The sequence below is a fragment of the Giraffa tippelskirchi genome, chromosome 11 (assembly GCF_054371585.1).
Source record: "Giraffa tippelskirchi isolate mGirTip1 chromosome 11, T2T-mGirTip1v1.2.pri, whole genome shotgun sequence".
Classification (NCBI taxonomy): Eukaryota; Metazoa; Chordata; class Mammalia; order Artiodactyla; family Giraffidae; genus Giraffa; species Giraffa tippelskirchi.
The window spans coordinates 8,290,707-8,360,321 of record NC_137285.1 but is presented as its reverse complement, the minus strand read 5'-3'; the positions used below and the strand labels follow the sequence as shown (position 1 = coordinate 8,360,321).

Sequence of the window (69,615 nt, the reverse complement as noted above, 5' to 3'; positions counted from 1 at the left end):
ATGATGAGGCTTAAATGGACACTGTTCCCTTTTCCCAAATCAGTCTTAACACTCTTGTGGACATCAACAGTGATCAGCTCCCTAGTTTAGCCAGTTTTGCGTCTGTTGTAAATTTTCCTGTTGTGGGCTTTGCCTTGAAATAAAGATGGAAGTGACGTGGTTGGTGATGAGAGCGCATTCCCCAGGGCTCCAGCCGCTCTCAGTCATTCAGCAGGACTTGTTATTTCCATTTTGTCCAGATTGCATCTGGGCCGTCGGCCAAGTGGGTATTCCTTGGCACATCGGAACCTCACTCTCAGTTCTTGATTTTCTCAAGACCAGCGTTGTTCTCAGTGTCATGGTTCGTTGAGGGATGTCCTGACTCTGCGTCCTGCCCGCTGGGGTGGTTGGACGGCGGCTTCTGCAGGGGGTTTGCCGCTCTGCAGCGGCTGTAGTCTCAGCCTCTCCCTGTCCCTTCAGATCAGCACTTTCCTTCATTCTGCCTTTAGAATTGATTTCTTCTGCGTTTAAAAAATGCAGCCTTTGTGGGGAATCCTCCTTTTTATGGCCATAACTCCAATAGCTGGCCCGGCAGCAAGTTCATGATGGGTAATTAAAACAGGGTAGCGGTGTCTGGAAACACTGTGTTTGCTTTAAATTTGCACTGTGTTTGAGAAATAAAACCATCAAACAGATACACTTTAAAATGACTGCTTTGAGAGAAAACCGCTTTTCTTAATTTTCCTCACTTTTTTCCTGTTAGAACTGTCCTTTGGACCTGTCCTTTTTCATATTCAGAAATTCACGTGGGAAAGGGAGGCCAGTGATACAGTCATTCCTGAACAGGGGCTTAAAGTTGTTTTTTTTCAGAACCACGTTGGCTTTTCACCCACTGATTCACTTTTTCATCTGGAAGCCCTAGAGACTGATGGCATTTACCCCCCCACCTTTCTTTCAAAACGAAACAAGATAAAACATTGCCATAGTAATGTATCATCCACACAGAAAATGCCAGGAATACACAGTATTATTTTAAAAAAAGAAAAAAGCCAGGAGGCCAGGGAATAGCTTGTAGTGGCTGCCAGGCTGAATGCCCGCTGAGGGTTCAGCAGAGGGTGTCTGATGCCTCTCTTCCTCTCTCCTCCCCGAGTATGTGTCTGGAAGAGCAAGTGGTATTAGAGTCCTTGCCACAGAACACGGAGAAGCTGACAGGCCAGCCTGGAGGTCAGAGCTGATCTCATTTGTGCTAATTGGCCCGGGCATGAACTAGAGCTTTCACACATGTGATATCTTGGACATAAATTAGGCAGTTGGGTACAGGGATGAATTAATTTGAAGATAAATTAATTTCATTGCCAAGAATCCTGCTGTTCAGACTTAAAATTACATATTGGGGTCATAGGGGTCACAGTTCCAACAAGAAAAATAATCATGAACATAGATCCTTTTTTTTTAAAATTTTGCCAGGCACTGTTTTAAGCCTTCATGTGGTGATTATATTTAATCACTGTTAACAGCACAGTGAGGCAGGAGCGTGTCCCATTTTACCACTCAGGAAACCCAGGCCCAAGGGAGGTGACAGTTTTGTCAAAGGTCACCCCGTTTACAGTAGTTCACCTTCGGGTGTTGCTTGGGGGTGCAGAATGTTTTGATGTGTTTGACCTTTCCAGTTACCCTGAGAGGGTAGAGCTGCTGCTGTCCCTTGAATTGAACAAGGAAATTGAGGCTCCCAGAAGTGAAGCATCTTCTTCATGCTGACGTGGCCAGTTAGCGTCCCAGCTCTGGTGGAGACCCTGTCTTTGACATCTTGGCCAGCATCCACACCAGGCTGCATCCCAGGTCATGCGCAGGAAAACTAAACATAGACTGAATGGGACTCCCGTGACCTCTCCAGTCCAAACTGGGAGGCCGTTGTGGCTGTAGCAGGGAGCCCAGCAAAGGGCAGAGAGCCACGTACCAGCGGGCACTAAGCAGGGCTGTTCCCGAGTCCACCTTCCTTCCTGCAGAGGCGGGAGGGCTGCTGTCTTTGCATCTCATCGCACAGGAGTTTCCCGCCACTGTCCCCTCCTGCTAGGAATGCCAGTGTTATCTTCTTACTTTGCTGTCTCTCAGCCCCTCAGCCAGCCTCTTTGGAGCATCTGCTCTTTAGAAATTGCTCTCTGGGTCTGTTTTATTTTGAAACTAGATCCTTGATTTCCTTCCTTCCTTCTTCCCTTCTTTCCTGCTTCCACCTGTCACCTAACGCCCATTCATCCTTAGAGGTGTCTCCTCAGGGAATCTTCCTGGATGTACCAGACTCAGGTGGCAGGAAGGCAACCTCGTGACACTTAATTTTCACTCCACTTAGCTTACACAAGTGTCACGTTGGTAACATAGACTCTGTGATTTCCTAGTGAAAAAGGTAAGTAATAACTACAGCTAACACTTACCCAGAGCCTGCCTTAGGCCAGGCATTGTTCTGAGTGCTTTAAATTCATGTTACCACATTGGTCTCCGGACAACCCCAGTGAGAGCAGGTTCCTTTTAATTCCCATTTTATAGGCGAGGAAACTTGAGGTCCAGATAGGTTAGGTGAATGTCCCCAAGGTCATACAGCTGATATGTAGATGAATTAGGATATTCCTCACCCCTGCGCTGTATGGGGGCACTGACTGTGTGTCAGGCACTGTTCCAGGACTTTCTTGACTCGTTTAGTCCTCACGGCACTAAATGAAGTCTTGACGCTTCCCTGTGCGGTGATGCTGAGCCCTTTGGCCATCACCGTAAGAGGCCTGGGCTGGAGTGGAACCAAAATCTGTTTGGTTCCTGAGCCCATGTTCCAGCTGTCTGCTTGACTTTGCTGTCTTTGGCTTTCAGTCTCATAGGCCGACCACTCTGCTTTGTTAAGACTGTAAACCCCTGAGAGCAGGATCTGAGTTTTGTTGTCCTTCCCCTCCTTGCCTGGTAACAGGCCTGTGTTACGGTGGCTACTGAAGGAAAGTGCTCGAGTGAGTGACCAGGGTAGTAAGATGGGTTAGGTGTCTGGGTGAAATGCATAAGCCTTGTTGACGGAACCATGAGGTCTGCCAAAAGTGAGATAAAGAAGGGACAAAGAATTTCCTCATTTTAAAAAGTATATAATAAACATTATGCTCCATCACTAAAATCTCCTTGCCATCCAAAGAAAAGATGGATGAAGAAGCTAGAGAAAGGAGAGATGAACTCCTGTTAATGAGCTCTTATGTTTAAGACAGGAAATGCTGATTATATCCAAAGCCACCCATCACTCCACGCCTCATGAGGGATTTAGAAAATGCACTATTTAATCAGGGTCAGTCAGGCACTGAAGGTTTTACGATCCTTGTGGGAAAACCCGGCAGCCCGCGGTCACAGTGCCACCTGGAGACAACATGTGGAATTACATGCTTTATGTCCCAAGCCTGGTCAGAATTCATTTTGCAAAATGCATTTCCTGTTGAGTCATTGAAGTCCCACTTCCTAATTGTTTCTCTGCCGACTTTGTGCTTTGATTAAATCAGTACTTGGTTTCTGTTCAAAATTTCTGTCCTGCTTTACATTCAAGTAGCCAAGTTCAATGTGGAGCTGTTTTACTGATCATAAACCCTTGAATAAAAACAGGGGAAAGCAAACAGATAACACTAGAGGGTAGCAGACACCCACACTTCAGGAGAGGGGGCCACACACCAGAGTCTGTTCTGTTCAGTCTGTTCTGTTCGGAGGAGAGAACCTTGGTCTGGGTGAGGGGTGGGAAGGAGCAAGGTCGGTCCTCCTTGCCTTTCTGTGCTCGTTCACATCTGCCTTAAAACCCGCTGAATGATGGAGCATGCAGGGGAAATTAGGTGGTTTCTTAAGCCCTCAGAAGGCAATTTTATGGATACTCCCACAATTCACGACTTTCCTACAGTCCTCAGACCAGCACCCTTTTTGTTCTGATTCTTTGCAGGACAACAGAACCGAGCTGAACCTTAACCACTCCTAATCCAGACTCTGCCTCCACTAAGCAATTGAAAACAGACAGTTGTTTCTCTCCTCCTTAAAAAATCCCCAACAAAGGAAAATTCTGTTTCTCACTTGTTCCACTGTTGAGCATGATTTTTTCCACTGGCAAGTTCTAAATTTGTTATGAACTAGTTCCATAAACTCTTTTATGGTAGAAGATTTACTTAATCTTCATACAGAAGAAAAGAATTGTTTTAATCTTTAACCTTTTCACAAGCTTAAATGTTATTTAATATCTGGTTTTAACAGCTTTATTGAGATTTAATTTACATATAGCTCACCCATTTAAAGTGTACAATTCAGTGGTCTTTGGTATATTCACAGATATGTACCACTATCACCACAGACAATTTTAGAATGTTTTTACCACCTCAGAAAGAAACCCCATGTTCTAAGCTGTTGCACACGCACACACACACACCCAGCACTAAGCAGCCACTCATATACTTTCTGCCTCTATAGATTTTCCTTTCTGGACATCTCATATGCGCGAGCCCTACAATATGTGGATTGTCGTCACTGGCTTCTGTTACTCACCCTAACGTTGTCAAGCCTCATCCACATTGTAGAATCTGTCAGTGCGTGCATGCTCAGTCGTGTCTGACTCTGCATTCCGTGGACTGAAGCCTGGCAGGCTCCTCTGTCCATAGCATTCTCCTGGCAAAAATACTGGAGTGAATTGCCATTTCCCCACCCAGGGATCAAACCTGCATCGACAGGCGAGTTCTTTATCACTGAACCACCAGGGACGCCCAGTGTGTCAGAACTTCATCCTTTTCTTTGGTCGTGTATTCCTTTATGTTTCACATTTCTTATATTCATTTATCAGTTGCTGGACATATGGATTGTTTCCACCTTTTGGCTATGATGAATAATAATGAGTTTATGGTGCAAAACGTATGTTTTCCTTTCTCTTGGGTAGATACCTAGAAGTGGAATCGCTGGGTCATACAGTAACTTTGTGCTTGATCATTTGATGAATTTCTAAACTGTTGCCCAAAGCGGCTGCACTATTTTTCATTCTAGCCAGCAGTGTATGAGGGCTCTGAATTCTCTACATCCTCCCCAATACTTGCTGGTATCTGTCTTTTTTATTCCAAACTTCTAGTGGGTATGAAGTGATATGTTATTGTGGTTTTGATTTGTGTTTCCCTGGTGGCTGATAATGTTGAGCAGCTCTTCATGTGCTTTTTTGCCATTTGTATATCTTCCGTGAAGAAATATCTAGATTTCTTGCTCATTTAAAAAATGGGATTATTTTTCTTTTCTTACCGACTTCTTTATATGGTCTAGATAAAAGTCGTTTTTCAGATATATGGCATAAATTATTTTGTCTCATTCTGTGGGTTGTCTTGTCCTTTTCTTGATAGTATCCTTTGAAACACAAAACTTTTTAATTTTGATGAAGTCCAATTAAGGTTTTTCTTTTGTAAGAAGATTTCTTCAGTACGTGTTACAAAACTATTAGGTATCTTTTTATTTTCCCAATGTAAAATTAAAGAAAATATGATGTTTGAAAAACTGTGCCACCGCCCAAGAACCTTTGGTGGATAGAGTTCACCTTCCCCTCAAGACCATGGGCTTACCTAGGGGTTTTCACCCCAGTGCTTCTTTTCGTGGGTGCTTGCTTCAGTCATTTTTTATTTTTCTTTCAATTTTTTGGTATGCTACTAACTGGAGAGTTTTTAACTTAACAGGAAATATAAAATAAAATCTCCACTAATAGTAAATAAAAGCCAGAGAGGTCTAACATTTTTAGAGCTTATGGATATTTTGCTCTTTGCTATCCTACTCTGTTTGAAAAACAGCTGTTCGTGTTTCAGCACATTCTACCTTTCATCCAGAGACCACTGTGCGTTCTATTTACGCACAGTGAGGCTTCCCACAGGATGGTCACAGTAAATGTGATAACAAAAGCTGACCACTTTCATGTGGATCACCTTTCTTCCTCTTCCAACAGGTATGGCAGATCCCAGAAAATGGACTCACCCTTTCCCTGACCGAGCCCGTGGTCATCTTAGAAGGCCACTCAAAGAGAGTTGGCATTGTAGCCTGGCACCCGACGGCCCGCAACGTGCTTCTCAGCGCAGGTAGGAGCTGAGCGGCCTCTGCTTTCCCCTCCCCCTCACTCCCCACGGCCCCGTGTGGAGGGAGCAAGAGGCGCATTCTGACTGTGCTGGCAGCTGTGAAATCAAAAGAACCCAGAGTGGGGTGCAGGTGTCCCCCAACCCATGCGCATGCACACACGTGCACGTGCGCGTGTGTGTGTGTTGAGGCCACTGGGGCAGATCCAGTGGAAGCTGTGGACTTCTTTTCTAGAAGCAGGAGCAGACACGTAGGTACTTAGTGCATCTAGTACTTTGTGACTCTAGTGAATCTCAGCAGGGTCACGGTTCCCGCTGGGGCTTCCACAGCCCTCAGTTGTAGTTATTCCTGCGGTGGTAGAAGGAGCCCAAGTGGGAGTCAGGAGCTCTGGTATTGCTGCCAATGTTGGGGCGATCTTGTTTGTTAAATATACTCTTTTCTTTTAAAAATATTTCCATTTTTCTCCTTGTAGTCCATGTATATTATAGAGAATATATATAAACACAAAGGAGAAAATAAAAATCACTTACAACGCCATTACCCAGAGGAAACATCATTACTACCCCATTTTGATGTTTCCAGAAGATATTTCTGTGTGCATAAATGATTTTACACACAAAGAAGGGTTCAGACTCTTTCACGTGACCTGCTTTCTGCACTTGCTGGTACACTGTGGTCCTTTTCATACATACTGTATGATATTTTTAATGACTCCATTAATAGTCCATTGTCTGGATACCTCTGTTTATTTAGTTAGTTCTCTGTTTTTGGACATTGAGGTTGTTTCTGCTTTTTCACTGTTAAATAGCACTGCAGTGAACCCTTGTGACCAAGTCCTAGTTGTTCCCTATTGCTTTCCCACTTGTGTAGTTTCCAAGTTTCATCTTAAAGAAATCTTTTTCTTTGTTCAAAAATGTGAGCATTTATCTACTATTATAGAAGCAATACAAAGGACAGGAAGGAGCTTTGTGGGGTGATGGAAATGTTCTAGATCTCAACTGTGATAGTGGCTAGATGAGTATATATGTCTGTCAAAACTTAACCAATGTATACTTAAAATGGGTGCCTTGTATGCAAACTGTACCTTAAAAAAATTGGCTTATTAAAAATGCAGTGCTAATATTAGTGGTAGAATTTTAAAGTCTTTCTCCTTACCAGTAAAAAGGAGGGGAGAAGTCCAGTTTTTAACTAGGAATGAAAGGTATTTGTGATGTAGTGAGTTAATTAAAAAATCTAATGCCTGGTGCCTATTGAAACCAAGAACTACTTTAAAAAAAAAAAAAAGTAAGATTCTGTTTTTTTAAATCACAATTGACTATAACTGAGAACCCTTCCAGTGTTTTACTCAGAACCTCAGTCTGATAAGGACAGAAAACAATTCCAAAGGTGGAATTCCATCATGGAAAATACCCTACCGCCTGCCTCATCGAGGTCAGACCTAGGGTATCATCGGCAGACCAAGCCCAGTCTCCCTTGTACAAGCGGAGGAGAATGGTTGATTGCAGCGTTGTGCATATTTTAAGACTATATGATCCATCCACAGTGGCTGGAGTTACTTATTTGCCTGTGATGAAGGAGGAAGAGGACGGGTCAAGTCTCCATCCCAGAATTTAGTTCCAACTCTTCATACTGTTGTGCAGCTTTTTCACCCATTTCCTACTTCTAAAGAGATGGAAATACCAGACCACCTGACCTGCCTCTTGAGAAACCTGTATGCATATCAGGAAGCAACAGTTAGAACTGGACATGGAACAACAGACTGGTTCCAAATAGCAAAAGGAGTACGTCAAGGCTGTATATTGTCACCCTGCTTATTTAACTTGTATGCAGAGTACATCATGAGAGATGCTGGGCTTGGAGGAAGCACAAGCTGGAATGAAGATTGCCACGAGAAATATCAATAACCTCAGATATGCAGATGACACTATGCTTATGGCAGAAAGCGAAGAAGAACTAAAGAGCCTGCTGATGAAAGTGAAAGAGGAGAGTGAAAAAGTTGGCTTAAAGCTCAACATTCAGCAAACTAAGATCATGGCATCTGGTCCCATCACTTCATGGCAAATAGATGGGGAAACAGTGTCAGACTTTATTTTTGGGGGCTCCAAGATCACTGCTGATGGTGATTGTAGCCATGAAATTAAAAGACGCTTACTCCTTGGAAGGAAAATTATGACCAACCTAGACAGCATATTAAAAAGCTGAGACATTACTTTGCCAACAAAGGTCCATATAGTCAAGGCTATGGTTTTTCCAGTAGTCGTGTATGGATGTGAGAGTTGGACTATAAAGAAAGTTGAGTGCGGAAGAATTGATGCTTTTGAACTGTGGTGTTGGAGAATACTCTTGAGAGTCCCTTGGACTGCAAGGAGATCCAACCAGTCCATCCTAAAGGAGATCAGTCCTGAATATTCACTGGAAGGACTAATGTTGAAGCTGAAACGCCAATACTTTGGCCACCTGATGCAAAGAGCTGACTCATTTGAAAAGACCCTGATGCTGGGAAAGATTGAGGGTAGGAGGAGAAGGGGACGACAGAGGATGAGATGGTTGGATGGCATCACCGACTCAATGGACAAGAGTTTGGGTAGACTCCGGGAGTTGGTGATGGACAGGGAGGCCTGGCGTGCTGTGGTTCATGGGGTCGCCAAGAGTCGGACATGACTGAGCGACTGAACTGACTGAACCCTTAGGTAACTTAGGTGTCCTGGTTATTAGTAGCTAATTTTTCTAAGTGTTTGCAGAATTGGCTTATTGACAACAGTTTCACCTTCAGGTTGTCCATCCTTTATGTTGCTTCTTCCTTGTGCTAATGTCCTGGAAGCAGCAAATGGTGCCTCTTTTTAAAGGGGCTTTGGGGACATGGGGCTGACCGTGGAGGGAAGATGAGTTGATGAGCTGAGGGGCTGTGGCTCGGTTGACCTGTGGCCTCTTTGGGGATCAGGTTCTGAATTTACGTGCCTATTTAACGGCAGTTTGTGCTTCTCAAACCAGGCCAGTCTTGGCCTATTTTTCTCTCCTTTTTAAAGATAAAAATCTGCTGTGAGCAGATGGCTGGGCATTTCCCTCCACTTATTATAATTTACATGCTTTGGTCCAAGACCGTTTCTTACAGCACCATTGATTGCAGTAACCTCCTATCCAGTCTTTGTCTTAAGCCTCCTAAACCGTTATTTAAACCCTTTATTTTTAGTTTCTCCTGAAAAGAAAGAAGCTGTATTCGTTCTGATGCATGTTTTACTAGAAAAGGAAACTTACAGTCACTCAGGGTCCACCAGCCCAGTTAACTCTATTTAAAAAAAAAAAGATTCTATTTTCCTACAGTTCTTTGTTTTTGTTTACTTGGTGTTCTTGTTTGTTTCACATGAACCCACACTTAACAAGCTGTATTTTTCCTTTACCATGTTTCTTTTACACAAATCTCTTTTTTCTTTGGTCATTTCAGGTTTTGACTCCTGGCAAGTAGAGCTTCTTATAATTAGCATCTTCATTTCAATACATATGTGTATTTATCTTCCCTGTGCTTATAGTTTTCACAGATGTGTTGTTGTGCAGGCGTTTCTCATCCCTGAGGGTGTGGTTCTGCTTGCTTGCAGGCTGTGATAATGCCATCATCATCTGGAACGTGGGGACGGGGGAAGCCCTAATAAACTTGGACGACATGCATTCAGACATGATTTACAATGTCAGCTGGAACCGGAACGGCAGTCTGATCTGCACAGCCTCCAAAGACAAGAAAGTGAGAGTAATTGATCCGAGGAAACAGGAGATTGTTGCTGTAAGTATTCTTAGAACAACAGCCCCAGTATTTGTAGTGCTCCAGTGGGTGAGAGCTTTCTGCTTTTTAACGCAGACCAGAGAGGCTGGGCTGCCAGTCTGTGGACCCTTGCTGTGTACAGAGACCCAGCTGTGAATCAGAAAAGTCTTGTCCAAGCTTCTGTCTCCATGTTGCCCTTCTCTTCAGAGCTGTGCATGTTCAGCTTTTATGTGAAGCTTTACCCAGGCCTTCCTGGTAAGACTTCCCTGGTGGCTCAGATGGTAAAGCGTCTGCCTACAATGTGGGATACCCGGGTTTGATCCCTGGGTCGGGAAGATCTCCTGGAGAAGGAAATGGCAACCCACTCCAGTATTCTTGCCTGGAAAATTCCATGGACGGAGGAGCCTGGTAGGCTACAGTCCATGGGGTCGCAAAGAGTCAGACACGACTGAGCAACTTCTCTTTCTCTCTTTCTCTTTCTCCCTCTCAGTTGGCAACCATTTCTCACAGAGAGACAAATTTTTTTTATCAGTTTGCTTAAGAATTTGCAAGTCTAGGGTTTCCCTGGTGGCTCAGTGGTGAAGAATCCACCTGCCAATGCAGGAGACATGGACTCAATCCCTGATCTGAGAAGTGCCCACATGCTGTGGATCAGCTAAGCCCATACACAAAAACTGTGGAGCCTGTGCTCTCGAGCCTGAGACTGCAACTGCTGAAGCCCAAACACCCAAGAGCCCATGCTCTGCGACAGGAGAAGCCACCGCAGTGAGAAGCCTGCACACTGCAACTCGAGAGTAGCCTCCACTCAGCACAACCAGAGAAAGCCCACACGCAACAGCAAAGACCTAGCACGACCAAAAAGAATAAGTAATAAGTAAATAAATAAAATCTTAAGTTGAAGATACAATATCGCCCTTAAAAAAAAAAGATTTGGTGAGTCTAGATTAGCTAACCCACAGAGTTGAACTGTATGCTGGCCTGGGACTACAGGTAGCTCAGTGGATTCCCTCCCCTGCTCCTCAGTTGGTTGTTAAAGGGCCTGATGACACTGGGGAGCATTCTTCCCACAGCACAACATCCTTGGTCCTGCCCTCTGAGCTCAGCCTCCACAAAGTCACACATTCCGACAAAGATGGACAGTCAGGCCTTTAGTCACTTCTGCCCTACTCTGTGCCCCATCACGGCCCTTCTCTGAGAAGATAGCTCTTGGCCGGCATTACTTTTTATGAGTCAGGCGACAGGCGTGGCTGGAGCTTACCAAGGCCCTGTGCGTGTGGTTTCTCCGCTAGAACCTTCCATAGGGCAGAGCTGGTGGGCTCCCGGTGAACAGGTGAGGCCAAGGAGGGAGTTAACCAGACTCGACTTCCTGTCCCATGAAATTGCTGGATGCCAGTGCAGAGCCACCTTTAGGTTGTTATCATACTTGTGAGAAACAAAACATTTGGCAGAGCCCTGTCACGTGTTTTTGCGGAGGCTGGACTGGAGTTGGTGGCAGGGGCTGGTGGAAGGGCTGAGGCCTTTCAGTCCAGGCCTGGCGTGCTTGCCTGCTCGCCAGCCGAGGGCCTCGGCCAGATCCCTTGGTGTCTCTGTTTCCTCCTCCTTCAGGGAGGGGAGGTGGTCAGTACTGACGTGTGCATGTGCACATACAGGTGTGCACGCACAGTCACACCTTTGATGCGAGTGGCATGTGGGGTGTAGCTGGGTTCACTGAGCCCCCGCTGTCCCTCACTTTTCCTTCCTGCAGTCTGACTATGTGTAATGTGCCTCTTTGCTTTCTCGCTCAGGAGAAGGAGAAAGCACATGAAGGAGCCCGACCCATGAGAGCCATCTTCCTGGCTGACGGCAATGTCTTCACCACTGGCTTCAGTCGCATGAGCGAGCGGCAGCTGGCTCTCTGGAACCCGGTATGTGCCTTTGCGGCCCTGCCACCCCTTCGCAGCCTCGAGCTTTCCTTTTCTGAGCGTGCCTTGAGGTGGGTCGGTAGATGATAGGGTTCTCGGTGTCATATGCTGAACTCCTGTTCATCTTAAATTGGATGTGAAGTTCTCATCCTCACTGGAGACTTACTGTTGAGTGTTTTAAAAATAAATTCTTGATACTCCCAAGGAGTCCATGTTGACTGTTGTTTTTCGAAAGAATGCATGAAGAATCCAGTGTTTTAGACTTGGGAAATAAGATCTAAACTTAGTTAAAATGTTTCCTAAAGAACGTGATCAAATGTCTAAATCAAAATAGTCATGCTCGGAAAAATGTTCATGACAGCACAAGTGGGAAAAAAGCACGGAACTGCACGTATGGTATGATCCCACTGTGTGTGCTGTGTGCTGGAGGGAAGTAGGCCACAGCAGTCATTGCCCCGCACCGGACCGTGGGATTATGGCGTATGTGATGATTCTTATATTTTTCCTGTACCTTTTAACTTTCTAAAGAACATGAGTTTTTTTTAATAAGAAAAAAGTACTTTTAAAAAGAAAGTCACAGAAGAGATGGACTCTCTCATCTCTCATGGGATCACACTGATGGGCGCGTTAATTATGCAGTCAAGTCAACACACTTTTCAATGAGCTGGATCTCATATAGTATTCTTATTGGTAATTACATGTATGAATATTACATGTGTGTTGTTTAAACTTTCATTATTTTAGGGAAATGGCTAACTTACAGATGAAAGAATGTACCATCTTATGAAAATTCATCTTTTAAAATGTGTGTGTATTACGTGTGTTTGTGTGTGTATACATATATGTGTATTTATGTATACTTTTTCTAACAGAAAAATATGGAGGAACCAATTGCTCTTCATGAAATGGACACTAGCAATGGGGTTTTGCTACCTTTCTACGACCCCGACACCAGTATCATTTACTTATGTGGAAAGGTAAGCAGTAATTTTCCTGTTTGATCTTAAATTTAATCCTGTAAGAAGAAAAGTTTATCCTTCAGAGCTTTAGTAGATGGGCAGTCTATACGAGAATAGAGAATAGCGCTTTGTGGATACGACCTTTTGAGGGCCTCAGAGACTCTCCACAGGGTTCTCACTCCTGGAGTTCTGGGTTAAGAGCCAGGCCTTGGATTATGTGGCCCGACTCAAGTGTCAGAAGGTGACAGTCGTTACAGGAAGACCTCACACAAAACTTGGAACCCCTTTCTGGTGCCTGATGATCTCTGCCTAACTAAGGTGTTGTTAGCTTTATCTTCATTACTGTTACATCGTTTTAGAAGGGGGTGACCTCAGCATCCCTTCTTTTTTGGTAGGGTCAATAATCATGTAGAATTTTTGTAGTTGAAATAATTGAATTAATCAAAATAAATCTGTTGATGTGTTCCCTTCCCCAAACCTGTCAGATAGTCCCTCGCTGGGTGAAGCTGGGGGTATCTTATTATTACTTCTGTTCACAACTGATGGAGTGAGCTGCAGACCTGCTTGACATTTTTATAGGTCAGTTACTTAGAAACTGAGATCTTGTCTGTTTCCTTGAAAGTTGTACTTGAGATGTTAACAGCAGCCATAGACCACATCGTCAGCCAGATGTTACTAGCACTGGGTGGAAAGTTATTGTAAGTAGAAAGCAGTGTGTGATTAGCTTGTCTTCATTGCTTTAGATAGTTACATCATTGAAACAGATGGAGATCATGCGAAAGGAGAGGAGGGCGGAGTACTGCCAGCTCTTTCTCACTTCTTCCACAGACCTCTTCTCTCCCCTCTGCCCGGCAGGTCTGCCTTCATTCTCAGTTTCATGTAACTGCGTGATGGTTATTTACACTCAGGCTAGTGTATTCAGGTCTTCAGAAAACTCGGACCATCTACGCAAAGTGATCACCGAACCTGACACATTGCAGTGAGATGGCATTCCAGTCTGAAGTGAAAGGGTGCTCGCTGAAACTAATGTTTCTTCATTAGAGAAATCTTACTTCTTATCCAGTTGTCTGGTGTTAGTGCCCTCAGACCTGTGCCATGAAGGAATGTTAAAATCATTCCTTTGGGCGATGAACCTTTCTTCCACGACTCTGCCTCAGTGTCAGACGTAGCGCAGGACAGTCAGAGCCCTCAAGAAGAGGCCGTTTAGAGGGCATGCTAGCCTTGCACAAGCTTGTTCTGCCAGGAAGCAAAACCATCTGAGACCAAGCCTCGTAAGGGGAGGAAAAAAGGTCAGCACTGTAGCGGAGTCCCAGTCAGTGCTGAGTTCAGGGAGGAGCGAGACGCCCACCTAAACCAGGTGTTTTGGCTCACGTCTCCTGTTTCTTGCAGGGCGACAGCAGTATCCGCTACTTCGAGATCACGGACGAATCCCCTTATGTCCACTACCTCAACACGTTCAGCAGCAAGGAGCCTCAGAGGGGGATGGGCTACATGCCTAAGAGGGGACTCGATGTCAACAAATGTGAGATTGCCAGGTAAAGAATCGGTATCGGAAAGCATTCAGAAGGCTTACGCCGTCTGTGTTCTGTGAGAGCACGTGATTCTGCTGTGCCCAGTCTTTCTACCTGTGTGTGTGCAGTAGAATCGTAGAACTAGTGTCTCATTTCCTTCTTGGAAACATGGGGTTTGAGAGCAAGAAGGAACCATTCAAAATCATTTAATGCCACTGTGCCCTCCTGGTCCTCCAGATTATTAACTTGAAATATAGCAGTTAAGTAGCTTCGCTGGGGTGAATCACACCCTGATTTACTGAAATCTTTGTCTCTTGTCTTCAGGCTGCAGCTGTGGCCAGAGTCCCCTGGGAGGCAGCCAGGGAGCCTGTCCCAAGGGTGGAACTGAGGGATGGTTTTCCTGCCCTATGAGGGGACCTGCCAGGTTCCTAACTGGCTCGTGGACCCCATGGATCTGAAGCTGGAGAAGCAGAGATCCATAGTGGGTGTTAGGTTAGTTGGCTTAGGAGGCTCATCTGTGTTGTATAACATCTGCCTCTCTCTACTACTCTGTGGAGTTTTTAAAAATGCATATTCCATGATGCTAGTGACTTTCCTAAGGGGCAGGCTTTTTTTCTCAGTACCAACCGACTGCTGGCCATTTTAAACAACAAAATAACTAGCACAACATTATCAAGCATACAGTCATACCACACATCTTTATAACACTGTGTTTACATGGACATTTTTCTAAGTGTGCTAAGCTGGTCACACAGATAATTGACACATCTTTAAAAATAAAAGAAATTTTTAGGGGCCCATTTTTATATAATCACTGCAGAGTTTTTGTTTTATTTTTAAATACTTCAACTCTATAGCTAGAATAATGAAAGGAAGCTGTCACATATACTTCTAAATTGCGGTTTAAATTAAAGTAATCAAAATGTGGTTCAATGAATTCCCTGGTGGCCCAGTGGTTAAAACTCTATGCTTCCACTGCAGGAGCCACAAGTTTGATCCCTGGCAGGGAAGCAGGCATGCTGTACAGGGCAGCCAGAAGCAAAATGTGGTTCAAAACAGACTGAATCTGAACTTTAAAATTACATTCAGGATTTGGGAACAGGTATACTGTACTGTCATCTATAAGTTTGAAGAGACCATAGTCAGCCCTTGGAATTTGCGAGTTCTGATCCGTGGATTGAAAATACTGAGGGGAAAAAGTTCCAGAGAGTTCCAGAAAGCAAAACTTGAATCTGTGGCACGTGGGACACGATTTACATGGCATTTATGCTGTGTTCACAACTGTTTACCTAGCATTTACGTCATCCTAGGTCTCATAAGTCATCTAGAATGATTTAGACTGTAAAACGCTGCACCATTTTGTGTAAGGGACTTGAGAGCATCCTTGGATTTCCGTGTTTTGGCATGTCCTGGACCCATCCCCCGTGGTTACTGAGGAGCGACCATTTAAGCAGGTCATTCAGGACGCCTCCTGTTTACTCTGTTTCTGGGGTGTTGGTTACATGTGGGGCACTGTGTTAACCATGTGGCCCAGATCCCCTTTCCACACTGTAAGGTGGCTGCTGGCGTACCCCCTTCATGAATGAGGAGCTCAAGGCCGGCTGAGGTGGACACGAGCCCGGGCGTGGGGGTGGAGCTGGCCGTCCAGCTCAGGCCAGTCTTCCCACCGCTGAGCTGACTGCACAGGTTTGGGGCTTGGTGTTCCTATTCTTCTCATGCTCTGAATAATTCCAGAGTTTTCTTGAGTGTTGCCCCTGATGTGGTTTGCTCGGATGCCGACGTTTAATTCCTGGGATTGCTTCATTTCCTTTTTGAAAACCCTGTTTATACTTAAGAATGTTCAACCACCTCGTGTTGGCGGAAGACCTGGCGTCCAGGTCGTAGATACTCTCTGAGAGGCGGGTGTTCGTTGTCTCCTGGCTGTCGACTTGGTAATTTTCTCAGAAGCGGTTCCTTATTGGTGATGTTAATCATTTCCCCACAGCTCATCAGCCCCCCGATAGTTGGAACTTGACTGTCACCGTAACGCATAGGCCTCTGCTCCTGGTTCATGTCCCTGTCCGCCGTTTCCCATAACAGCTCCTCTCACTTCCCCTTCCTCCTCTGTGAATGGGAACGCTGAGTTCTCCCTGCTCCCCAGGATCTGTCAGATGAGGCGATGGGCAAATGCAGCATGTACAAGAATGCTTACTAAGCCTGTTACTTGGCCTGTTTCACTTAATGCAACTTTTTGCCTTTATCTCTCCTTTGAAGATTCTTCAAACTTCACGAGAGAAAGTGTGAGCCTATTATCATGACTGTCCCCAGGAAGGTAAGTGTCCAGTTGTCTAGGTGATCTGTGTTTAAAAAGAATTTTAAGCATTCCACACCTTTCTTCCTCACCTGTGAGTTTCTCTTCTGTGTCTCATGTAGTCTGACCTTTTCCAAGATGACCTGTACCCCGACACAGCGGGGCCTGAGGCGGCCCTGGAGGCAGAAGAGTGGTTTGAGGGGAAGAACGCTGATCCGCTCCTCATCTCGCTGAAGCACGGATACATCCCTGGCAAAAACAGGGACCTCAAGGTGGTCAAGAAGAACATTCTAGACAGCAAGCCCACGGCAAACAAGAAGTGCGACCTGATCAGTGTCCCCAAGAAGACCGCAGATGCGGCCAGCGGGGTAAGGACCGCAGGGCCCGGGGGAGTGGGCTGGCCTGGCCTGGTCCTCCCAGAGGCGCCTGCCAGCCCTGTCCCCACCGGACAGGCGGGGTTCAGCTGTGATATCAGGCACGGTCTGTAGGAACTGCCTTGATCACATGGCATTTATGGGTTTGATTCCTTTAGTTCGTTTTTTTATGATGACTGGGATAGAAGTCAGCCTGTTACTGGTGCTGGGGAGAGGAGGTCCCGGAAGGAAGGAGTGGGGAGAGATTGTAGTAGCTGCTGGGTGTTGGAGTGATGGAAGGGTCTGGAGTGAGTGGGACGTAGAGGCTGAGATGACCCTGGGTGTCGTAGCAAGAATCACGTCAGGGAGCAGAGGCTGGCAGTGAAGACCCACGTGGCCCCGGGGAGGGCAGGGGCGAGCCAGGGAGGGGAGGGGGGGCGTCGGCAGGCTGCGGAAGGGAGTTCTGGGGACCAGGGGGTCGGGCATTGTCGAGGAAGAGAGGAGCGGCAAGCAGAGGACAGGTGCCCTCAGGCTGTGGCCAAGGAGGCTGCCTGAGGCACCGTGGCTTTGGAGACAGCAGGGTTTCCTCCCGAGGAATCGGCTGCACGAGGGAGAAGCTCAGGCTCTTGGAGGAGCCACGGGGCAGGGGCTGTACTTCCCGGGAAGGACCTTCTCCAGGAGCTGATGGGTGCTCAGCAGCCTCCAGAAGGTCACCCTCACCCTGGCCACATAGAGGGTGTTCCTGCTTAAGTAGGGTGACAGGGGTGTTTGGAATGTGGGGCAGCCTTGCAGGGTTCAGTCTCTTCCTACAGCTTAAATGTATCCCAAGAGTCCATCCAGGTAGGTGCACAGGTGAGGGGCCGGGAGCCGTGATGCACAGTTGCTTTGCTGTGGGGTCAGGGGAACTGGCCAGCGCTCATTGCGTTCCTACAAGGCCCAGCCTGCGACCTGCTACTTGCAAGTAGAGCATCCCGTGTATACCCCGTACGTGCTACCTGTGCTGAACTTCGCTGTCTTTAGTCAACCTCTTCCCTCCCCTCTTTTTTGTTTCCTTAGCAAAATGAAGCCAAGTTGGATGAGATTTTAAAAGAGATCAAATCTATAAAAGACACAATCTGCAATCAAGACGAGCGTATTTCCAAGTTAGAACAGCAGATGGCGAAGATAGCGGCTTGAAGGTCCACCCCGCCCCAGATGGGAGCAGGAAGGCGTGCTCGTGGCCGGTTGTTGGTGTGGTCCTGGGGAGGGCGAAGGGAGGCACTGCCATTTGGAGACATTCCATTTCAGATCTGTCGACCAACCATAGGCCACATTCCAGTAAGAACTCAATTCGTCTCCCAAATTTGCAGAAACAAAATGTGATTTAAAAGCTGAGCTTTTTACCAGAAAACTTTTTTTGATGTTTTAAGTGTTATGTGACTTGTGAACTTCTAAAAGACAAAAGTGCTACTTTGAAAATCCCAGATATTCTGAATTTTGGAAACCCAACCAATTCTGATTCAGTGTCCTGCCCAAGTACCTTTTTTTCCTTTCTATTTTTTTTTTTTTTACAAACAGGGACCAATGCCACATTGCTTTTTATATTTCTTTTTTTTTAATGTTGCCAAAACCAAAAGTAGCTTTTTTTTTCTTTTTATTTTGCTACTTTGCAGTATTTGTGTGTGGGTTTTTTTTTCTTTAATTTGAAAGGGACAGCACTGTGTATGTTTATAAACTAAATGAAGATAAGATATTATTTTGTATAAACATTCATCTGAGAACAATCAGAGCCGTAGCCACACGGTGCTGACTTCTCTGCAGCACAAACCTGGTCATCTTAATGACTGTACAAAAGGAAGACTTGAAAAATCACGTGGATTCGTATTCCCACCCTTCCCCTCCCACTGAGTCTTCTGATCAAAAAAACAAAAAAAAAGGCTTATATCGAATCATTTTCTTTCTCTTTTCTAGAAATTGGGTGGTTGTACCAGAATGGAATTTTGCTTCTTGGTTATCCTGTGCTTCAGATGATTATAATCTAACCTAAACTAGCATGTGTTTCTGCGGTTTTGTTACACACGTAGAATCTATTGCCTTCATCCCTTTTGATGTCATAGTTCAGGTTTTGGTCAATACTTGACAAGGCTGTCCAGGACGAGGAGCCACACATGCTGTGGAGTGTTCCTTCTTGTCAATTTCAGCAGCTTATCCAAGGTTAGGCGGGACACAGGCTAGGGAACCTGAAGGGGAGTGTTCGCCCCACATGTCGCCCTGCGTGATCCTCTGCTTTCCCGCTTGTCCTGTGCTGGACAACTTACCCGTCCTGCCAGCCTCCCTGAAGCTCCTGCCCTTCCTTTCTCCCTTCTTCTGTATGTAGCTCTCCCTCTCAGGGCTTCCCTCCTCTTGCATTTCGGTCCTAACTGCATTCTGCTAAGCTGAGGCCAGAGGGTGCTGTTGAATACCGAGACTGAGAAGGGCCAAGAAGGAAGCAGGCATCTGCTGTAGCTTTGATGGTGTCGCTTGTCCCTACGCACCCTCTACACAAACTCACCCATGCCCCCTGCAGCGGCTCCGAGGCTGGGTCCAAACCCAGAGGCTGCCTAGTCCCAGGCCAGACATTGAGCTCCCAGGCCTGCCCCGCTCCTGGGTTAGCAGGAACCCCTCTCCATTTCCATTTTTTTCAGAGTGCATGCCTGAGAAAAAAAAGGTGTAAGGAGCCCTTTTGGAAGAGCTGAGTGATGGAATAGGAATCATGTCATGCCTTTGGGACCACGGCGGGGACGCGTGCATGTGCGCCTGCGAGTGTGGGGCCGGGACGGGACTGGCTGGAATCATCTGTGAGCAGGGGGCCAGGCTGAGGCAGAGTGTGGCGTCGGTGGGTTGGGACACACAGCCAAGCTGTCCATGGTAGAAAAGGTACCATGTTCTTAGCCAACCCTGAGATTGCTGTCTCCACAGTTTCAGGGTATTTGAATGTTTGGTGTGGTTTTGTGTGTACATGTGTGTACGTGTGTGCTTTAAATACTCAATAATGAGATATAAAGAAAACAATAATTACAGTGGTTTATATTCAAGCCTGTATGTGTTTCTTTATCAACACAATCTTCTGAAGACCTTCATTATTAAGATTCAGAAATGTTCTAAGGTTCTGATACCCAGTTAATTAAGTGAGCAAAATTGTTGTTGGTGGTGAAACACCTTAGGGAATATGGTTTGGAGAGACGAGGAGGCAGGGGCCGGTTATTATGACCTGAGTGTGCAGCTTATGGCTTATTTAATGAGCGGATTCCCCGCCAGGCTCAGAGTTGGTGTCTGACGCTCTGTCGGTTATTTTTCTTGTTTTGTCTTTTTTCTTTTTTTAAATCCGAGCTATCCGAGAGAAGACCCAGTGAATTACTCCTAGATCGGCTCTTATAGAGCAGCCATCGTATTCTGTTGAAACACTTGCTTCCATTTTAAAAGATAAAAAAAAAAATTGATTACAAAACGGTGTCCGTGTTTATTTCACATGTCTGCTGTCTTTGAGGTAGCGAGTGCCTTGCTGCCTGACAGTGTCTCTGACTCAGTGGAACCCCCCCCCTTTCTCGGAGGGTAAGTACGGAGCATGTGTGGGCTCTGGAGGTGGATTGGGGCTCAGAACCCGCCTCCGGCCTTCCCCAGGGGTGGATCTGGGGCAGACTGCCTAGTTTTGCTGAGCCCCTTATTGTGAAGGAGGGACGAGAGTTCAGGTGAGAGAAATAGCTGTGTCTGGTCACCCAAGGAGCCCCCTGCACAGCCACCACAGTTCCTGTGACGAGCTGATTACCTGGGAATCAGGGCTTAGGAAAGCATCTCTTTCTTCAGTAGAAGCCTAGTACCCTTGGCTTGACTGTGATTTTTATTCCAACAAAAGGTTTTCAAGGTCATTTAAATTCCGTGGCACTCTCTCAGCTCCCCTTTCTACACTGAAAGCATTATCCTGTGACATTATTCAGTGATTATAGCAAAGAATTTCCCACTGTTTGGTTTCTCTAAATGTCTGTGACTATGATGACTCATTGGCATGAAGCCTCCCTTCCTCAAATTCCCTCTCCCAAAGTTGCTGTAGTCTGTGGGGAGAACAGAGGCCAGGGCTGTGGTCTGCCCGTCCATCCGTGTCTGCAGGAAGTCAGCCGCGTCCGTCTGCAGCCCCTCAGCGCCCCCAGTCAGGGTGCAGACTCGTGGTGCAGGGTGTTTATGGCTGACTGGTTTTCTCCCCTCCGCCGCCTTGCTTCATTGCCAGAAGACCCAGGGTGTTAGCCCCAGACAGTCGGCCAGGCCTCGTTGAGGGAGAACTTCTGTTTTTCGAAAGGTTACTTCCCTTGCCATTCTCAGTGTTCTGTGTCCAGAGGAACTTCTTTTGGTGCTTCAGACTCTCTTAACCCTAAGTGGCCCTTTTCTTTCCGCCAGCACATCCCCAGGTCCTCAAGCCATCATGGTGTCACAGACATGAGGCATGGTCAAGGACACTCACCTTTCCTTCTGTGGATGGGCTGAAAAGTTTTTCCTCCACTCCTGGAGAGAGTGTACGTAAATTGGTACCATTGCCGAGGGTAGGTTGATAGGGTATTATCAGAAGCTTTAGATGTTTTCACCTCTGGAAATTCTATCCCAAGGACACTAGCGGGAGGCATGTTTGGGAATCAGAGAAGTAGGAATTAGTTGAGCAGGGTAGGTTCATTATTAACCACCCCAGAATAGGTTGCTTTTGACAAACCCTCTTAAGGATATGGGGGCTTCCCTGGTAGCTCAGCTGGTAGAGAATCTGCCTGCAATGTAGGAGACCCTAATTCGATTCTTGGGACAGAAGGTCCCCGGAGAAAGGAATGGCTACCCACTCCAATATTCTTGCCTAGAGAATCCCATGGACAGAGGAGCCTGGTGGGCTACAGTCCATGGGGTCACAAAGAGTTAGACACGACTGATCGACTAAGCACACAGCTTAGGAATACATGTATATGTAACGAATATTTATATATAGGATAAAGACCACAAATGTTGCTATGTAGGGTAGCAGTTGTGGGTAATTTTTCATTAACTGGATTTTTTTTTTTCTGAATTTCTCAATTTCCTATAAATGTCTTAATTCCCAGAAAGAAGTTAATAATGTATGAGTGATAATAGTTCGTTAAAGCAGGAGGCATTGCCACTCAGTGGTGGGATATTAAAGTCGCACTGGGGGCAGGGACTCCTTAAGGCCTCCCAGCAGCACCAGTGTCCATGCTTCACGAGGTCAGTAGTTAAACAAAAGGAAACTTTTTTGAAAATTGGATAATTGCTTTACAATGTTATGTTGGTTTCTGCTGTTTTAACAATGCAAACCAGTCATAACTATAGATACAGATATAGATATACTGGAGTGAATAGCCGTTTCCTTACAAAGGGGGTGTTCCCGACCCAGGGATCAAACCCGGGTCTCCTACATTGAGAATACAGGCAGATTCTTTTCTGTCTGAGCCAACAGGGAAGCCCAGATAGAGGTCTATAATATTCCCTCCGTCTTGAGCCTCCCTCCCCCACATTCCACCCCTCTAGGTCATCACAGAGCACCAGGCTGCTCTCCCAGGGCAATATAGCAATTTCCCACCAGCTATCTACTTTACACACGGTTAAGTATGTATCAGTGCTACTCTTAATTCGTCCCACCCTCTCCTTCCCCCCACTATGTCCGTGAGATCCTTCTCTATGTCTGGGTCTCAGGAAACTTCGCTCTTTTCAAATTTAAAAGGAAAAAATTAGTCCCTTCTTATCTAGACTTAAGAGTGGGTAAAAGATTTTAAATCCTAAAGCAATAGAGTGAATCACAGAGGAAAAGATAGATTGGCTGCATAAAAAGCAAATTATATATTCAGTACTTGACATAAAAAATGAAGGCCACGGAAAGTGGGAAATACGTTTTCAACCAACATGATATGGGGTAACATATTTTAATGTGCTTAATCTCAGTCCCAGCTTCCACCTCTGTTTGAACAGGGATGGTTTCACCTCCCTAGTGGGGCATGTCCAATTTTATTAATAAGTCCAAGGGAGTTTTGATGTGCAGGTAGCAGGTAGCAACAGTCTTCGTCCCATCCCCTGGAATTCAGTCCACCACCTACTGGTTTAACACAGACCTAGAAGTGGAAGGGGTTTGTTAGGAGATGCTAGTCATAGAGGACTTGATTGAAGTTTCCAAAAGAGGAAAGTGGAAAGAGAGAAATTACTCCAGATAGGAACATCTTTGGGGGTCAGGTGGCTGCCAAGTTTGGTAGTTGGGTTGCAATGTTGAGGAAGGTGAGTTGAGAGAAGCTGATGGGCTCTGTGAGATTCAGTGTAGTTTCATGTTACTGCATGGAAATGAAAATGAGAAAGCTGATTTTCAGAGCCTGAATTCATGGATGGAGGGTGGTGAGTGCTGGGGGAAGGAACCCAGCTCCCTTGAGCGGAGAGCAGTGCCTGGAGCTGGGGTCAGACCAGATGTGAATCCATTGAAGCAGTCAGCCCAGGAGATTGAAAAGCAAGTGGACAGATCGTTACCAAAACCACTAGGTCCTGAGGTTTGTTTTTTTTTTAATGGAGGCTTCCTCATGGTGATCTGAAAGACTCAGTATTTTTGGAAAATATGACATGGTGGGTTTGGAGCAGCACTGGGGAGAAATGATTCAGACAAAGGCCTGCAGACAGTGTCGGGTGTAGGAAAAGCGTTGGGTTGAAAGAGGCGAAGAGGGTCATCCGTGTCTGAAAGGGGAAGAGCTAGAAACTGGTCTGGTGTTGGGTGCTATGCACTAGGGCTTTAAACACCAAGTACCATCCCACCTTCACGGCCAGCTAGTCCGGGGGGTACGGACAGATCACAGTGTGAAGGGGTCACACACAGGGTCCTGGGGGCCCCGAGGTGCTGCAGCAGCTGGGGAAGGGGGGCAGGGCAGCCTTCACCTTCTTTACAGCCCTTCTGTCTTCTCATTACTCATTTCTAAACCACCCCTCCCCACCATGGTTCCATTCATCTTGGCATTCACTGAGGAAATACTTGTTTTTATAGTGAGATTTTTAAAGGGCCTGTAGAAGAATTGGAGTAGAGCCAATGACCAAGCAGCCCAGCCAGGAAAGGTTGTTTGAACCAAAGCTCAGTGCCCTGCAGGTCAAGAAGTCAACCTTCAGGGTTTCAGCAACAAAATCTCAGCTCTGGGGCTCTAGTGATGAGGCCTGAGAGCTGGGAAGTTGCCCCATAGATAACAGGAAGTTGCTGCAGATTCATTTCTGTGCCAAGATGCTATTTGGATTGTAAAAGGTAGATAAAGCACATCCTGGTCAACACATTGCCATCGTCAACTGCAGTTTCCCAAAGTGACGAGCCAGTTCTTACAGCCTGGCCAGCTTCTACCAGGGCAGTGGATTAAAATGTCCCCAAAGACCGCAAGGTAGAGATCCCCATGTGGGCCCTGAGCACCTGTTAGAAATCTCACCCCTCGTACAGAGCACCCAGCCCTTTGAACAGCCTTGTAACTGGTTCCTCTACCTCTATCCGCCTCTTCCCTTTTCTGCTTCCAGAGTGATGTTTCCCAGAAGAGAGTCTTTCAAGGTCTCTGGGGGAGACACAAATGGTTCCCCTCTTGTTTCCAGCTCTCCAGCCCGTCTGTATGAGAGCCCCCTTGACTCACCCCTGCCTCCCACCCACCCCACCTGGTTCCTGTCTCCTCTGTCACAGCCCATAAATCACTCATGTCAGCTCCAGCTTGAAAATAACATCCATATGCCAGCTACTTCTCACACCACCACTGTAACCCTGGTGGTTCATGCCCCCTTCCTCTCTGAAACCAACGGACCTGTATTGTGTTTTCCCAAGAAACAGAACTAATGAGATGTGTTCATATATATATAGTGAGAGATTTATCATAACAGTGGGCTCACATGATTACAGAGGCCAAATCCCCATATCCAGTCAGCTGACTGGAGAGCCAGTGTTTCAGTTTGGAGTCCAAGGCAGCAAAACAGTGCTCAAAGTCAGTCAGACAAGGAGTTCGGTCTTACTCAGCCTTTTCTATTCTAGTCTGATCTTCAACTGATTGGATGAGGCCCACCCACCCTGGGGAGGGCAACCTGCTTTCCTCAGTCGACCGATTGAAATGTGCATCTCACCCGGAAACACCTGCACAGACACACCCAGGATAACACTTGACCAAATACCTAGATACCCTGTGACCCAGTCAAGCTGACACATAAAAGTTAACCATCACATCTTCCTCACCAAGCTTCCTGTTGTCCCCCACTTTAGTCTGTTCTTGGCACATCAGCCAGAGTAACCGTTTAAGGTATTAAGGCAGGGTTGCGTAAACAAAAGCCCACAGGCCAAATCCTGCCTGTTGGAAGTTTCTGTATAGCCCACAAGCTAAGAAGTGGGGTGTTTTTTTTTTGCATTTTTAAATGGCTGTAAGAAAACAGCAGACATACACACACACACACAAAAGAACAGTGACAAGTAAAAATTAAATCAAATTCAAGTTTTAGTGTCCCTGAATTTTATTGGAACACAGCCACGCCCATTTGAGCAGCATCTGTGGCTGCTTTCACTCCACGTCCTCAGAGTTGAGTAGGTACTAGGAGACCCAGTGGCCACAAAGCCTGAAATTTGCAATCTGGCCCTTTTAGAAAAAGTAGACTGACTCCTGTTTGTAGGCTCCAAACCTTCCATGGCTTTTCATCCCACTCAGAATAAAAAGCTGGAAGATCCTCAAGGCTGGCCCTTGGCTTCCTGACCTCCTCTCCTAATGTTCTGTTTGTCAGAGGCCTCTTACCTCTTGAGTTTCCACCTGTGCTATTCTCTCAGGACCACCCATCCTTCCCCCACCCCCAGTATCTGCAGAACTCCTAACACCTGTTACCACAGCTCTATCAACTCTTTAAGTTTCTGTCCCTCCCAAATGGAATGAGGACAGGACCAGTACTTGATGGTAGTATCTCTAGAATCTGGCATATGCTGTTAATAAACATTTGTTGAATGAGTGAATTGAAAACACAGACTATTGGAGATGAAGGTGCCTAGTAGAATATCTGGGCAACAGTACTTTGCTTCCAGAATGACCTTCCCCTGACCACAGTCCATCCCAGGCTGGACCAGTGAACCCACCACCTGCAGTGGCAGCAAGTCCTTTACGAAGGAGTTGGATTTGGGGTGTGGGGAGCAAGCAGGCAGGGCAGGTGTGCAGTGATGGAGAAAGCATCCTGGTTCCCTTCTGCTCCCTGAGTCCATGCCTGAGATCCAGCTTTCCGAAACACCCTAGGAATCCTGCTGCTGCCTAAGCCAGTTTGAGTTGAGTTTGTCTGCAACCAAGACTGCTTCCTCATACAGCTCTGTCTCCATCAGAGCCCCTTGAATTCCAAGGTCCAGAGTTCTTCATCTCCGTATCTTTAGGTCCAAGGAAGGCCCAGGGCTTGGGGTGGCTTGTTGGAGGCATTGATTTCTTCAACTGCTATGCTCCTTGGAAAAATCATTGAGTCTGGAGCACCTTTTTGAGATGTGATTGCCATCTGGCCTTCCAGTCTGGGACCAGCCCCTGTGCCAGTAGCCGTCCACCCTAAGCTGATCCAGTGAGCCCTAGAGAGTGCCTCTTCACTCCGGAGGACTGGCTTACTCTGTAGGCTTCCATCGCAGCAGTCAGCTCCTGGGGTTGCCCAGAGATGGAGCCAGAATCGGGCGGAAGGTCAACTCCCCGAAGTTCTGTTCTCTTTGAAAAGGGGAACTGTTGCAGAAAGAGACCCCTTCCAGGGCCCGAGAGTCGGCTCTTGTCTAGCACTCAGTAGTGAATTGTCCTAGGAGACACATGTGCTGATGAAGCAAGAGACTTGATTGGGAAGGGGTTCCAGTTCCCCAGGTGGAGAGCAGCAGGGTAAGGGAACCCAGGAGAATACTCTGCTAGGTAGCTGACAGTCGCAGGTTTTATGGTGATGGGGTTAGTTTCTGGGTTGTCTCTGGCCAATCATTCTGACTCAGGGTCCTCCTTGGTGGTGGAAGGACCACCAAGATGTGGTCCTTCTTGGTGTGGACCAAGAAGCCAAGATGGATTCCAGCAAGGATTCTGGGAGGTTCATAGGAAATACGGACTGGCGTCTTCTCTCTCCTGTTCACCCTTCCCGAATTCTCACTGCTGGTGGCTTGGTAGTTCTGTGTTCGTTACCAGAACCTCCTGTTGTAAGATAACTCATGCAAGTGGTTACTATCGGGCCTGGCCGGGGCCTGGCAGTTTCCGTCAGTGTTTCCCCTAACAAGGACGTCCTGGCTCTGGTGGGCCTTAAAGTGGCCATTTTCCCCTTCAGACATTGAAATGAGCAAATGGCATTCTGTGAACCCTCCCTTGTGCCCACGAGGGTGTTGGAGAAAGGGGAAGCGAAGGGCAGGCATTTGGGTGTAGTCCCCTCTGCCTCTCCAGGGCAGGACCTTTTATTACCATATCTCTGTTCTCTATTTTAGGAGGCCTTTGTCTTCACTTGAACCAAGGGTCCCGTGGCAGGTAAATTTGAAAACGGCCGTGTCTCCAGCTGTGTCATGCTCAGCCACTCAGCCGTGTCCGACTCTGTGCGACCCCGTGGACTGTAGCCCGCCAGGCTCCTCTGTCCATGGGATTCTCCAGGCAAGAATACTGGAGTGGGTTGCCGTTTCCTATTCCAGGGGGTCTTCCCGACCCAGAGATTGAACCTGCATCTCTTAATGTCTCCTGCACCGGCAGGCGGGTTCTTTACCACTAGTGCCACCTGGGAAGCCAGACTCCTCTTTGTCTGAGAGGAAGCCAGAGGCTTTGCTATCTGGCCTACCTGGGCTCTGATCCCCTGGGCCCTTCCCTGAGCCCGTTTCCTCAGTGGCGCAGTGGCCACTTAGGAAGGCAGGCATGATTCTATGAGACGCCACCCCCATTTTCCTGCAGTTTCCTCCATTTTTAGGGAAATGGACGTAGGGTCACGCAGAAAGTGGACATCTTGTGGGGGAGGGGCCCCAGCGAGTCCCCAGCAAATTGCAAAGATGATCAGATCTCAGCCACTCCTGGCCTTTCAGATACAGCCCCTGCTTCTCCACATATTTCCAGAATTCCACAAGTTTTGTCTGTTTGTTTTTCTTTTCTCATTTTCCTCAATAATTGACCAGCTTATGTCTGGTAAATACCAGGTTGAGGCTAAATTCTGCTGACTTTGGCCACCTAATGCTTCCTCTCTTTGTCTCTATGGTATTGTTTCATAAGAACGGTGTTCCCCACCCAGAAACAACTAAAGAACCAAATGCAACCATACGATAGTCCTTCCCACAAGCAGAGCCGTATAGGTGGCGGTGAGGCCGCTGGGACTGGGCGCCCACTGTGTGATTGTGACCATCAGCACGTGGCGGCTGCAGCACTATTTCACCCATCAGCAAGCAGCAGCACAACCACATTTTGCCCCCAGATGAGTATTTAGGAATGTCCAAGTGTGAGAAGGCTGTGGGCTGTTTGGATAGCAAATCCATAGTTGTCAGCTGGGGACCCACGGAGCCACACCATTCACTTTAAGATGAGCCCGCTCCAGGCCTTAGTTAATGTTCAGGGACACATTTTCCCCAGAATCCCCCTAAATGGCCCTCAGTTCCCAGTCTAGCTCACCCCTGAACTCTGACAGAGGAAATTAACACTCAGTGACTTTGCTGATTGCAGTTCCTGCCCCACACCCCAGCCGCTCACATCTTGGTGAAGAGTGATGGGAAGTACTGCGTATCCTTTGCCTCTGCCCACGTTGGTGGCCCTACCTACTCTCAGGCCTTGACTGAGTCCTTCCATTGTCTTGCACTAAGCATTCAAGTCTCTGTTTTCCAGATGAGCCAGCCTCAGAAAACTCAAGTGAATTCCTTAACGCCACACAGCAAATGTGAAGCAAAGACCCAATTCTCCTAATCCTTAGGCCTGTGTTTTCTACCTGGCCACATTTAGTGGCCCTGCCTGGTGGCTTTTGGCCTGACCACTAACCTGAAGGTCCCAAGAGGACAAGGACAGCATGTTCCCTGCCTGTGGCTCATCCCAGTGCCTGGCACTTGTCAGGGCTCAGTAAATCTGTCCGGTACTGAGAGAGCCAGAGCGTAGACTTAAGTGGACCGATGTTTCATTCTGCCCATGGGTGGGGACTAGGTGGGGCCCTTCTCCAATTTGATTCTCCTTTTAGCCAGTTACTTCTATTTTTCTAGATCGGGGTCAGCAAACTGCAGCCTGTGGGACAAATCTGGCCCTGTACCTGTTTTTTGTAAATAAAGTTTTATTGACACACGGCCATGCTCATTCATTTACATATGGACCATAGCTGTTTCCATGTTGCAACTGCGGAGTTGAATAGTGCTTGACAGATCCACAAAGCTGAAAAGCTTTGCTCTCTGGAATTTTACAGAAAAAGCTTCCTGATCCTATTCTAGGGAATGAATTGTTCTCTGAGAGTTTAGTCTGTGATGTGAGCAGGTCCCTAAATCACCTCCAGAGAATCTTCCATGGAGATCTTCCATAGTCAGGCTGAGGAACATTTCGAAAAGTGATGTCATTGGCCCCATTGCTGCACCAGGGGGACATTGGGAAACCTGACAAGGTTGGGGGTGGGAGGAACTGACCCCCAAAACCTCATAAGAATAGAAACAGTCAAAAACTGCAGATTGTCTAGCCATCCTGAAATACAGGGTGTCTGTAAAGTCCTTGTACCGTTTAGAGCCTCTTTCCTGATAATAAAGCTGACGTATACATCATTATATACCCTTTTCTATTTAAAAATATAGAAAAAGAAAATATTCAGAAAGAAAGGGCCACTGTTATGCTTACAAGGCACTGTAAGCTTTTCCTTAAGTCCATCCACTAAGCAACCACATCCAGTTGAAAGTATGCTGTTTGTACATTTTTTACACCCTGTCCTTTTCACCTAACAAGATACAAGTGCTTTTATACACATTTAGCATAAACGTGACTTTAATGCCTGCATCATTATCTCATCAAAGGACAGCTTTCCATACTGTGGGACTTGTATGTTTCTTCCCGATTATTTCTCTTAGGTGAAATGTCATTGCTTTGATCTTCGAAGACATTTGGAGTACTTTTCTGGGTTCCATCTATAGAAGTGGAAACCGACTCACTTTGCATGCTTGCATCTTACTGGTGTTTAGGTGTTGTAAGGTATGCTTTTATGGTTTTCACACAGACGCCGAGAACCAGCATCCTCTTAGTACTGTTACTCCTATACCAGGCATATTTAGCAGCACAAGTCTTACCTTGACATAGCTTACCTGCTGCTAAGTTACTACCTTCCTCCTTACATAGAGCACTTGCTGGGAATAGAGAAGATCCACCAGCACTCTAATACTCAGCCAGCATGAACACGAGCCAGGGGTGTAAACTGGGGGCTTTTTTCTGGCTGCCTGGACTCTACCACTGACTCTGTGTGACCTTGAACAAGACACAGCTTCGCTCTGAGCCTCAGCGTCCTAACCTCCAAAGGCTGCTATGAGCCAACAGGCAGATAGATGCACAGTGACTGGTGCTTAGCAGAAGCCAAGGTAATGCTGCTGCTGCTGCTGCTGCTAAGTCGCTTCAGTCGTGTCCAACTCTGTGCGACCCCATAGACAGCAGCCCACCAGGCTCCCCCGTTCCCAGGATTCTCTAGGCAAGAACACTGGAGTGGGTTGCCATTGCCTTCTCCAATGCATGAAAGTGAAAAGTGAAAGTGAAGTCGCTCAGTCGTGTCTTAGCGACCCCATGGACTGCAGCCTACCAGGCTCCTCTGTCCATGGGATTTTCCAGGCAAGAGTACTGGAATGGGTAAACTTCTGTATTTTAAAGCTTTGAAGGAGAGGAAACTGAGGCTCTAGAGAAGGGACTTGCCTAGGTCACTCAGCTTGTAAAAGGCCAGTTACCAGGCCCCTGGTCTTGTGAGTGGTCCCCTCTGGGTCACTGCTTCTGGATGGTTTTTCAAAGCTCACAGGGGTGTAAGGGCCTGGGGCCGGCCTGTGGAAGAATTAACTCTCCTCTCAGCTGTGCCAGAATCTTCTGAGAAGCAGCTTGAAGCTGCACAGGGGCCAGGGAGGAAAGGAGGTGTCTGGGAGATATGGGGCCCTGCCTCTGCTTGCTCTGGACCGCCTGACCAGTACCTGCACCCCTGTTCTGCAGGTGGAGCCAACAGCCTCTGGCACCCCATTCACAATTGAACAAATGACCAGGTCTCATGGCCGTGTGGCTTGGGAGGGGCTGCTCCCTGCTCTAGGATGATCAACTTATCCCAGTTTGCCTGGGACTGACCCAGTTTTAACACTAAAAGTCCCACATCCCAGAAGCTCCTTCAGTTCCAGCAGGCCTGCATCGTTGATCACCCTCTGTGTAGATTGTCATCCTAGAGCCAGACTCTCACGGGGTCTTTCCTGCTGCAAAGTCAGGGCTGCTCCCCTCTCCACCCCTGCAGGTGGACAATTGCCGCATTGTTCGTTCCCATCAGAGCCATCCTCCTGTCTCTCTGACTTGGCCATTAGCATCCACCCCTAGTTCTTGGACAAACTTCGATCTTTGGAGGCTTCCTGTTTTATGGGTCAAGCACCAGGACCTGGATGGAGTAAGGCACCCTGGGGTCACACAGGTCTCTGACTCCTGGCCAGTGCTGTTCCCTTGCCCTCTGCATCTTGAGGACCTCGTCATCGACTTCACACCTGTGGTCCAGGTGATGAGCTCTGGTTCGGGATGACCTGGGGTTTGAGGTGGACATCTGGGGCAGAGGGACTGTCCCGCCTCCAATGGGCTTGTGAACCCAGGCCGGAAGAGATGTATTAATATCTGGAATGCTTATGATCGGGGCAAGGCCTTCCACCCCCAGGTAAGGCATTCAGAGTTTCTCAGCCCCTGCCCATGAAGGCTGGCTGTTCCCACACCTGCTGGGGAGGAGCAAGAATCTCTGAGTGTCTCCCTTCCTCTGGGGGCTTCAGTTTCCCTGCCTGTACAGACTGAGTATGTTTGGGTCCCCTTCTGGCCGTGGCTTCCTAAAGCAATCAAGGTCTGCCATGTGAACACCCACTGGGGCTCTGATTTTCAGTTTAAGACAACAAGCCAGGATGTAGTCCTCTCTGTGCATGGCTCCTGAGCCCCACCTTGTATTAATACAAAGGCACCGGCCAGACCCTGGAAGGCAGCCCTCCCTGTTCCTTGCCTTCCTTGAGAGTCTGTGCATTCTCAGGCCTCCTAGCCTGGGCTGATGCTCTGCACTCTCCTTGGGATGTTGCCTTCTCCCTGGGCTACTTGTCATCTCAGTGGCCACTTCTTGGAAGAGCCTCATGTCAACTCCCTCCCCTGCCCAGGGTAGGTTTGGGGCCCCTCCCTGGCTCACCGGGGCGGGGTGGGTGACATGACCACACCACTCTGTCCTAATGATCTGTTTACTTGCTGGCTTCCTCATCACTTGAACAACCACAAGAAGGCCATAGCCCAGAATTACTTGCCTTAGGGTCTCATAGCAAAGATAGTGGGGTGTCAGAGTTGGCTAAAGAACCAAAATAGGAAAGAGAAATAAAACAGGCAGAAACCTGCCCTCATGGATTTTGCAGTCTGTCTCCCCAGAGAGGTCCTTGATTGCAGCTAAAAGGACCACTTGGGCACCTTTGAGAGATTCTTGGATCTCCAAAGAATTGTTGCATTTAATTTGCAAAGCTCAGGAAGATCTGTGTTTTGAATCTCTCCCACCCCCAATTCTTTTCTTGGCCAAGAATCGAGAACCATCCTCCTTTGCATCTGGTCAATCCCTCCCTTCCAGGGCGGAGTGCCTTCTCACCCCCACCCTCCATCCCCGTGGAGTAATACTGTGGCCTTTCTCAACTTGAACCTCCTCCCAACTACCACTCCCCCACAAGTTCCCACGTGGTTCTAGGTGTTTTCATGGTTACAGGAACCCGAGAGTGACCTCAGGCTCCGCAGGGCGCTGTCTCCCACTCCCCACCAGGCTTGATCAACGTCCCGAAGCTGTCACAAACAAGGGGGTGTGGGCCGTCACGTGGCTTTGAGGAACCACATTCTCGCTTCCTTCTTCTACACACGGCCGTTGGGGGTTGGTGCAATCCGAGACCACGGCAGGGGTGCCACAGCTGTGCTCAGCAGCACAGGCTAGGTCCTTGTCGCTAAGGCAGAGGACCCACTTCTCCTGGGCTGACGAGGTGGCTGTCCCATGGTCTGCTGAGCACGGTAAGTGCCAGCTTGCAAAACCACAGGGAGTGGCTGGGTGGTAGAGTCCCCAGGGGCCAGCAGGCCTGCCTGACGGACAAGGGCAGGCTGGGGGCCTGCCCAGGGCAGGGCCTGCGCTGCAGCCCCTGGAAAGGGCATCCCAGCACTCGGCTGTTGGGATTGAGGTGTGCCTGGAGTTCATAGCTTTATTCTGCTGTCTCTTCTGGGTCCTACCCACCTCAACTTCCATCCTTCCCACAAGTTTTGCCAGCAGCTGCTGGCTTGGGGGTTACTGTGAATTTTTTTTTAAAATGGAGAAATCAGGAATATTTCCCTAAAAATCATCCTACCCCTTCATGGGTGGGAAACCAAGGCCCAGAGAAGGGATTTGCTCGGGCTGTGGATCCATTTAAAACAGCATTTTTCAAACCTGTGTTCTGCACATTTTTATAGGACTGAGGAAGGGATGTGTGTCCACAGCAAATTATTAAAATATTAGAATTAAGAAACTACTGCTAGCAAAAGAGAAAAGTCACAATAATGATGAGAATATTCCTGTTTTGTGTCTGGAGCGCTTTAGGGACATATAAGGGGACGGTGGGGGGCTGGTGGCTAAAGCAGTGTTCCCCTAAACACACACATACACAGAGACAAGGAAAGGATCAGGGTGGGTAGGCTCTGGTTGCCTGGAATTCTTTTTTTCTCGGAATGTGGCTCCCCTTGCCTCAGGCAGGCCACACCCTACATGGTAGACGTCTTCCTCACTGGGCTTGGCCAGCAGACAGGGGAGACTGGAACTGAACAGAATGGGCTGGGCTGCAGGGTGAGCACCACTTGGGAACCTCAGCCTTCAGAGGGGTCAGGGAGTCATCTGAGAACTCTGTGCCCCCTTTGAACAGATGAAGAAACCAAGGCTCAGAGGGGAGAAGCAGCTGCCCACGGCGGCATGGCTGGGAGGTGGCCAGGCTTGCACTTGTGGTGGCCCCATCTGGTCACCAGACCCTCATGGAGCCCACAGAGATCCCAGGTTTTGGTCTCTCGGTCTCCTTTTGCTGAGCGGGAGCAGGCAGATGGTGGGGGTGGCCTCTGGCTAGAAGGAAATAGGATTGTTACTGGCTGTACTGCTCACTGCAGGACAGGACACTCCATTGAGAGACAAGGTGTTGGTACAAGGAAGAGCAACTTTATTCGGAAAGCCAGTTGACTGAGAAGATGGCCCACTAGTGTTCCAAAGAACCATCTGACCTGAGTTAGGATCCAGGCTTCTTTTATACTAAAAGGGGAGGGGTGGGGTGGCTGGTTGATGCAAACTTCTTAGAGTTGGAATCCTTTGTTCTTGCAGCTGTCCACAGTAGTTCTGGTCAGGGTGTTCCTGTAAACCTCTAACAAGACAATTGTTATTTTTTATTTGGCAACTTTTTAATCTCTATATGAATGGAAAACTGTTATACCTTTAAAGGTCAAGTCTGGGAGGCAGAGCCTTGAGAAATGGTATTATGTGTATTTCTGGCTATAGGTGATGCTTTTTTTTTTCTTTACAAAAGTGCAGAGCTAGAAGGCTTAACCAGAGGCAACAGAATACAAAGGTTAGAGCTAAAGGGCTAGGTCTAACATGGAGTCAGATTTGTTCTTCTCTGTTACAGTTCCTTACTGTCAATGTCCATTCCACAATGTTGGCAGTGGTCAGGGTGGGGAGGGTGGGGGAAGGGTGGGGGTTGGGGGAGGTCGGGTCAATCATCACTCTGGCTACTTCCTGCTGAACAGCGGCAAGGAAGGGGTGATGGTGGAATCGATTTTATCAACTTGAAACTGGAAGTATTCCCAAGTCCTAGGCTGAGCATAAGCAGTTTGCATTATGAGGACACTGCCCCGCCTTTTTATGGTTCTGTCACACTTAGACAAGCAGACTTCCCAGGTGGCTCAGTGGCAAAGAATCTGCTTGCCAATGCAGGACCTAAAGGAGATGCAGGTTTGATCTCTGGATCGGGAAGATCCCTTGGAGGAGGAAATGGCAATCTACTCCAGTTCTCTCACCTGGAGAGCCCCATGGACAGAGGAACCTGGCGGTTAGAGTCCATAGGGTCACAAAGAGTTGGACACCACTGAGTGAGCATGTATGCACACTTAGACAAGCACTTGAACACACACGTGTGTGTGTATATATATATAATTCCACTTTGCCGCTGCTAAATCACTTCAGTTGTGTCCGACTTTGTGCGACCCCATAGACGGCAGCCCACCAGGCTCCCCTGTCCCTGGGATTCTCCAGGCAAGAACACTGGAGTGGGTTGCCATTTCCTTCTCCATAATTCCACTTTACATATATATAAACTCCAGCACTTGAGGGCACCGAGGCTGCTCTGCCGTGTGCTATCTTTGTATATTTCCCCTGTTGGCCACACTTGGACAGAACTTGATTAAAGCATTTCCTTTCCAACAAGTACCAGTGAAATGGGAGAGTCAAGTCCTCATTACTTATACGGTAGGAGGCTGACTTGAAACATCAACTTAAGATCTAATGGATTGCAAGGCCAAATCTGTGGACCTATTGGCTACAGATTCACCTGGTCAGGCGGACACCAGGAATCCAATATTTCAAAAGGGCTTAATTTAAGCTTGCTTCTGGGAACCACTCTAATCTGTTGCAGGGCAACTGGCAAGGCCTTATCCCCAGGTACATGAATAGTTTACAATCAATATGATACTTGTTGGCTTATATTTGTAGATAAAAGCAAGCTCATTGTCACTCTGGTGTTAGGCAATACAGGTTGGGGGATAATTTGCCTTTCTTGGGATGCCATTGGCCCATACTTCTGGTCTTACCTTTCTGTAGCCCTCAGGGAGATCATCTAAGTTCTGTCCATTTTTCTGAGTTTTCTAGGAGAGACCTCTGTAGGTTTCAAAGCATGTTTCGGTGGGACTCTGATATCTAGCGGTCCTGTTGAAAAAGTCACTTGAGCATTTAGTTTACAGAGGTGATCTCAGCCCAGGATGAGGATAGGGAATTCAGGCATGTACAAGAAACTGTATTTTAATATCAGATTTCCTAGTTGGCATTCCAGTGATTGTGAAAACGATCACCTCTGTACTTCCCCTGACACCCCAGTGACTGGGGTAGACTGGGAGGTTCTCTGTGCTAACTGAGGGTTTCAGTTCAGTTCAGTCACTCAGTCGTGTCCGACTCTGTGACCTCATGGTCTGCAGCACGCCAGGCCTCCCTGTCCATCACCAACTCCCGGAGTTTACTCAAACTCATGTCCATTGAGTCGGTGATGCCATCCAACCATCTCAGCCTCTGTCGTCCCCTTCTCCTCCTGCCTTCAGTCTTTCCCAGCATCAAGGTCTTTTCAAAGACTGAACTGAGGGCTTAGCATGGAGTTTGTTTCCCCCGTGTCTACCAGAAAGTCAGCCAGTTTGCTACTCGTTGTGTTTTACCCAGGGCTCCTGTGGGGATATTTGAATTGAGTGTCGTAAGTCCAGAGGAGCCCCAGGCCTCTTCATTCATCATCTGCACATTCTTCCCTCTCTACCATCTGATAGGCCTCACTCCTATGCTTTCCTCCATTTCTAGCCCTCCTTTAAAAAAATTTTTTTAATTGAAGTATAGTTGGTTTACAATGCTGTGTTGTTTTCAAGTATATAATACAGTGATTCAGTTATATATATATTTGTCTATATCCTTTTTCAGATTCTTTTCCCATATAGGTTATTACAAAATACTGAGTATAGTTCTCTGTACTATACAGTAGGTTCTTATTGTTTATTTTATATATAGTAGTATATATAAATGTTAATTGCATATTCTTATTCCTCCCCAACCCCCTTTCCCTTTAGTAACCATAGATTTGTTTTCTATATCTATGGATCTATTTCTGTTTTATAAAAAGGTTATTTTGTATCTTTTTTTGAGATTCCACAAATAAATGATATCATATATTTTTCTTTCTCTATATAGCTTACTTCACTTAGCATGATAATCTCTAGGTTCATGCATATTGTTACAACTGGCATTATTTTGTTCTTTTTAAATGGCTGAGTAGTATTCTATTGTGTATGTGTGTATGTATACATACACATGTACACACCACATCTTCTTTTTTTAATTAATTTATTTTTTATTGAAGGATAATTGCTTTACAGAATTTTGCTGTTTTCTGTCAAACCTCAACATGAGTCAGCCATAGGTATACATATATCCCTTCCCTTTTGAAACTCCCTCTCGTCTCCTTCCCCATCCCACCCCTCTAGGTAGATACAGAGCCCCTGTTTGAGTTTCCTGAGCCATACAGCAAATTCCCTGTTGGCTATCTATTTTACATATGGTCATCTGAGTTTCCATGTTACTCTTTCCATACATCTCATCCTCTCCTCCCCTCTCCCCATGTTCATAAGTCTATTCTCTATGTCTGTTTTTCCATTGTTGCCCTGTAAATAAATTCTTCAGTACCATTTTTCTAGATTCCATATATATGTGTTAGAATATGGTATTTATCTTTGTCTTTCTGACTCACTTCACTCTGTATAATAGGTTCTAGGTTCATCACCTCATTAGAACTGACTCAAACGCATTCCTTTTCATGTGTGTATGCGTGTATACACATGTACACACCACATCTTCTTTATCCATTCATTTGTCAATGAGCATTTAGCCTGCTTCCATGTCTTTAGTCCCTTTTTCTTTAATTTCAGGCATTCTCTTCCCCAGTCCTTTCTCTTTACAATAAGTCCATTGCTTCGTTCGTAGTGCTGGCTTACCTTTCTTAGAGCCTCCTGCCTTCCAGGAATCCAACACAGCCATTAGAAAAATAGCCTTTCACCTTGGTCTTCTTTTGTCTGTGTCTGTTCTCTACTCTTGAATACCTCAAAAGCAATGTCTACCAACTGAGAAGGATTCATTCTAAAGGCACTGTCTAATTTTTATAGCTTTCTCCTGATATCTGGGGCACTTTGCCCCATAAAGTTTGCATTTACCTTTCTAGTATTTTCAGGGCCCTCAGGATCTGCTCCTTATAGAGCCTGATAAATTCTTTCCCCAAATTTAGAGAGGTCTTCATTTGATTTGTGCTGAATTTCTTGAACTTTTTCAAACTCTTGTTTTGGGACCCCTATTTGAAGCCCTGCCAAGATGCACTTACGGTAGCGCTCTAATAAGGGCATTGGGAATTCCTGGGGTTCAGTGGTTAGGACTCAGCGTTTCACTTTGTGGCTCCGGGTTTGATCTCTGGTTGGGGAGCTAAGATCCGCATGCTGTGTGGCATGGCCAAAACAAGCAAAAACGGACATTGCTCCCCCACTAAGGCTCTCAGTTTGGTTCAGCTGCGGGTGCTGCCAAGTGGGCTTTGGGTGTACCATTTGAGTTCATTAGGTGGAGCTGGTATGTTTCTTCCCTGGCCTGATAGGTGACCATTCTCCTTTCATCTCCTATGAAGATCATATTGAGAAGACTATGTATGTCTGTTTAAGAAGGGTGGTTGATGGGTAGCAAAACAATTCTGTCATTCGGAAAGGATCCTCCCTATAAGGAGGGTTGTCCAATTAAATAAATCCAAGGTTGAGAAGGGTCTGTGCATCCATAGAAACCCAGCCAGCTGGCCTTTTTCATTTATGCCCTCTATGGGGTAATTGCCCTGCTCTGGGAGTGGCTCCCGGTCCAGATTGGGTGCCATGTTGGGTCTTGGAGAGTGATACCAGACCAGGTTCCAGTGCCCAGGAAGATAATTGATCCCTCTAAGGAGAGGGAACCAGTCCAACCACTTCCCGGGCCCGGTGTTGGGAAGTGGCGCTGGAGCAAGAAGAATGGGAAGCAGTGGGAGGAAGGGATATGTTGGCATAGTGGCTGGAGTGGCTGGGACAGCCAGCTCCGCCAAAGGAGCACTTAAGGTCTGGAGCAACGTGGCTTCAGTCTCCTTCCTTTCCTTTTCTTCCTGTGTGACAGGTTTTCCCCTGGGGTTCTTTTCAAGCCTTTGAAAAGCCTCTATAAGGCAACAACTGTAGGACTTTTCTCATCCTGATGCTTGCACGGAGGGGATTTTGTCATTCTTCCCTACTTATTCACAGAATGGCTCTAATTTCATGATTGTATTGTAATTTAGAGAGCCATTCAAAGGCCACGGTTTCTCAGATCCTAACTGGTACTGTAGCCCCACATCATTACAATAAAATGTCCTCTTCCTATTAGTCATGGGTTCATAGCTGTAACCAGACCACTCGCTTACCCAAAATGCACCCCCAGAAGACTCTTTTTGGGGATAGTTGAAACATTCCCCATGTTTTAAAGGCAGACAAGATGGAGTCAGGCTTGTTCTTCTGTTACAGGATGGCTGGTGTGTATGTGTGTCCATGTGCTGGTCCATTGTCTGTCTACAGATATCCTCTGAAAATTGTTAGTTCTTAAGCTAAAACCAAGTGTAGGTCTCAGTGAATTCATTTGTGGAAGGACCTCACCTCCTCTGTTACCAGACCAGCAAATCTGGGTATGACAGTTGAGACTTGAGGTTTTTTTTTTTTTTTTTTCCATTTTTTGTCCACACTGGAGGGGCATGTGTGATCTTAGTTCCCCAACCAGGATTGAACCCATACTGCTTGCATTGGGTTGGAGTCTTCACCACCAAAACCACTGGGGAAGTTCCAAAAGTTGGGTTTTTTAGAGGATGAGAGGAAGGCAAAAAAAAAAAAATCTTAGATGTCACTGTGGTTTGTGTCCCTGTAAAGGTCCACAGAACATTCAACAGGTATGAAAAAAAGTGAAAGTGTTAGCCGCTCAGTCACATGTGACTCTTTGTGACCCTATGGACTATAGCCGGCCAAGCTCCTCTGTCCATGGAATTCTCCAGGGGATCTTCCTGATCCAGGGATCAAACCCAGGTCTCCTGCATTGCAGGCAAATTCTTTACTGTCTGAGCCACCAAGGAAGCCCTGCTACCCACTCCAGTATTCTCACCTGGAGAATTCCATGGACAGAGGAGCCTAGTGGGCTATAGTCCATGGGGTCGCCAAGAGTCATACACAACTGAGCGACTGAGCAAACATGCATAATGTCTGGAAAGGCTCCTTGATGGGCCTGGGGTAATTGATGAGAAAAGGTTGGGAAGTGCAGGATGACAAATGTGAGGCCAAAAGCCTGCAGATGGCACGTCCTGTGCAGTTGTGAGCCTGTTGCCATGCCTCACTTTGGTGTCCACTCCTGCAACACGCCTTTAATGAGCCCCCAGGATGCCAGGCCTGTGGGGACTGGGCATCCACTGGAGACTTGCGTTCTGATGGAGGCAGCCAGCCATGCTGCCTGAACTCCAAAGAACCAATATCACAGCGCCTACCAAGGACCTGTCTGTCCGCTAAGCCCTGGGCATGTAGCACAAGTCATAAGAGTCTCTGGTTCCTATTTAGCGTTTATGGGCTGATGGGAATGAATGTTTTGAAAGTAAACAAGCATTTTTTAAAAAGGTTTAAACAACTGGACTAATCATGCCTGGGCAATCTGAAAGGGCTTCTTGGAGGAAGCAGCATTTGTTCTGGCTCCAGAGAATGGCCAGGCCTGGTTCACAGGTGGTACGGAGCTGTGACTATGAGGTGGGCTCTGGAGCAAGATCACCCAGGTTCAAATTCCTGCTCCTTCTCTTACTGGCCATGTGATTCTGAGCACCAACTGGGCCTCAGTTTCCCCATATTTCAAATGGGGTTAATATGAGGAGGTTGTGGGGTCTGAGTGAGCTAATAATTCATGCATAGCTCTTAGAACAGTGCCCAGGGTGTTGTCTACACTAGATACATGTGATTCACAAACCACAGGAGACTGAAGCTGTGTATGGTACCCAGGCTTCTGGGGCTTCTGCCCTTGGCTCTCTCTGACTAACAAGGTCAGAAGTGTGTCACAGCTGTCCCAGGGTTGCAGATTTTTCAGGGATATGACCTTACATGCAGAATGACAATGACAACATCTGGCCTTTAGTGAGTGCCTACCAGGTACTAAATGTTCAACCTGGACCAGCTCACTTCAACCCATAACAACCCCACATAGCATAGGCACTACTGGAATCTTGTATTCCAGACAAGGAACTCATGGCTCAGAGAGGTGGGTTCAGTTGCCCAAGGTCACACAGCTTGTACACGACAGAGGTGGGACTGGATCTGGTTTGATACTAGATTTGATCCTGAGCGGGGCCCGGGCCTGTCTGTTACCAAAACTGGGATCCGCTCACTTGTATGCAGTCAAGCCAATCTACTGACACCCTGTTGTGGGGGGGAGGAAAAGGCTGTTTATTGCAGGGTAACAGACAAGGAGTCTACTAGGACAGCTAGGGCTCAAAAAGGTAGAACTCCCCTATGAGCCTTTGTAAAGCATTTTTTTTTTTAAGATCTTTTTTGATGTGGACCATGTTTAAAGTCTTTATTGAATTTGTTACAATATATGCTCTGTTTTTATTTTTTTATTTTGGCTGCAAGGCATGTGGGATCTTTGCTCTCCAAGGATTGAACCCACAGCCTCTGCTTTGGAAGGAGAAGTCTCAACCACTGGACCACTGGGGAAGTCCTGCAAAGCATTTTTAAAGGCCAGATAAGGGAGGGAGGAGAGTTGAACAATTCTGATTGGTTGATGGTTAGGTAACAGGGCAGCATCACAGGGGTTAACATCATCAATCCTCGGGTGCCAGGTCTGGGGGCTACATGTTCATCCACCTAGTGGGGGAAGGCTTAGCATCTGTAAAACAACTCAGGAAATCTGCATCAAGTACTGTTATCTAGGTACTTCAGGGAGGAGCTAAAGTGAAGGATATGTGGGTGGGGCTGGGGGGGTCTGTCCTAGGAATGCCCCACAGGGTCCTGCTCGGTCACATGTCCAGTCCAGCAGGACTCAGACCTGAGCTGGGATCTGGGGGCGGGGTTGGGGGGGAACGCCTGGGCCTCCACTGCATCCTCTCTCTTGAGGCTGCTCAACCAACCCACACCCTGAGATGCTCCATCCTTCGGATCCTCAGATTTCAAGCTTTTGAATGCTGGGATTCAGGATTCCAGATAGGAGGTCCCAAACTTCTTGAGTCCCATGAGCGTCTTTCCTGAGTGGTCCAGGGCAGCTGTGCAGAGCTTGGGGGGGGCGGTAGGAATGGGGGGAGGTCAGGCAGAAGTATCCCAGTTTAGGGTGGGAGGAAACGGGCAGCGTCTGACCACCTCTGTTGGGCAAGCGACAAGACAAATAGGATGTGGCATCTCTCTGCCCCTCTCTCTGTGCCCCGCCCACCCCTCTCCGGTCGTAAGTGACCGTTTTCCTGCCATCAGAAGAGAGAAGAGGCAAAAGGCGGGGGCTGAAGGAAATGTCTTCACTGCCCTCAGCCTTGCTTCCCTAATCTGTGTAACAGGAACCAGAGTGGCTAGTGCTGGGGGGAAGACGAACAAGCCCCCCAGATGATGAGGTAGTGAAACGACCCATCCACAGTGGGGGGTTTATACCGCGTTGTTTTCGTTAGGGTGCAATACACGTGTCGTTATCCTACCTGCCATAGATGTGCTTACACTCTGCTCCTCTCCTTGTCACCTGCAAGGTTCTTTGGAGTCACAGAGCCTCTGGGAACCATCCAGGTTTCAGTTATATGGGCAAGGCATGCCCAGCTGCACCCTGGTTCCAGGCTGCTGTGTCCCCGGTAAACTTCCCCTTGAAGCCCACAGTGTGGCAGGTAGCAGGGTCCTGGATTGCCTGAGACTGATGGGGACCAGGGATGGCCAGTGCTAACACTGGGAACATTTGGGATGAGCTGGTCGGCTTAGGCCCAGGCAGGGAGATACTGGCTTTCCCTAGTGCTCCCTGTTGCATCCTGAACAGGCAAGGAAGTCTCTGCTCTCACGTAGGTTTTGCAGCTTCCCTAACGTAGGGAGGTCGCCCCCTCAGGGTATCTCCCTGAGTCAAGAGCCACCCCCCCATCTCCTCTGCTCCTCTGTCCGTAGCCCCCTGCTGTATGCCAGCATCAGGGGACCTTCCTGCAGCATCTCATTCTGTTCTCATCTTTGAGACAATACCACCCATCTTACAGATGAGGAAACTGAGGCTCAGACTTGGTAAAGCAAACTGCTCAGGTTACACAGCAGCTCAGTGGTCTCTCTTCCACCCCAGGCTGCCTCTGTGTGAAGGGATGGGTGCAGGGGGAGAGCCCACCTTGGGGACCACAACCTGGCCCCTTCCACGGTACCCTGCCAAACTCCCTGACTCACCCAGTTACCTCCCTGACCCAGGAGCCGGTGGGTTGGGTCTTCTGTTTTTGTTTCTCCCTTTCGGCTTCCAGGAAGTGGCTAAGAGCTCTGCCTTCCAGGAACCAAGAACTTCCCAAGTGGGGGTAGTGCCCAAGCTCACAGTTATGAAATATGTTCTAAATATGGCTTCTTTCTAAAGTCCCCTGCCGTCAGGAAAGAGGGGCCAAGATTAGGCCATATACTCTTTCCCGAGGTGCAAAGAATGTCTGCCTACCAAAGGCAAATTCAGAGGCAAAGAATGTGTGTGTGTGCACATGTGTATGACACACTTATTAACCACAAGCTGCAAGCTGGCACTTTTCAATTCATTAGCTCATTGCATTCTCCCCAAAGCCCTATGAGATGGGTGGCATTTGTTGTTCCCATTTTACAGATGATGAAACTGAGGCTCAGAAAGGCAAAGATCTGAGTCAAGGTGATTTCACTTGTAAGGGACAGAGCTGAGACTTGAACATCCTTTTGTTGGACCTCAAAATCTATGCTCTCAATCTTGTGCCCTGCATAGTACCCAGCACAGAGTGCACCGACCTTTCTGGGTGTTACGGCCTTCAAGGTCCTCCTGATTCTTTCTGTGCCCTCCCTCTCCTAACTGGGTCCCCAGTGGCAGGCACAAACCCACCAAGCTAAACTGTGTTCCAAGCCTTTGCTCCTTCTGCCCTCTCAGCTAGGTTAGGTCTCTCCACAAAGCCTTCCTGAGTTCTCGCTAGCTTCAAATCTTGTCTCCGCGACTTGGCAGCTCTGTGTCTTTGGGCAAGTTGCTCTACCTCTCTGAGCTTCATCCCTTCTCAATAAAATGAGGATACCTGTGAGAGCCAGATGTGTCTGGTGCAAATATCATCGTTTAGTTTAAGAAATTATTTTAAGATAAGATCAGACTGGCATTTTAGAAACCATCATAATTTTAACTAACATGAGAGGTTGAATTGAGTCTAGAAGCAAGGCTCTGTGAGTGAGTTATAGACATTCCACAAATGATGAACAACTGCTCTCTGCTCTGAATTACGTGAAGTACAAGGAAAGGTATTGAATAAATGAGAAAATGCTTTGAAAAAATAGATATATGTATCAATAAATATATATTGGAATCACCTTGCTATACACCTGAAACTAACCCAATATTGTAAAATCAACTATACTCCAACTGAAAAAAAAAAAAAAAAAAAGGAAAAGTATTGGAAATTATCCAGGCTCTGCTCCAGACACTCTGGGATGAGCTGGTTGGCTTAGTCCCAGGAAGGGAGATATTGGCTTTTCCCAGTGCTCCCTGTTGCATCCCAAACAGACACGGAGGTCTCTGCTCTCACACAGGTCTTTGCAGCTTCCCTAACGTAGGGAGGTAGGGAGGTCACCACCTCTGTATCCCCCTGAGTCAGAGGCACCCCACATCTCCTCTGCTCCTCTGTCCGTAGCCTCCTGCTAGATGCCAGCATCAGGGGACCTTCCTGCAGCATCTCATTCTGTTCTCATCTTTGAGACAATACTGCCCATCTTACAGATAAGGAAACTGAAGCAATCTGCTCAGCTTACACAGCAGCTCAGTGGTCTCTCCTCCGCCCTGGGCTACCTCTGTGTGCAGGGGTGGGTTGGGGGAAAAGCCCACCTTGGGGACCACAATCTGGCCCCTTCCACAGTACCTTGGATTGCATATTGCTGAAGGGTACTATGTCAGGGAATTGAGGAATCTCACCCCAAAACACAGTTGTTGGTCACGATAGGATTCTCAGCTGCAAGATTTTGAATCCCACAAATACCAGCCACTGCCAGGGGGAGAATAAGGGGAGAGAGAGAAACCCAGGAGGCATGAGTGTTCACAAGGCCAAGAAGAAAGACCAATCAGATGACCAAAGGGAGAGGCACTGCCCTTCCTGGCTCCCTGGTCGGGAGGCAGAGGGTTGATTTGAAGACGGACAGCCACCTTTGCTACCCACAGGCAAATGAGATGACTGTCAGCTCACTGAGGACAGGCTGTCCACAACAGATTTGAGTTTTTCTCCTGGTCCCAGATAGAGCAGTTGATGGCTCTGGGCCCTTGAGGACTTACAGGATAGATTTACTGAAAAAACTGAAGAAGCTCATATTTGCAGGAGCTGGAGATGGGAGCAAAATGCTAAGGGCTTTGTAGGTATCACCTCATTTTATCCTCACAATAGTCTACGGGTAGGGGCTATCATCCCCATCATGTAAGCAAGGACCTAGCCAAAGGGAACTGGATCGAGCCAACACATTGAGAAAGGATGAGAAGACTGAGAATCGGAGGGCAAGGCCAGGCCAGTTGTGTGGGATGGGAGCCAAGATAAGGGACACTGGAACAGAGGGACACAGAGAGAGGAGTCAGCATCAGACTCCAAGAGGCCTCAGAGGGCCAAGCGAGCATCTTTATCCTGTAGTCCCATGGTCACCAAACTCTTGCTCACAGACCCCATCGGTGGACAAGATAGGTACATTGATCTATTTATGAATTGTATACAGATACATTGTAAATGTGTACAGAAATAGAAGTGACATAAAAGTTCATATAACTAGAAGATCTAATGTTACCTTTCCATACCTCAGTAGACGGTCTTGTCCACACTGCACTGGGTCTTCGCTGCTGCACACGGACTTTCTCTAGTTTTGGCGAATGGGGGCCTGCTCTCCAGCTGCAGTGTGCAGGCTTCTTGTTGTGGTGGCTTCTTCTGTTGCAGAGCACAGGCCCTATGGCACGCAGGCCTCCATAGATGTGGAGTGTGGGCTCCGTAGTTGTCACTCAGGGGCTCTGGAGCACAGGTTCAGTAGATGTGGTGCACAGGCTTAGCTGCCCAGTGGCACGTGGAATCTTCCCAGACCAGGGATTGAACCTGTGTCTCCTGCACTGGCAGGTGAATTCTTAACCACTGGACCACCAGGGAGGTCTGAGGCAAATATTAATACATTTCTGTGCACTGTGTCAAGGGAGTTGAAGAGCGCCCCCAGATGGATTTATTGATGCTGGTAAGTAGTAATAGCTGCTATTTGTGGAGGGGCTTCTGTGCACCAGGCGTGTGCTGGGTGGTGTACAGACCAGACCAGATGTGTTACCAGCTGTGGCTGTTCAGGGTCATGGTCAAGGGTGCTTGGTGGGCTCAGGGGTGTAGCTCTCCTGACGTCCCGTTGTCCATGTCCTCCCTCCAGGTACCATGTTTCTGCAACTCCTGCTGCTGCTGGTCCTGCTGGGCCCTCGCAGCAGCCTCCAGCTGCAGGAGACCAGCAAGAATGCAACCGTGAATGACCTAGGTGACCTGGAAGACTATGACTATAAAGGACAAACGGACCCTCCAGAGATGCTTGACAATAGCACCGAGGTCTCCAAGCTTCTGCCTGTGGTGGCAACGCTGGGGCAGAGAGAGTCTGCAGGGCCTCTGACACCTGAGTCATTCATTCTGGAGGTGTCCACAAGGGACTCTGCTGTCTTGAGTGCCACAGGGGCAACCACCGAGAATCTGAGCACAGAACTGGTCACACTGGTCCCTCTGACCAGAGAACCGGTCACTGAAATCCCTCCCCAAATGAAGGATCCATCCACAGAGTTGGCTGCAGCCACGCAGGCCCTGTCCACGGAACCTGCGGCCACAGAGGCCCTGTCCACGGAACCGGCCAGCACAGAAGCCCCTTTCAGGGAGCCCACTACCATGCCGGCCCTGCCCACAGATCCAACCACTGTGGAGGCCCTGCCCACGAGACCTGCTACCACAAGGGGCTTAACCACAGCCCTTTCTGTGGCCTCTGATGCTCCCAGGGGCACCACTGTGGCAGCTGGCGACTGGTCTGACTTGTCTGACGACTTCACTGGGAACAGAGGCCAGAACCTTTTGCCCCGGAGCTCTGCGGCCTCGATCCCCACAGAGGGCCTGCTGGACCCAGGGCCCGTCAAGCAGTGTCTGCTGGCCATCCTCATCCTGGCCCTGCTGGCCACCATCTTCCTCGTGTGCACCGTGGTGCTGGCCATTCGCCTCTCCCGCAAGAACCACCTGTACCCCGTGCGCGATTACTCGCCCAGCGAGATGGTCTGCATCTCATCTCTGCTGCCCGAGGGGGGCGAGGGGCCCGCTCCCACGCCCAACGGGGACCTGCCCAAGGCCAAGGACCAGGGCCGGAAAGCAGGACCGAGGGAGGACCGCGAAGGGGATGACCTCACCCTGCGCAGTTTCCTCCCTTAGCTCCTGAGCTGCTGAGCCAACGCCCATGCCGCCCATGCAGAGGCTTCCTTGGGTCCCCCTGGAGAGGGCAGGGACCCGGGCCGCCACCCACAGGCCTGAGAGCAGCCAGCGTCCCGGCGCCGAAGCAGGCCTGGCAAACAGAACCTCCAGTAGAGGCTGCAGACGACCCCTCCAGCTCCCTGCCCAGCCCCCGTGTGTCCTGGGCTCCCTCTAACACCTCCCTTCCCCCGCCTCTGGAGTCTCATCCTCACGCACCCAGGAGGACTCAGAGTTAGTTCCCTGCCACCATGCCCGCTACCATTTCCTTCTAGTTGCTACGGTCACTGCACAGGAAGGGGGCACTCTGCGGTGGAGGCGGGGGGGAGAATTGGATTCCTTAGTTCATTTCCTGTCATTCCCCCCCCTCATTTGGGGTATCTCTCAGGGAACCCACGGGGAGTTGTGGGGGCTGGGCAGGTTCCTAGGGGACTCTGTGGACCTACAAGCTATTGTCTAGTGACAGACTAAGCCCATCCTGCCCTCCCTCGCCTCCCCCCGGGTCCTTGACTGAGGTGCTCACAGAGGTCTCCCAGGGCCCAGCTCGGGGCCCAGGATGGCACAGACGCTCAGTAAATGTTTGGTGAACAAGTGATGGCTGAATGAGTGCTTCAAGCTGCCTCTTTCAGGTGGGGAGTAGGTCCTTTAGCTGTTCCCCCACCCTCAGCCCCAGGCCCCTTAGGAAACGCCCTGCGCAGGCTGTTAGGGTTACTTCAGGGGCAGCTCGGTGTATCCTCGGGCACTGGGGGAGGGGTTCAGGCTGTCGAGGGGCAGAGAATGCGGCCCCAGGAACCACTTTGTCCAATGCCACCCATGACACAGTTCAAGCCTGCAGAATTTGGTCCCCCCACACCCCAAATCTCTGCCAGATACACCCTCTAAACATCAGTGCCCTGCACCCCAGAAGCCCACCCTGACCTCTCTGTTCTGCATGCGGCTCATCTTGCCCTTAACACCCAGTGGCCCCCTCCTCACAGGGGGAGCCTGGCTACACCCCACTAGGCCTTCCTACAACTGACTGACTGTCTTATAGAGTTTGAAGAAGTGAAGTGAAGTCGCTTCAGTTGTGTCCGACTCTTCGTGATCCCCTGGACTGTAGCTCACCAGGCTCCTCTGTCCATGGGATTCTCCAGGCAAGAATACTGGAGTGGGTTGCCCTTTCCTCCTCCAGCATAGAGAGTCTGGGGCCCGGTAAACTTTTTCTTAAAGGGCAAGATCATAAATATCTTAGGTTTGGCAGCCCATGTGATCTCTGTCGCATCTTCTCAACTCTGGCATCCTGGCATGAAGGCTGCGATTGGCTCTGTGTCATGGATGAAGGGATTTAGCTGAAATCTATTGAAACTTTATTTACAAACAGGCAGCAGGCTAGGTCAGGCTCTATAAGTTCGCTTGTCCTTGACTTCATTGTAGGGTGACCAGATGTGCTGAGACTTTTCTGGTTTCAGGACCAAAAGTCCTATATCAATGGGATATAAGGCTTTCAGATCCAGCAGATAAGGACAGCGAGTGGCCCTATTTAAGCATCAAAACTCACGTGGACCCCGAGGGTCAGATCAGGAAGCCAAAGGCTTAGAGAGGAGAAGGGTGTGGTTTACTTCCTGACATGGCTGAGTGGGTTTCAGGCTTTTGATCTTTGCTTCCTAATGCCTTTTAGTCATTTCTGTACACGGGGAAGGAAACACACACCACCACACACACACACACATTCTCTCTCTCTCTCTCTCTCTCTCTCTCCCCCCTACCTTCTAGAACATTCATCTCAGGGGACTTTTTCTCATCTAGAAAAATGCCTCCAAGGGCCTCTTTGGGAATTCAGGACCCCCTCCACTCCGTGGCATAACCTGCAGAGAAAGAATTCAAAGAAAAAGTCGAATTGGGGCAAGGGAGGTGAGGGTCGGGGGTTGGCTGCAACTCAGAGAGAGGGATTGGGGGAAAGGCAGGAGGAACACGAAAAGCAACAGGGCTACAGGGGACAGAGTCAGGGATAAGTGGAGAACTGCCTGGCTCTGTCCTCCCCTGCACCCCCTGCCCTTGAACCTCTAGAACAGCTGTGATACCCAGGAAGGTGTGTTCAAGGTGCTCTGGCGGGGGCGCTGGTGGAGAGGGGTATCCGCCAAGGGCGGGGACAGCCAACCTTGGAGAACGCGGGTTCCTAAGAGAGCAACAGGATTTCACTTCCACTTTAAAAGAGATCAGAAAAGTCAGCTGGTGGATTCCACATCACGGGGGTGGGGCCCCAGAGGCTGGAGGACTTGGGGGACATTTGAGCAGTTCCTCTGGGGCTTTGCTACCCCGTCCGTCTGGGCAGGGAGCAGGTCTCCGGGTTCCCCTTAGGGCCCCGGGGAGCGCCTCTGCTCCCAAATGTCGGTTTTCCATCTCTACCGGAAGAAGACCTCCTCTCTGCAGCCCTCGGAGATGGCGAATGCTTGAAGATCCCACCAGGGGGCGCCCACCACCAGCTGGTGGAGTCAATGGCAGCCTGGCGCTTCGCTTGGTCCAGTCTCCGAGGATGGAGGGATGGAGCCAGGTCTGAGCTCCAAACCCAGTGGGGTGCTGGTACATATTTACCAACTGGCTTCTCGGGCGGATTGGTGCCCAAAGCATGATTTTCTGTGCTTGCCAATTTCTTTGCTGTAAATACTCCTATGGCTGATTTTGAGCAACCAACCATTTCTACAGTAGATCATACAAAAAATGTAAATAATGCCAATGGCGTAGATGTAGGATGTAGTAAGATCATGAGGAAGCGATGAGTTTTAAGTAGTGGAGACCTTGGTTTTTAACATAATGTAATTTAATTTTATGTAACAACTGGTTCAAATAATTATGAACATTTGACAACTGGATCTCAGAGACAGATATAGGCTAGTTCCTGAATCCTAGTGTGTCCTTCCACTTATCCGGACCTCCCTTGCCCTTGAACATCACCCCATGAATCGCCCCATCCATCCACTGAGCATGAATATCTGCCATGTCTCCATGGATCCCCTCATACAGCCTATGAAGGAGGAGCTAGGATTCTCCCCATTTTACAGAAGAGGAAACTGAGGCTCAGAGAAGTGCAGTCACATGTCCCAGATTGTACACAAGGGTCTGAGATTGGAATCTAGGCTTGAATCAGAAAGCCGCATACTTACCACTAAATCATGCGGTCCTTGAGATCATAGTGGGGTTCTGGGGGAATCCCGTGCCCCAAACTCCCACTCCTGCTGACCTGTCCTGGTGTCTGGAAGTCCCCCTCAGTCACCCTTTGTGGCTCCCAGTTGCTGAGTTAAGGCACTGGGACTTGTTAGTTACTTGCTCAGTCATGTCTAGTTCTTTGCAACCCCGTGGACTGCAGCCTGCCAGGCTCTCCTCTGTCCCTGGGATTCTCCAGGCAAGAATATTGGAGTGGGTAGCCAATCCCTTCCCCAGGGGATCTTCCTGACCCAGGGATTGAACCTGGATCTCCTTCATCGCAGGCAGATTCTTTACCGTGTGAGCCACTAGGGAAGCCCCAGGATGACAAAGCTGAACCCAGCTTGCAGAGACCAGGCACACAGCAGATATGGGATGCAGGACAGAGAGAGGTGGCTGCAACAAGGTGCTGGCATTTCCTGGGCACTCAGTCTATGCCCAGCCCCACGTCAAATGCTTTATCTGCCTGATCACATTCAGGTCTCACAACAACCCGTGAGGTGAAGACAGTTATTATCCCACTTCTCTGCTAGGGAAACTGAGGTTCAGAAAGCTGGACCACTGGCTTCAGCAAGTTGCACTGCTGAGAAACCAGACTCCGCTGACTTCAACTCTGGCAGAAGGGAAGGAAGGAGGGTAGACAGGAAATGGGGGACAGAGGGTGGCATGCTAAATTTACTCTTGTCCCTTTGGAGGGGGGGCTGCCAGCCCTGCGGGTGCTTCATCTGGCAGTCAATCTGAACAAAGGCTCCCCAAACCCTCCTCCATACCCCACCCCTGCCTGCCACTCAGCTGAGTCTTACCTGATGCCTAAGCACAGGATATGTCCTCCATAAACCATAGTTTTTAGGATTATCAAGTGCAGAAAAATGACTGGAAGGAAGTACACCAAATCGTTAAGAGAGATTAGCCACCAAGTGTGGGATTATAAGTGAATTTTATTTGGTTCTTTTGACTTTCCTGTGTTTTCCTAATATTTTTCAATGGGGCAGAACAAAATTATAAGTGTTTAGGAAGTCTGGGGGTCCCAGGTCTCCCCAGCTGGTGGGTAAAACCATCCTTTCTTCAGCTATGAATGCCCACACAGGAAGGCTCTGAGCTGGTGGTCCTGAGCCAGGGGCAACTTTGCCCCCCCAGGGGACATCTGGCAATGTCTGGAGATAAGCTGGTTGTCACGACTTGGGGGAGCATTGCTGGCATCTAGTAGGTGGTCAGGGACCCCGACAAACATCCCACAGTGCCAGTCCTGGAGGCAAAGAAGGGTCTGGTCCAAATGTCAGTGGTCCTGAGGTGGAGAAATTCTGCTCTTCCCACTTGGCAGTGAGGGCCTCTTGGAGTTCCCCTTCTCAAAAGTGTTTGGAAACCCGAACTGTGTGGCCATGAGCTTGATTGCTGAGTGTCCTCTTAGTGGCTGGAAGCCTGTAGCCATAATTGCTCAGGCTTTGGCCCCTGAGGTCCCACAGAGCCAGTGCCCCATGCCTAAGCCTGGCAAAATAAGGATGCTGTTGCTGAACCTGGCAGGGGGGCAGCCTTGGAACTGCTTTTCCGAGGAAAGGAGCAGAAAGGAATGGGCCCAGGGCAGGAGACAGGAGCACCAAAGGGGCGAAGACGCAGTCCCTTTCCCGGGCATATGAACCCTGCAAGGGGTGAGGCATGGTCCCCTCCTGTCTCAGCACTGCTTCCAGGCTGCCCCTCCCTTGGGGCAGACCAGTTGTTCTGCCTTGTGTCTGGCCTCCGGACCCCGCCGGCCTTCAGGGGATTTCCCCCAGAGCTTCAGTAGCCCCCTCAGCAAATCACTGGATATAGATGAATCTGTAGGACGGTAGGGTCCCCTAATCCCGCTAGCAGCCAAAGCTTATGGAAGCCAACCCCTGCCTGTTTGGACCTGCATCTCACCTACTGACAGACGTGTTGGCTGGATGAGGGCAGGACAGCTGTCATCTCTCATTCTCACTTGGCTCCGGCCCCAAGAGCCTGCTGGTTCTTTCTTCCTCTCACTCTCCTGCCCCAGGTCCTTTGCACCTGCTGCTCCTCTGCCTAGCGCCCTCTTGCCAGAGGTCTGCGGGACCAGCATCTCCTCATCCCTTACGTCTCAGCATGAATGTCGCCTCTTCAGAGGGGCCTTCTCTGTGGCCCTGCCCCCACTTTTGCTTTAGGACAACCCCCTACTCCCTTTCAGGGTGGTGGTGGTCGTGCTTAGTCATGTCCGACTCTTTGTGACCCCAGGACTGTAGCCCACCGGGCTGCACTGTCCGTGGGATTCTCCAGGCAAGAATACTGGAGTGGGGTGCCATGCCCTTCTCCAGGGGATCTTCCTGACCCAGGGATCGAATTGCATCTCTCACGTCTCCTGCACTGGCAGGCGGGGGTCTTTACCACTAGTGCCACCTGGGAAGCCAGAAGACCGTGTGGATATATGGATTTTTGCTGTGCAAGGGTGAGGACTCTGTCCCTTACATTCACTCTCTCCTTATCACTGCACAGTGCCTGGCAGTCTGCAGGGGTTCAGAAAACATTCACTGCATTGACAAGTGGGCAAGGGAGTTTGGCAAGGAGGTGAGGATGCAGCCATAGGTGTGGGACTGGCAAAAATCTAAGCACCAGAGGCAGAAATCAAAAGAGCCTTAGGTTTAAGGCTTAGTGCCAGGCCTGGGTTTGAATCCCTGCTCTGCTGCTTATTTCTGGATGTCTGGCAAGGCTAACCTTGGGGAGCCCTCAGCTTCCATACCTGTGAAATGGGGAGAAAAGTCCTTGCTATTCATACAGCTGTGACATGGCTGGAACACTTCAGCTGACCAACTAGGGCCCACGTTAGAGAGACAGTTCCTGGCTATGGGGCCAGGCGTGGACCCTCTGAGGGGCACTGTGGGGCCTCCAGTCCCCCCATGCCTGGAAGCCCAGCCCCCCTGTGGTTTGGGGAGCAAGCCCCCACCCTGCTAAGCACGCTGTCTTTTGGCCTAAAATTAGCTCACAAATTCCTTGGCTGCCTGGTCCGTGCTTCCAACCGACAATTCAAACCAGATGTTTCCAGCTGTCGGAGCCCTTCCCCCCTGGCCAGTGCCTGCATGTGCCCCGGGGACGTCAGGCTCTACCCAGAGGAGATGTATTGGGGTACGCACTCGGGGGCCCTGGCAGTGGGGTGGGCATGAGCGGGAGCCAGCCTGGGCGTGTGGGCTCACCCCTCTAAGGATGGGGCCCCCTCACCAGCTGACCTGCCAGAGAGTGGGGGGTGGGCTGGGTAACCGCTCTGCCTTTCTCCATCCAGGAGCCTTGTGGAGCGCCTCCTGTATGCCAGGCCTCTGCATGTGCTGCTGTCCAGACATTGTGAGAAAGAGTCTCAGTCCGAGGCGCCACTTGCGCTGCTGTTGTTATTATTAGCGTATGTATTTAGTGCCAGGTGGTGCTAATGGTAACCCTCCTGTCAATGCAGGAAATGTAAGAGATGCAGGTTTGATCCCTGGGTCGGGAAGATCCCCTGGAGGAGGGCAGGGCAACCCACTCCAATATTCTTGCCTGGAGAATCGCATGGGCCGAGGAGCCCGGCAGGCTGCAGTCCATACGGTCGCACAGAGTTGGACAGGACTGAAGCGACTTAGCACGCGTGCATGCACCAAGCTTATAAGGGCTTCCCTGGTGGCTCAGTGGTAAAGATTCCACCTGCCAATGCAGGAGATCCAGGCTCGATCCTACAGTTGGGAAGATCTCCTGGAGAAGGAAATGGCAACCTGCTCCAGCATTCTTGCCTGGAAAATCCCGTAGACAGACAAGCCTGGTGGACTATAGTCCACAGAGTTGCAAAGGAATTGGATACAACTTAGCAACTAAACAACAACAATCATAACAAGCAACCAAGGCTCATTACATTCTCACAATAACCCAGGAAAATGAATGTTACTGTTACTCACATTTTACAGATGAGGGCAGGTCCAGAGTGGTGGGGGCACTTAGCCCAAGGTCACTCAGCTCTGAAGTAGCAGAGCCCAGAGGCCCCTGAAGGGTAGGTGGTCTCAGCTCACCCTGGGTGAGATTTCCCTCCTTGCTGTTAGCCCCACGAGGCCCTTTCCCTCTTGGTGGATGGATCTGGGGGTTGTGGAAGACCATCTCTGTGAGGCTGTCCCTGGGCTCAGGTGCAGAAGGTGACTCATGGCAGCTGCCAGGAGAGGAGGTTCATTAGGAGACCTGGGAGCCAAGTGTTGGGTCCCAGCTCAGTCAGAAGCTGGTGGCTGGGGGAGGGACAGTAGGGTTCTGCGTTGGCTTCACGGGGGCCTTACATGGAGAACCTTTCCCATCCCCAGAGGTGGGACCCAGAGTCCTTTATGAGGGTCCTCGAGAGAAAAGGTAAGTCTGCGCATGCGTGCATGTGTGTGTGCATGTGTGTGTGTGTGGCGTCGCGCATAAAGAAGAGAGGGGCTTGATGCAGGGAGGAGAGAGCTTCATGCATGTGGGGGAGCCGTGGTGGGCCATCACTCGTAGTAAGAGCCAAGGCCCCCTTCAAATGCCTGCAGAGACCTGGCAAGATCTGGCCCCAGTGCCCTCTGACCTCACTTCCTCCCACCCTCCCCCTCACTCACTCGGCTCCAGCTTCACCGGACACTTTTCTCTTCCACGCCTTGAAAACGCCAGGCAGGGACTTCCCTAGTGGTCCAGCCTCTGAGACTCCGCACTCTCAGTGCAGGGGGCCCGGCTTCGATCCCTGGTCAGGGAGCTAGATCCCACATGCTGCGATTAAAGCTCCTGCATGCTGCAAGGAAGATCGAAGATCCTGTGTGCCTCAACCAAGACCCAATGCAGCCAAAAAAAAAGAAAGATTCGCTATGATATCTCTTGCAAGCCTCTCACCGACTGGAGATAAATTAAAAAAAAAAAAAAAGCCCGGCACCCCTACCTCAGGACCTTTGCACTTGTTCTTGCCTCTGCCTGGACCACTCTTCCTCTGATCATCTCCCTGACTCACTCTGCCACGTCCTTCAGGTCTTTGCTGGAACATCACCCTTTCCCTGCTTTGTCTTCCTCAGTACCCCTTATCACCATCTGTCATTCTGTATGTAATTGCTAAGCTATCTTCTTTTTTGGCTGCGCTGGGCTGCATGTGGGATCTTAGTTCCCCGACCAGGAATGGAATCTCCGCCCCGCTGCCCCCGAAATGGAAGTGCAACTGTCTTAACCACTGGGCCACCAGAGAAGTCCCAACGTTCTCTTTTCATGTATTTATTTGGCTGTTCTTAGTGGCGGCACTCGGGTTCTTCGCTGCGATCTTTCACTGGGGTGCAGAGACTCTTGAGGGTACGTGGGATCATAGTTCCCCATCAGGGATTGGACCTGCGTCCCCTGGATTGCAAAGTGGATTCCCAACCACTGGACCACCAGGGAAGAAGTCGCAAAGTTATCTTTTGGATGGTCTTCTGCTCCCACGAGAAGGCAAGCTCCCCGAGGACAGAGGCTTTTCACCTGTGTTGTTCTCTGCTGTAGCCCCAGTGGTGGAAAGTGTCCGGCACAGAGCATGTGCTCAATAAGGACTGAGAGAGCAAGAAGGAAGAAATGGAAGGGAAGGATAGGGAAGAGGAAAGCAAGGAGGAGGGCGAGAAGAGGAAAGATGGGAGAGAGAGGGAAGACGGGACGGACGGTCTTAGTGTAAAAGGAGGGGTCGCAGAGCAGGAGACATACAGGATGATGTACTATTTGGGTGTAAATTCGGGGCCCCAAAGTCCAGCTCCGAGCCTTCCCCACTTTGCCCCTCTGCTCAAAGATGGGCAGCTCCCCTCTCCCCCCACCCTGCCCCCCGATTTCCAACAGCACTGCAAAGGCGGTTCAGGAGCACCATCTCAATTCCTCTTCCTGATGGAGGGTGGGGCGGGACGGGGGGGGGGCTCCTGCAGAACGGCCTGCTGGAGGGCACCTTGCCGAGGGCACCCCGTGGGCAGCTGGCAGAGCGGGAGAGCCAGGCCAGGTCTGCAGCTGGGGGTGCGCGTCCACACCCCTACCCTTTGACACGTGGGCTCCCACGTGGGCTGCACGGAACTGCTGCTTGCACCGGGCCTGGGGAATGTAAATGTTTACAAGGCTGTGTGCAGCTGGCCAGGTCACCAGGCACACAGGAAGCCAGAGATCCTACCGGCTCTGGTGCCCCCACCCCACCACAAAAAAAAAAAATGAGAGGGAGGTAGGGCTCTTAATTTTTAAAGACAGTTTTGAGTCATAACCTACGTAAAGCATAACCATCTAAAGTGTGAAGCTTGACTTTCCCATACCCACGTGCCACATAACCGCCACCCAGACACTGTCCATCTCCAGCCCCAGAAGTTTCTTTGTGTCTCTTTCCAGTTAATACCCACCCCCAAGGGTAACTGCCTTCTTCTTCTTCTTCTTTTTTTTTTTTTTTACAAATGTATATCTTTATTCAGCTGCGCTAGGTCTTAGTTGTGGCCTGTGGGATCTAGTTCCCTGACCAGGGATCGAACTTGGGCCCTCTGCATTGTGAGTGTGGAGTCTGAGCCCCTGGAGCACCAGGGAAGTCCTGGGTAACTGCTCTTCTGACTTCCGTCTCCATAGCCTGGTTTAGCCTTTGTTCTAGAACTTGTGAATGGAATCACCCAGTCCATGTCCTCTTGAGTCCGTTTCTTTGGCTCTGTGTGTCTATGAGATTCGTCCAAACTGTCTGCCTCTCATCTCTTCCTCCCACTGGGGAGAGGTGTCATTGCCTGGACCACAGTCTGTGCATCTGTCGTCCTGTTGGTGGACATCCGGGTAGTTGCCAGGTCTTTTTTTTGGCTCTTACGGATAAAGCGACATCCTTGTCTGCATGTGAATGTGTGTTGTCATTTCTCTGGGGGAAATACCTAGAGAAGAGCTTGCTGGGTCATTGAGACGCGTATCTTTAACTTGATAGAACGCGCCAGACTGTTTTCCAAAGTGGCTATGGTACTTTTCTCCCTACCGCAGTGGTGGGTTGATTGCTGGGGTGGGAAATTCACTTAGAATCACACAGCGAAAAGAATTCGGAGGATCCTTGGCTGACTCTTCCTGGTGCGGGAAGGGAAACTGAGGCTTGGCTCACACAGTGGTGCGTGTGGGAGGGGCAGAGCTGGGAGTGAAGAAGGCAGGTCTCTAGGTTCCTAAGCTTGAATGACTCCTGGGTGAGAACCGATTCAGCACCCCGTCTGGTTTCCCTATAAGAGGCCTGGTGCCAAGCCCTTTTCTACCACAGGGACTTTGCACTTGCTATTGGCTTTCTTGGCCCTGGAAGCTGTTCCTCCTGCTCCTTGAGTGCCTGGTTCCTCTTATCCTGCAGATGTCAGTGCTGACACCTCTTCCAGGAAGCCAGCCCTGACCACAATCACTAAAATAGGTGACCCGGACACCTGCCCCCACCCCTTTCCAAGCTACTTCCTGTCTCCTTGGCCTTTTTATCTCTTTGATTTTTATCTCTTTATCTCTTTGATTTTGCAGTGTTAGGATGTCTTCTTGAATTGCCGATTGACTTGCTTCTTAACTTGATTCTCAACTTGATTCCCCTGAGAGGAGCTCCTTGAGGCACAGCAATATTATGTCAGTGAATCCCCTCTCTGGGCTTCAGTTTCCCCATCTGTAACATGGGCAGGTTGGATGAGAGTCATTCAGCCAGTGGAGGGCATTTACTAAGCACTTCTGTGTTCCAGGCACTGGTGCCAGGGATATGGTGACAGAAAAAGCCCTCATCCTGGACCCGAGAAGCTGACAGTCTAGAGACACATAGAAACAAGCCCTTACAGGGAACCAGGGGTGCAGAAACATAGAATGAGCTGCTCATCTCCCTCCCCAGAGGCTGGGGTTCAGGGAGGGCTTCCTGGAGGTGGTGATAACAGAGATGCAAGATATGCAGGCGGGTCAGGCCAGGGGGCCCATGGAGGACAGTGCTTCAGGCGGAAGGAACAGCCCAAGGGAAGTTGCTTCAGCGTCTGTCTCATTCACAGTTCTCTCCAGGCCCTGGGCAGCTCCTGGCTCACAGAGACACTTGGTAAAGAGCTGTGGAATAAGTGAACATCTCTAGTTTATAGATGGGGAAACTGAGGCATGGGGAGGTTTCACAGCGCACCTGGGCCCTGGCCAGTCCACCTCCTTGGAGGCCCCTACCAGGGGCCACTCCACGGGTGTCCATCCCAGGCCAGGCCCGTGCTGTGATGGGGCCGCAGCCGAGGTCTCTCCAGCCACATGAAAAATCTTGCGATATTTTTGCCCAGAAGGCAGGCCCCAGTGGCTTCGGGGGCTGTGTAATTAGAAGTGGCTCTGAGCCCATGAGAGGCTGGAGCTGGGGGCTGCGGTGGGCCAAGCAGCTCGCCCCAGGCTCAACTGGAGAGCACTCTGGCAGAGACTCAAGCCTGGGTGAGGTTTTCCCTCCTCCTCCTCCCTGCCTCCTCAGTCCTGGTTGTTCAGCGGGGTGGGGGTGGGGGTGGTCACAGCTGCTAATTGCAGGCTAGGCACAGGGTGGGGGCTCTGAATTGCTTCAAGGCTGGGCAGAGGACCCGTTGCTCTGTTTCTGAAATTGTGGGTTGCCAGTGAGCGGCCTGACCCCCTCCAAGCCACAGGCCTGCCCGTCCCCCCACCCTTGGAGCCATGCATGGCGCTGTGGGCCGTGGGATCACCGGGACCAGGCCCCGCCATGGGTCCTAGAGCTGGAGAATGTGGACTGTGAGTCCCTCAGGATGGATGAGGAGTGGCTAGATCCTGGGAATGTGAGAGTGGAAGGCAGAGTGGTCACTGACATGGTAACAAGCATTTATTGAGCACCTACTGTGTTCCAGGGACCACCCTAGATGCTGGACTTATGGCCACTCACAAAACAGGCAGAGTTCCTAGTCCCCCCGTATGCCTAGTTCATGGACTCTTGCTTGATGATGATCAGGAACTGCTCTGAAGTTGTTGGCTTCCTGTCTACCCCAGGGCCTTTGCACATGCTGTCCTTGTGCACACTTGCCTTCCTAAATACCTCCACCAGTAGCTCTATTTCCACCTCCTCACGGAAGCCCCCATGAGCCCCAGGACCAGACTAATGCCCCCCAGACTGGCCTCTTACAGCCTTGGAAATGCCCCATCCCAACTCTTAGCCCAGTTTGCAGTTAAATATTCATTTCTTTGTTTACTTACTTATCGCAAGTCTCCTCTCTCCGAGCCTGTGTCTGCTCATTACTGTCTTCCAGGGCCTGACAGTGGCTGGGTGTAAACTCAACGCTCAAGAAATATTTGTAGACTGAATACAATTTAGAATGTCACAGCATTGGAACTTCAGAGCTGGCAGGCTTGTAGCGGGCATCGAGAACAACCCCACATTTAGCTGCAGCCCAGAGAGGGACAGAGATTTGCCCAGCTACCCACCACCCGCAGCTGATGAGTGAGCCGGGGCTGGAACTCAGGGATCTTTTTTCCTCCCATTGGTGACTGACGTTTTTGTTATTCTGTCCTCGGATTGTGGGTCGGGATGTTTGGCTTAAGGAGGGCGTGTGTGAGAGAGAAATGGTCTGATAGCCCTCTAACAGGGTCACTGGCCTGGTAATTTCCCTGGTTTTATTTTCTAAACAGCTGTCTCCTCTTTGGGGAGGTGAGTCGGGGCTGCTGGGACCATCAAATGGAATAGCTACAATCTAGGGCCCTGGTTCCTAAAGGGTGGGCATGATCTGTTGATTGTTGTACTCCCCCTGCTCCAAGCCTTCACTGGTTCCCTGTTGCCCCTGATGAATGCCGTTCTGAGCCTTTAGCCCTGCTCTTCCCTCGCCCTCATCATCCGTTCCTCCCTTTCGTTCACTTCATGCTCCAGCCCAGTTTCATCACAGCCCCTCGTCCATGTGCGGCATTCTCAGCCACCTGCCTTCACCCACGCTGGTCCTTCCTCCTGGAATGACCTTCCTGGGTCTCTGCTCACTCACAGTCACAACCTCTAGGATGACTCCCCTGGCCTCTTTCAGTGGACCTCTCTCTGTCCTGGAGTTCCCTGAGCTCTTGGCTTCTCTCTTGCCACGGACCCGTTTCTGTTTTGTAAAAAAAGCAATTAACGTATGTGTGCTTCTGCTTGGAAGTCTGTGAACTTCTTGAAGGCTGGGCTTTGTCTGATTCACCTCTGATCCCTGCTTAGCATGGGCCCTGATGCACATAGGGGTGTTCATTTAGCATTTGATGGACGAATGAATGAGCGAGAACAGGAATAAATGAATGCAAAGGACTGCTGACTCACTGGATTCCTCAGGTCAGCCAGAGGGCCTGCTTCTAGTGCCGACAACTGACTAATCTCAGTTCCTTGGTGGAGCCTCTTGAATGCACCCTGCCTCACTTTCTCAGTCTGTGAAATGGGGCCATGACCCCTGCTCTGGCCATTTCATTTTGGGGTATCACGAGGCCATGGATCTCAGAGTGTCAGAGGGAACCCACAGAGCTTCCCACCCACCCCTGTAAATGGGGAAGCGGAGGCCTGTGGAAGAAAAGGCTCTGACTTCGGGTGTCTTAATTCCCTCCCTGCCTCAGGCCTGACCCTCCACGAATCCCTTAAGCACAGCCCAGCTCCCACTCTGCACCCTGAGCTTCGGAAAACCTGAGTCACAGCTGGAACCAAGCACAGGGAATTTTCCTCCTCACTTCCAGGGGCCTCGGAGCCTCTCTGACCTCGTCCCCTTGGGCTGGGGAGGCAGGATCCCTGCTCTCTGGGCCGGGGTGCCTGGCAGGACGGCCCCGCTCTGGGTGTCTGTCGGCCTCAGTCTGCCCTGGGGACCCGCGGTCAGGGAGGAAATGCCGCATCTGGGGTCCCGGGCCGTGGAGGGGGCACCCGTGGAGGAGGGGTCCGCCAGTGTGAGCAGGGAGGGGGACTGTGTGTGGCCGAGCTTGGCCCCGCCCCTCCCCTTGTCCCCACCCCAAACCCACTTAATGAAATCAAGCTGGACGGAGGGAGGGAGCGAGGGAGGGAAGGAGGAGGCGGGGAGGGAGGGAAGGAGGGGGAGGGCGGCAGCCCAGAGCCGCGGCCACTGGGCACCACCACGGACTCCGACTCGCTCTGCTCCACCTGGCGGGACACCCTGTGTGCAGAGGAACTGGTGAGTCCTGGGGCCCCCTCCTCTCTCAGGGAGCCCGGGATGTCCTGGAGTTCAGGGGGCCGGCGTGAGCACTGAGGGGGCTTCTCTAAGTACGTGTGAGCTTTGAGTGTTTGTCGGATGCTGTGTATGTGTGTGACCTGTGTTAACAGGACGAGTGGCAGCTGTGTGTGCACCTGGGATGATGCGTCCCGAGTGCGGTGCTGTGTTGCCCAGAGTGGCGTGTGTGTGCAGTTGGGGCCTTGCTGTAGGGGATGTGTTGGAAAGTGGGCGCCGGGGTGGGTATTCCCGGGGTCCGCAGGAGGGTGTACAAGGGTGGTCCCATCTGTGGGGATCCCCAGCGGGTCAGGGGGTACTTGTATGCACGTACTGTCGGAAGACCAGCCCGCTGTGTGTCCGTGTGTGTTCTCTGTGTGTCTGGGCTGCGGGCTCGTGTAGCCATCTGGGGCGTCAGGATGCGGTGCATCTGTGTCCTTTGTGCCTGTGTTGTGTGCCTTGTGTGTACGTGTGTGGGTTTCAAGACCAGGACTCCCGTCCTTCCCCAGGCCTCCCCTCCTAGGGGCCCAGGTCCCTGTCCTCAGCTGCCCTGGAGCAGGGGGTACAGAGCTTCAGCCAGAACCCCTCCCCCCAAGGCCACTAATTGAAGCCAGGTTTCTGTGGACTCCCCTCCCCCTCTGGCCACCAGTCCCTGAATGGGGGCAGGGCAGCCCCTGGCCCCTCAGCCTCAGGTCTTGGGGGAGGGGGTACCTTGGCCTTAGGGATGGATTTGAAGTATCTGCCTATTCCTGACCTCAAGTGGGGCTATCACATTTGAAACTGATGAACTCTGAGTGAGATGAGCTCTGAAGAGGGGCCCAGCTCCTAGCTTGGAGTCCTGGATAATCACGTGGTACTACTAATTGACATCTCTGCTATGCCAGCCACCGCTATTTCTTGTCCTAACAATAGTCCAGAAACGTGGCCTTATCCCCGTCGTACAGATATGGGAATCGAGGCTCAGAGAGGTGCCATGCCTGACCTCAGGACACACAGCTGGGAGATGACCTCCACCTGCGTGTTCAGAGCTGCCTCTCCAGTCAGGCCCTGTCCTGACTGACTGTGTGACCCTGGGCAGGCCTTTCCCAGTGTCGGGCCTGGGTTTCCTCCTGGATGAAATGAGAGGGGTTGGCCTGACCCCACCTCCTCATGGCCTGTGAATTTCTGCGTCCTGGAAAAAAAGTGAGGAACAGGGAGAAGGTGCAGGCAGCTGATGGGCAGGACAATCATGTCAGAGCAGCCCAGGTCAGTGTGCCCATTCTACAGACTGGAAGCTGAGGCCCAGAGAGGTCAGGGGGCTCGTCCAGCAGGGTCACACAGCCATCTCCTGTGAGGCCCCGCCGGTTCCCCGCACTCGGCCTGCACGTTTCCCAGGGAGCCCTGGGGGAAAGGGGTTGTGGGGGCGTATGAATGGACTCGGAGAGTCAAGGTCTCAGTTTTTAAGAGCCAGAAGCAGTTCGCGTGGCCTCTTTCCGTATCCTTTGCCCCAGCCCCCAAGGCTCTTGGGCAAAGGAACACTTTACTCTGACTCATTGGTGTGTGTGTGTGTGTGTGTGTGTGTGTGTGTGTGTGTGTGTGTGTGTGTGATTGCTGTGTGTGTGTGTGTGTGTGTCATTGCTGTGTGTGTGTGTGTGTGTGTGTGTCATTGCTGTGTGTGTGTGTGTGTGTCATTGCTGTGTGTGTGTGTGTATGTGTGTGTGTGTGTGTGTGTGTGTCATTGCTGTGTGTGTGTGTGTGTGTGTCATTGCTGTGTGTGTGTGTGTGTGTGTGTGTCATTGCTGTGTGTGTGTGTGTGTGTATGTCATTGCTGTGTGTGTGTGTGTGTGTGTGTGTGTGTGTTCCTGGATTCCTTGTCGGCTATAGCTTGGGGAGATTTCACTCAACGAGGTATTAATACAAATTTGGTCTTTCCTGGAGAATGGGGGGAAAGAGTGAGCACATTTTCACGTCAGGCAAGGATAATCATCATTTGTCCACTGCGGGGTGGGAGAGTGCCGGCTGGTCTTGGATCTCTGCTGGGGTAGAAATTGGGCTGCTTCTGAATTCCATCTCCCCCTTGCCCACCACCCCACCCCACCCCCTCGCCCCCGCCAGGCAGCAGCAGCTCCGTACCAGGCGCTTTCTGAACGTGCTGTCTCATCCGATCCCAACAGCCCCAAGAGGCAGGCCCTGTGCTCATTTCCTTGCTCCGCCCCCAGTTTACAGATGGGGAAAGTGAGGCCCAGAGGAGCTGGGCAGCAGAGCCAGGCCCAGATAGAGCCAGGATTCTAATCCTGGCCTGACCGGCCTCCTCAGTCTGCTGCCTGCAGAGCTTCAGGACGGGACCTGACAGCCACCACCCCAGGGAAGACCCCTGGTCTTCAGGCCCCACCTGGCCAGCCCAGGGTGAGCAGTTTCAGCTGCTGCCATGAGAGGTCATTCCAGGGCTTGAGTTGAGGCGGCAGGTAGGGAGGTAACTGGTGAGGGGCAAAACCGCCAAAGATCAAGGCTGGCTGTAGGAACCTAGGCTAACGAGTACCAGGGGAAGGCTCCTGAAGTTCGTGGAACTGCTCAAGTCCTGGTCCCAGCTGACAAGTGATTGTCAACCAGGGAGTGTGAGCCCATTCCTGGGTCAGCCTGGGGCACATCGGAGTGTGAGTGTGTGTGTGTGAGTGAGTGTAGGTGTGGATTCTCAGAATCACAAAGAAGGAAGGTTCAAAACCCAGCTCTAACACTTAGCATCTGTGTGTCATTGTCTGTCTCTGGACCTCCAATTCCTCATTTGAAAAATGGAGACAATACTCGTGTTCTGGGCTTCTTTGGAATTGCACCCACAGAAGGGGCTCAGATGAGCAAGCTGCATAAAAGTACACGGTGACCAACTCATTTAAAATGAACCTCTTGACTTTCCCAATGGCCCAGTGGTTAAGACTCTTGCTTCCAATGCGGGTTCGATCCTTGATCAGGGAACTAGGATCCCACATGCCATGGGCCCCCCCCAAATTTTTTTTAAAAGAGCCCCTGGCTGAGTGTTGCCTTTTCTGATGTTCTGGGAATTTCTTCTGTATTTTGCTATCTGAGCCAGTTTGTCTAAATTCATGTCATATTGGGAAGCACCAGGTCACTTGGAACAAGCCAGTCAATGGCCCCATGTCATTCTTATATCACCTCCTGAATCCCCCAGTCACCATGAGTTGGTACCATCACCTGCTTTGCAGAGCGGGGCTTGAGACCTTGGCTCTTGTGGGGACCTGCTGCAAGATGTTGGGCACCTGACTCCTCCAGCCCAGGAACTCGCTGTGGGGCCTGAGGCCTGTGCCTTGCCTTCTCTGGGCTTCTGTCTCTCCCATCTGCATCCCCGAGAGGGGGCGCCACAGTCAGGGGCATGTGAGGCTTTTCCATCGGGGCACTTGCAGCCTCATCCAGCATCAGGGTCCCTGGCCCTCTGCTGGGCCAGGCAGGGGCTCTCAGGGGGCAGCCTGGGGGGGCATAGAAGGGGTCCTTGGGTTTGTCTGAGAGGCCAGGCCAACTCACACCAGCTGGGAGAGTTAATGCTTTAGAAGCCAGGCTCCTCCGCAAACCTGGGCCATAAGGAATTTATTAGCCATCCGGGCTGTCTGGGCCAGGGAGGGTCTGGGGGTTTGCGTCAGGAGCAGCCTTCCCGCAGGGAGGGAGGTGCGGAGTTCATCTGGATCCCATTTGGTGGCAGCCACAGGACTCGGGCTCCAGCCTTTTTTCAGGCACAAGGGTTCCCCCGGGGCCTTGAGGTGGGGGTTAGCCGTGGGGCACATGCTCACTCAGGCCCCTGCTGAGCTCAGAATCTGAATGCTTCAAAACTCATGAATCTTCTGGTGACAGGACCGCAGATAGGCCAGGGGCAGTGGGGAGGGCTTCCTGGAGGAGGGGGTCAGCTCGCTCAGTTACTCACTGAGCCCTTCCTCGGGGCCTGCATCCAAACCCCAGCTCTTCCTTAGCAAGTCACTTAATTCCTCTGAGCCCCAGTTTCCTCCCCTGAAAAATGGGGAGAATGTAGTACTACCCTCATCAGGCGGTTCCCAGGAGTCAAGAGAAATTTCACCTAAGAAAGGTAAAATAGTGCCTGGCACATGGCAAGCAATGAAAGAGTAAGTTCTTCTTATTCGTTGAGCCAAGTGCATCAAGATGCATTTATTGAATGCTTATTGTGGGGCTCAGGACCCAGATATAATGCAGAACCCAGAAGTTGCAGAGATGAATAAGATTCAGCCTGTGCCCTCTAGAAGCTCAGAGTGAAGTGGGCGGTGCAGGGAGAACCGACCTGAACCCCGGGATGGGGTCCATTGTACGGTGGGGAGGCTCAGGCCCAGGGAAGGGAAGCGATTTGCTAGAAGCGGTTTTGTGTCCCCTGGACTTCCTCGGGGTCCCCTGAGGCCCTGGGGTCCCACCCTGACGTCTCTCCTTCCTCCCTTCCCCACAGGTCCCAGGCAACATGGTTTCCGCAGTGGCGCCCAGCCTCGCCCTGTCTCTGCTGCTGCTGCTGCTGCGGGTCCTGCCCACGGCGTCCTATTCCGTGTCTCTGCAGGCCGGCTTCCTGGAGGACACGGCGGGCAGCGGGGAGGCAGAGGGCTCGTCGGCCTCCTCCCCGAGCCTCCCGCCGCCCCAGACCCCAGCCCTCAGCCCCACGTCGGTGGGACCCGAGCCCACGCCCCTGGCGGGCCCTAAGCCCCCTACCAACTTCCTGGACGGCATCGTGGATTTCTTCCGCCAGTACGTGATGCTCATCGCCGTGGTGGGCTCCCTGGTCTTCCTGCTGATGTTCATTGTCTGTGCAGCTCTCATCACCCGCCAGAAGCACAAGGCTTCTGCCTACTACCCCTCGTCCTTCCCCAAGAAGAAGTACGTGGACCAGAGTGACCGTGCGGGGGGCCCCCGGGCCTTCAGTGAGGTCCCCGACAGGGCTCCCGACGGCCGGCCCGAGGAGACCCTGGACTCCTCCCAGCAACTCCAGGCTCACATCCTCGCCGCCACCCAGAACCTCAAGTCTCCCTCCAGGGCCGCCCCGAGCAGCGGAGACCCAGCCCAGGCGACGGAGGGCAGGTCGGAGGGAGAGGAGAAAAGCCCCCGGGAGGCAGACCTGGAAGCCCAGGCACGTGCGCTTCCGGCGGAGAAACCTGAGGTGCCTCCGCCGCCAGAGGAGCCCTGCTCAGTGGAGGTGGATGTGGTTGCAGGCGCCGCGGCAGCCGCTGAAGGTCAAGGAGAGCCAGACGTGGCTCCCTCACTCGCCCAGGAAGCCGGGGGCCCAGCTGGTTCCCCTGAAAACCCCTGTGCTTGTGGCAGTGTCCCCCCCAGCATCTAACTGCCCCCCCTTGAACTGCGGGCCCTGACTGTTGGACCCCTAGTGGTCACCTCCTTGGGCATAGAAAGGCCCTTGGCTCCTACCGCGCTCTGACCACCCCGCTTCCTTGGCCACTCCCTGCTGCAGATCCCAGGGTGTCTGACCCTACCACAGTGGGCAGAGATGCTGGTCTCTGTCCCACCTCAGGAATCTCACTGACTTTGAGAACATCTGTCCCCGCAGCCCCAAGGGGCTCATCCGAAAGGCAGAGCTCCTCTGGGGGATGGGGGAGGGGGGGTGTCCCCGTCACAGACATGTCCGCTGGGAAACAGAAGTCTCAGGTCCCTTGTGACAGTGCCGACGCCACTGCTTTTCATCAGGGCAGGAAAGAGAAACAGAATAACTAGATGTTTGGGAAGAGGTTGAATGAATGGGGAGACGCACAGGGGCCTGGAGGTACCACAGAAGATCCACCAGGAGGTTTCTGTGAGGGGAACCTGCACGCAGCAGGAGCATTTCCCAAACTGGCTTCCCTGGAAGAAGGACTTTGAGGTCCAATGAACGAGTCGAGGAAACACTGCTTCTCTGCTCTGCGCACCACCCGCCCCCCCCCCGCCCCCAAACAGAAGTCCTCCAAGGCTCTGACAAGTCCTGCAGTAAAGGCGCCCATGGAATCTGGTTTCGCTTAGCCTTTCCCAAACCGCTTTTGACCGTGGAGTACTTTTGTTTTACACCTACAGAGTAAAATCCTGCAGAGAACATGCTGGAAGTTCCTGCTCTAAGTGTTCCACGGGGCGCCCCCCCCGCCCCCCCCCCAGTTTCTGGATGGTCCAGGGTGAGGGTGGTGGGGTTTGGGGCCTCAGCCTCTCAGCCTGCTACTTCTGTGCGGATGGGGCAAATGAAGTTCACCTTTCTTGCCAAGGACTCCAAGCGCCCTAGAAGCCAGCTGGGGGGTGCTGTGTGTGAGGGGACCCCATTCTAGGAGAGGTCTGAAGGTATGGGGGAGGGTTTCCGACACCCAGGCTGGAAGCAGGCGTCCCTGGCCCCCCACCCTTCACACACACACATACACACACACATATATGCCTGGCAGCCTGTGCCCGCAGCATTCTTTAGTCTTCGACAAGGGAGCCTGAGCTTCGTCCAGGATTTGGGGAGGCCCTGTGAGGGGGTCCTCTTCTCCATCCCTCCGTCCAAGCTCCCCCACCTCTGCACAGCTGTCCAGGTGCTGGAATATAATAAACCAGCACAGTAAACCTTTATTCAGGCCTGATCATCCTGGTTTTCTGGGGTTGGGGAGAATGAGTCTGCTGGGAGGTTGGGGGGGCGGGCATTTCCTCTGGGCCGTTCTGTGGGGGTGGGGCAACTTTCCGGGGGACGGGACACATCAACCTGGCCTCGGGGGCTGGATGGGTGTGGGAAATGGCGGGACGGATGGATGCCCCATGGAAACAGGGGCCAGAGTTTGTGCCCCAGAAGCCCTGGGCTCATGGCCACCAAGGCAGTGTCCACGCATGCCTCTGCTGCTTATGGTGTCTGCAGGAGAACCACCCATCTCTCCGTTTCCCCCAGGAGACAGGGGCCATGGAGGGGCTTGGGGCTGAAGTTTTAGTTCCCCTCCTCCCTGCAGAATGGCTGAGGGCCGGTCTGGGTCTCGGTGACAGCGCCACACTGGCCGCACCCTTGGCCTGCGGTGCCTAGGGTGGAAGGCAGTCCCTGCCTTTGTCTCCTCGCCCACCAGGCTCCTCCTTGCCTTTGATGGTGATTCCTGTGGCCACTGCTACCCCAGCTGCCAGCTGGAATCCAGATGTGGCTGGGCTGGGAGCACATGCTGGATCCCTGGGGTGATGGGGCGGAGAGGCCATCCCCACCCCCACCCGCCCTGCAGCCCCTCTCCTCTGTCAACCCCACATCCATCTGTAGGGGGCCAGGGTTTGGGTTTCATAACACACAATGGCCACTGTCTGGCTCAGTGGGGAAGGGCCTCTCTCTCTCAGCCCAGACAGGCTCCCGCCCAAGAACATAGGGAGAATTGAAATACAAATACTGAATACCAGGATGCTGTGTGGCTCAGACCAAGTCACTCCACCTCTCTGGGTGTGACGAGCTCTCTCCTTGTTCCTGAGCTCCTGCAGGATCCTAGGCCCTGGGGTGTGGCTAGGAAGTGCACGAAGCTTCCCCAAGTCAGGCAAAACCCAGGTAAGACAGCAGCAGACATTGGAGATCCCTGGGGAGCTGGCAGGGCTGGGTCTCCGATCAGCAGTTGCCTGGCCAGTGACTCCCCATTAGTGTCCACTGGGCCCTCCAGAGGACGTGGGGTGTGTGGTTTTAGCCACAGCCTGTTTCCCCAAGGACTGGGGAGGTGGTTAAGGAGGGGGTCTGAGCCCCAGTGCAGGAATTGACCTCTCTCTCACCTCTGAGCTTTTACAGCTACTATTCCATCTGCCTAAGACACCCTTACACCCCCTCCCTTGCTTTGCTAACTCTAATTTTCTTTTTGGCCACGCAGCGCGGCATGTGGAATCTTAGTTCCCTGACCACGGATGGAACCTGTGCACTCTGCAGTGGAATCTCGGAGACCTAATCACTGGACCACCAGAGAATTCCCGTTAACTATCAT

At 50.3% G+C, this 69,615-nt stretch overlaps 3 protein-coding genes and 1 long non-coding RNA gene across 20 annotated transcripts in view; all 4 read left to right on the top strand.

Annotated features, from left to right (window-relative positions):
• Positions 1–20,297, top strand: part of CORO1C (coronin 1C) — a 77,262-nt gene extending 56,965 nt beyond the window's left edge. For all 17 annotated transcript variants that reach the window (XM_081542989.1, XM_081542996.1, XM_081543001.1 and 14 more), the window contains 8 exons: positions 5,939–6,068; positions 9,657–9,838; positions 11,602–11,721; positions 12,591–12,695; positions 14,067–14,212; positions 16,442–16,499; positions 16,601–16,846; positions 17,888–20,297. In XM_081542989.1, the coding sequence (XP_081399115.1) occupies positions 5,939–6,068; positions 9,657–9,838; positions 11,602–11,721; positions 12,591–12,695; positions 14,067–14,212; positions 16,442–16,499; positions 16,601–16,846; positions 17,888–18,007 (1,107 nt within the window). In that variant the 3' untranslated portion in view covers positions 18,008–20,297. The remainder of the gene's footprint in view (positions 1–5,938; positions 6,069–9,656; positions 9,839–11,601; positions 11,722–12,590; positions 12,696–14,066; positions 14,213–16,441; positions 16,500–16,600; positions 16,847–17,887) is intronic.
• A 6,978-nt stretch (positions 20,298–27,275) lies between these two features.
• Positions 27,276–29,086, top strand: LOC145526711 (uncharacterized). Its single transcript, XR_014069107.1, has 2 exons — positions 27,276–27,435; positions 28,483–29,086. It is a non-coding gene; the product is annotated as an uncharacterized LOC145526711 (long non-coding RNA).
• A 3,782-nt stretch (positions 29,087–32,868) lies between these two features.
• SELPLG (selectin P ligand) lies at positions 32,869–48,038 on the top strand. The gene is made up of 2 exons (XM_081542988.1): positions 32,869–33,009; positions 46,378–48,038. The coding sequence occupies exon 2, from the start codon at positions 46,383–46,385 to the stop codon at positions 47,400–47,402; it is 1,020 nt and encodes a 339-aa protein (XP_081399114.1). The 5' UTR covers positions 32,869–33,009; positions 46,378–46,382; the 3' UTR covers positions 47,403–48,038.
• A 13,549-nt stretch (positions 48,039–61,587) lies between these two features.
• On the top strand, positions 61,588–68,253 carry TMEM119 (transmembrane protein 119). Its single transcript, XM_081542987.1, has 2 exons — positions 61,588–61,669; positions 66,138–68,253. Exon 2 carries the CDS (start codon positions 66,150–66,152, stop codon positions 67,014–67,016), a length of 867 nt encoding a protein of 288 aa, XP_081399113.1. The 5' UTR covers positions 61,588–61,669; positions 66,138–66,149; the 3' UTR covers positions 67,017–68,253.
• Positions 68,254–69,615: the final 1,362 nt, after the last annotated feature.

What these genes read in the sequence shown, in the direction of transcription:
- SELPLG (XM_081542988.1), top strand. Translation starts at nt 46,383, where the DNA reads ATGTTTCTGCAACTCCTGCTGCTGCTGGTCCTGCTGGGCCCTCGCAGC.
- TMEM119 (XM_081542987.1), top strand. Translation starts at nt 66,150, where the DNA reads ATGGTTTCCGCAGTGGCGCCCAGCCTCGCCCTGTCTCTGCTGCTGCTG.